Consider the following 72089-nt stretch of genomic DNA (forward strand, 5'->3'; position numbering starts at 1 on the left):
CCGGGGCGAGTGGGCGCGGGTGGCGGCCCGTGGAGGACGAGGGCGGCGCGCGGGAGGCTGGGCGCGGCCCGGTGGCGCGAGGGAGAGGGCCCGCCCTGGGCCGGGACGGGCCGGCGGCGGCGGTGGCGGCCGGGGACACGTGGCGCGCGCGGAGTGGGCGGCGGCGACGTGTCCGGCGCCGACGGACAAGGTCCGGCGCGCGGAGAGGAACGGGACTAGTGTTAGGGGTGGAATGGACCGTGAATTTCGGAGGGGGTGATATTTATAGGCGTAGAGGGAGCTAGGAGAGTCCAAATGAGGTGCGGTTTTCGGCCACGCGATCGTGATCGAACGCTCTAGATGATGGAGCAGGTTTAGGTGGGTTTTGGGCCAACTTGGAGGGGTGTTGGGCTGCAACACACACGAGGCCTTTTCGGTCCCTCTGTTAACCGTTGGAGTATCAAACGAAGTCCAAATGGTACGAAACTTGGCAGGCGGTCTACCGGTAGTAAACCAAGGCCGCTTGGCAAGTCTCGGTCCAATCTGGAGATGTTTAATCCCCACACACGAAAGAAAGCTAGAAATGACCACCGGAGGAGAACGAAGCGCCGGAATGCAAAACGGACAACGGGGAAAATGCTCGAATGCATGAGACGAACATGTATGCAACTGCAATGCACATGATGACATGATATGAGATGCATGACAACGACAATAACACACGGAGGCAAAAACCCAAACCCGAGAAAATAAAATAAGTTAACACCGGAAACGGCAAGAGTTGGAGTACAAATTGGAAAAGTTACATCCGGGGTGTTACACACTGGTACGGGCCGTCCGGCTCCCGACGAACCGACCGCCGTGGCCGCCTTCTTCTTGGGAGCCATGGCGACGAAGAACTGCTAGGCCAATTGCTAGACTAGATTCTCACAACTGCGGTTTCCCCTACCTGGCACGTCAAAGATGTCGGTGAGAACGACACCTATGGGATCACTGGGATCCCTTCTATGGTCTGCGGGCGCGGGGCCGTGAGAAGAGCAGGTTTAGGAGCAAGCACACGGGTTGCTTACCCAGGTTCGGGCCGCGAGGATGAGTAAAACCCTAGTCCTACTTTGGTGGATGTATTGAGTGTTCTTGAGCTTTTTGAACTAGCTATGGTGGTTGTGCCATTCCAAAAAGCCGAATCCCTCTCCTGGTCGCCTCGGGCCTCCTTTTATAGGAAAAAGAGGCTGCCATAGTGGCACACAGGAGGTGGAAAGGCCTACAGTGCACGAGCTTATCGCATGGCATTACGGGACAAAGCACATTAAATGTGCTATTTAGGTGTCCATTAGCTTTATCGGGGACGGGAACGAGGCCCATCCCGTTCGTCGCTGCTTCGCCTTGCTTCGACACGCGCCCAGACCAGCGATGCATGCAGCGCCATGTAGGAAGGTAGGCAGCTGAGGTGGCATAGTGGTAGGGCCTTCATGAAGATCTGCATGCTGCCACGCAGGTGCTTGCTGATTTGGCCTGGAAGTTGCATGTTGCCACGCAGGTGCCTACCCAGCTGGTTGGGCTGGCAGCTGCGTGCAAACGGCGGTGGAGTCTTGGCTGGTGCGGGCCTGGCAGTGGCCCTGCTGATGCCCTCGGCAAGGGCCTTGCCGTGGCATTGTCGTCATCCCCGGCAAGGGTCTTTCCGGGGGTCTTGTGGATTCCCCCGGCTAGGATCATGCCGAGGGTCACTGTCTTCTGGTCGTCGTCTGATCTTGCGTTTGTGATCTTGACGAAGATTCGCATGCCACCACAGAGGCGCCTCCCGAGCCTTGGTTCCAACGCAGTTGTTTGGGTCAGAGCCTGTGGGCTCAAGGGTGGCTCGCTCTGCTGGTGTTGGGAAAGTTGCTCTGGCAAGGCTCTTGCCGGGGCTGCGGGGGGGGGGGCGCTGTCGGTGTCAAAACCGGCGGATCTCGGGTAGGGGGTCCCGAACTGTGCATCTAAGGTTGATGGTAACAGGAGACAGGGGACATGATGTTTACCCAGGTTCGGGCCCTCTCTACAGAGGTAAAACCCTACTTCCTGCTTGATTGATCTTGATGAATATGAGTATTACAAGAGTTGATCTATCACGAGATCATAATGGCTAAACCCTAGAAGTCTAGCATGTATGACTACGGTATTGAGTATATCCTTTCCGGACTACACCCTCTGGTTTATATAGACACCGGGGGGATCTAGGGTTACATAGAGTCGGTTACATAAGATGGAATCTTCATAGTTGTTTGCCAAGCTTGCCTTCCACACCAAGGAGAGTTTATCCGGACACGGGTACAATCTTCGGTCTTCATATCTTCACAGCCCATCAGTCCGGCCCATAGATAACAGGTCGGACGCCCGAGGACCCCTTAGTCCAGGACTCCCTCAGTAGCCCCCGAACCAGTCTTCAATAGCGAGGTGTTCGGCACATAGATTGTCTTCGGTATTGCAAGGCGGGTTCCTTTAATGATTTCCAAGTAGTGAATTCGGTCGTAGATCCAATGTCTCCCCTCGGCTTCTGCGTGCTTAATGTCCCCATTTTCCATGTGTCGAGCGAATGCGGACAGTCAGGGTATTTTTTGCAAATAACACCCCAGCACTGCAAGGAAGAGCATCTATTTAAAGAGCCTGGGTCTCAAATCCTTTCGGCAACAAGCGGAGAAAATCCTCAGAGACCGCCAGGCAAGACCATTCCAATATGTCCAACATCCCCAGCTCCTCTCCCCATTCCAACCTAGAGAGAGGCGAGTGGGAGAGATGCTCTGTGTCCCATAGCCGATTGGCAAAGTTGGAAATGCAGGGATTTCTCCCTCCAGCAAATTTGGTCCCTGTTCGAGCAGAGTTAACCTCCTTCAACGACAAAACCCAGGCGGAGGATTCTCCCAATCCACCTGCGGGAGAACGAGTGTGCTTCGTCCCTATCTGCTGAGAGGGGTGGGGTTTTCAATTCAACCATTCCTCCGAGGGCTGCTGGAGTACTATGGCCTCCAGCTACACAATATCACCCCCGGCTCCATCCTCCACATTGCGGGTTATGTCGCTCTATGCGAACTATTCTTGGGTTGTGAGGCCCATTTCGATATATGGAGAAGACTATTCTGCCTCGTCCCTCGCAATCAAGGTGGATCAATTTTTTAAGTAGGGGGAGCCGAAGTGTGGTGCATCGCCGGGACTGGATACCTGTCCGGCATGCCGAAGAAAGCTCCCAAAGAGTGGCCTTCCGAATGGTTCTACATTGACGACATCGCTCTACCCGACCCTGTCCGCATTGGCCTCCCCGAGTTTTCAAATGCTCCGCTAAAGAAACGCCATAGCTGGCGTCCTCGGAGTCTCGAGGAAGAGGATAGTGCAAAGATCAGCTTGCTACTGGGCAAGATCAAGACGCTTGCCCAGTACGGATTGTCAATAGTCAAGGTGATGGTGATTTCTATAACGCGGGGGGTCCAGCCACTCCAATACTGAGGACTGTCGATGTGGCATTATAACAGAGAAGACGACGCCTCATGTTATGGCCGAAAGGGCCTGAAGACCCCCGCCGCTCTAGCCAAAATTCTAGCCGAGCTGTATAAAGGGGAAAAGGAGGAATTCAGCCATCTTCAATATCGGGACGGACTTTCCATGTACAATCCTCCCAGCTGGGTAAGGTTCAGCTCCACTATTTTACTCTTGTACCTGGATCATTTGTTGACAGGCAACATCTTATCTGCTCATAACAGGAGTGGCAAAAGGCTGTCGAGGAGATCCATGACCCTGCCCCCCAGCCGGAGAATCGCAGCCGGGATCTTGACCCCGGATATGAAGAAGATCCGGACATATTTGTGGAGCTTGAGGAGGGAATATTCTATCACATGAGCTATGATGGTACATATGTACCCATTATCGCTGATTACACCGGCCTCCTTCCAGCTTCACACGTAAGTAATCCGAAGACACCTTATCCAGAAGAGATCTCTTCTTCCTTGTTACCCACCGCACTGTTCTATGCTCAAAAGGGGAAGCGTTCAGCGTGCCGTACCGCTCCGGTGGTATCTCCGAATAGAGCGTCCCCCACACCAGGCGAGCCTTCCAAGAGGAAAACAAACGAAGACACGGTCGGGCCTTCATCGAAGAGGTATGAATTTGCCAATATGCACCTGGGCAGTCACATCCAACCATGACCTTCCCGTTTTCCATGTGTCAGGAAAAAGGTGCGCCGGACTATACCCAGAGGTTCGAGCGGCCGTACTTCCCGCAGCCAGGACTCAAAACCTGCCGTGAAGATGGTGGCTGATGCGGGGGCGATGCCGGACTGTCCTCCAGCCAAGGACTCGGATGATGTATCCGCCACCAACTCGGAAGTGGAGAGTGCCATGAATCATCGTCGCTACCGGTCAATTTAACAAGACCCTGGCTTTTCAGAAGAGTCGTTTAACGCCTTTAACTCGGCTGATGCATACATCCGAGCTGCTCGAGATGGGCTTAACAGGGCCACAAAGCAGCATTTGAAAGATGTGCAGGTAAATTTGTTTTGTCTGACTATGATAACCATATGCCAGTAGCCACCGAGACTTAAAGGAGTTGAAACAACTGACTTAAGGATCAATGTACAACCAGGTGCTTACGGAGAAGAACACCCTGTTAACTCAGGAAGTAGAAAAGTGTCAGTGTCGGCTGCTTCCTGCCAATGCCGAACTGGAGAAATACAAGGCATCTCCCGGTAATATTTCCCTCTATCGAGAATTCAGAATGATACACTAATAGTGTGAATCTGGGTGCTTATCTTTGTATTGGGTCGTTAGACCAATTACGAGAGCAGCAGGACGCCGTTCGAGGCGAAGAACACGGAGCCAAAAAACTACTAGCAGCGGGCGAGCGTGTATTAAAAAATCGTTCAAGAGAAAAAGAAACTCCAGGATTCGAACACCAAGCTGGGCTAAGAACTGAAAGATGTGCGAGCTCAGCTAGCTGACTCTATGAAGGAGAACAAGAAGCTGCGAGGCAGCATATTCAGTACATGGCCGCTTTTATCTTATAACAGTTTGGAGGTAACAGTAGCTGATATAGTTGTAATTGCAGGTGTATTGACGAACCGCCCCGAAGAGGAGGTGTCCGGATCATCAAGTGATCTTCTGCAAGGGCTATCACAGTTGCACCAGCAAGCTCGGCAGGCGATGCGGAGTGTGGCCAAGGCCTTATGGCCATCCGACTCCCCTCCAGGAAGCATGGAGAAGATGGTAGAGCTGTTCAAGGGAGCGCGGTGGCGTATCCGACTGTGGAAGATATCGGCTTGCCGAGAGGGTGCTCGAGAGGCCTTGGCCATGGTGAAAACGCGGTATACCAAGCTAGATCCGAATCACATGGCCCGGGTTGGACCGGTAGGGTCGAATGGGGAAGAAATTCCCGTTAGTTTAGTATATGACCAAGTGGAAGTGGCCGCTAGATATTCCCAACAGGATTGTAAGTTAGAGCACCTGTTGGACGGTATAGAAGAGGAAGTCTTTGAGTCTTGAGTGACTATGTACTTCCTTCTAGCTGGATAATAAAGACAATTGTCATCGCCGACCTTTTCACTTCAACCTCTGGACCCGAAGGTGCGGAGTGTTTCCGAATACCCTAACGATAGAATATATCGACGTATGCATGGGAACCAGGCATATGGGTCATAATTGCTCGAACAGACAATGTGTATCCGGCTAGTTATGTTATATTACATTATAAGAAACATCTTCCAGAGAGAATAGTTCCGTTAAGGGTTCCTTTCCCTGGGTGTGCATGCGTTTAATGTGCATGTCCAAACTGTGATTGAAAAAAATCATAGAGTAAGTAACATCTGGGGTTCACAATGGAGTGAATGCGGAAACATCTTTAATTCACCGACCGAATATTCCCTTAAGAACGCTAGCTTTCGGCTTCACCCAGTCTGAGGTACACATCCGGATGACCCGGTAGTAACAATCGCAGAGGTGCTCCCTTTATACCCTAGCCGAACTAAGGAGAATGTAGGGCATAAGCACAGGAGCCAGGCAACACAGCTTGGCCAAAACTTAAGTCATATCTATGCATATAGTGGTGAAGAAAAGGTACATATGGAAAAACACATATGTGGTGAGCTTGATGCTCGAAGAATAATAGCAAGCTTTTGTACGAGAAGCCCCCAGGTATAATGAACGTACATATGTAGAGATGCACGCATGAGGTAAGGATGGTCTAGCCGTACTGAAGCCGCAAGGCTAAAAAACAAAAAAAGGTAAAAAAACGAAAAGAGAGGGAAAAATAACTGTAATAACAGGAGGGAGGAAACGAACACAGAGTTCAGCGCTAGGCATAAAATCGTCGTAGTCTGGCCGCGTTCCAGGGGTTCGGCTCCAGGTGATTGTCTGACGTATCACGTAGACGGTACGCTCCTCCGGTGAGAACTTCCTCAATGATGAAGGGACCCTCCCACTTGGGCTTGACTTTGTCCTTTTTCTTCTCCGGCAAGCGTATAACGAGTTCAACATTATAAGTCTTGGCCCGCACTTCTCTGCTTTGGTACTTGCGAGCCTGCTGTTGATAATATGCGGAACGGGCTTTTGCTACATCACGCTCCTCCTCCAAGGTATCTAAGCTGTCATGCCGATCTAGCTCGGCTTCTCTCTCTTCGTACATACACACTCGAGGTGATTCATGAATAATATCACAGGGTAATACTGCTTCCGCACCATACACCATGAAGAAGGGTGTATATCCGGTAGTGCGGTTGGGCGTGGTCCGTAGCCCCCAGAGTATGGAGTCGAGTTCCTCCACCCAGTGCTTGTCTGATTCCTTCAAAGACCGCATTAGTATGGGTTTGATGCCGCTCATGATAAGACCATTAGCCCGTTCAACTTGACCGTTTGTCTGTGGGTGATAGTCAGAGGCGTAATCGAGCTTAATGCCTAGATTAGCATACCAGATTTTCACTTCACCGGATATGAAATCTAATACCGGCTCCGCTTGGGCCGTTTTGACTGGTTTAGCCTCTATCCACTTAGTGAATTTATCCACCATGACCAGCAGATACTTTCTCTTATGGCTTCCTCCTTTAAGGGGTTCGACCATATCGAGTCCCCAAATCGTAAAAGGCCAAGTGATGGGGATTGTTTGTAAGGCAGTGGGGGCATATGGCTCTGGTTGGCAAAGAGTTGGCATCCGACGCAACATTGGACAAGGTCCTGTGCATCTGCTCGGGTCGTCAGCCAATAAAACCCTGTATGGAAGGCCTTGCTAACAAGGGCCCGAGCTGCGGCGTGGTGACCGCCGAGTCCGGCATGAATTTTAGCCAAGAGTCGCCGCCCCTCTTCCTCGGATATACATCGTTGAAGGACTCCGGTAGTGCTTTTCTTATAGAGCTCTCCATCATGAACCTTGTAGGCCTTCGAACACCAGACAATGCAGCGGGCCTCATTCTGGTCCTCAGGAAGCTCCTTCCTGTTAAGGTAGGCCAGGAAGGGTTCGGTCCGTGGGGCAATGACTGCCATGATGAGATGTGTTGATGGTGCTATTTCGATGACTGAGCCTCCGACGACGTCGGTGTTTCCAGGATCTGGGGTTATGTTTGGATCCGGACTAATGTTGCCGTTTTCCCCCTACCACACCACGGATGGCATAAAAAGCCTTTCCAAGAAGATATTAGGTGGGACGGGGTCGCGCTTAGCACCGATACGAGCAAGAATAGCTGCCGCTTGATTACTTTCTCGAGCCACGTGATGGAACTCGAGCCCCTCGAACCGGGCCGACATTTTTATGAGTGCGTTACGATACGCTGCCATCTTCGGGTCTTTGGCGTCGAAGTCTCCATTTATTTGAGATATTGCAAGGTTTGAGTCCCCGCGCACTTCTAGGCGTTGTATGCCCATGGAGGCAGCCATCCGGAGACCATGCAATAAGGCCTCGTATTCGGCTACGTTATTGGAGTCTGTGTATAGTATTTGGAAGATGTACTGAACAACGTCTCCAGTAGGGGACATTAAAACGTCGCCCGCTCCTAACCCTGCCAGCATTTTGGAGCCATTGAAGTACATGACCCAATTGGAATATGTGTCATACTCTTTAGGGAGTTCGGCTTCTGTCCATTCGGCGACGAAGTCGGCCAGTACTTGGGATTTGATAGCTCGACGTTGTTTATATGTGATGTCGAATGGGAGAAGCTCAATGGCCCATTTGGCAATTCGGCCTGTAGCATCGCGGTTGCTTATAATGTCATTGAGTGGTACTTCGGAAGCCACCGTGATCGAACACTCCTGGAAGTAGTGATGGAGCTTTTGGGATGCCATGAAGACCGCGTATGCTATCTTTTGATAATGAGGGTACCAGGATTTGCATGCTGTAAGGACAGTACGTAGTATACTGGCTTTTAAAGTGGGAATTTATGTCCTTCCTGTTTTCGTTCAACGACGAGTACGGCACTCACCACCTGATGTGTTGTCGATATATATAATAACATTGGTTTGCCGGCATTTGGTGCGGCCAGGATTGGATTGCTCGCAAGAAGGGTTTTTATTTCCTCCAGTCCGGTTGTTGTCGCTTCCGTCCACTCGAAGTGGTCGGTTCTCCGTAGAAGGCGATAGAGTGGTAGTGCCTTTTCTCCCAATCGGCTTAGAGCTGCCATGCAACCCGCGAGCTTTTGAATTTGTTTAAGGTCTTTTGGTTTAGCCAATTGTGACAGAGCTCGGATTTTGGTTGGGTTTGCTTCAGTTCCTCTATTGGAGACGATGAAGCCCAGCAGTTTTCCGGCAGGGACACCGAAAACGCACTTTTCTGGATTGAGCTTAATGTCATACATGCGGAGGTTCTCGAATGTGAGACGTAAATCGTCTATTAGTGTTTCGACGTGCCTAGTTTTGATGATGACGCCGTCCACATAAGCTTCAACTGTCTTCCCGATCTGTTTCTCCAGGGATGTTTGAATCATGCGTTGGTATGTGGCGCCGGCGTTCTTGAGCCCGAAGGACATGGTGTTGAAGCAGAATGGCCCATATGGGGTGATGAATGTTGTTGCAGCTTGATCGGACTCCTTCATTTTGATTTGATGGTATCCGGAATATGCATCAAGGAAACACAATGAGTCGTGTCCTATGGTGGCGTTGATGATTTGATCGATGCAGGGAAGGGGGAAGGGATCCTTGGGGCATGCCTTGTTGAGGTCTTTGAAATCGACGCACAGGCGCCAGGATTTGTCCTTCTTTGGTACCATCATCAAATTTGCCAGCCAGTCCGGATGTTTTATTTCTCTAATGAATCTAGCCTCGATTAGCTTGGCTAGCTCTTCCCCCATAGCTTGTCGTTTGGGTTCGGAAAAGCGCCGCAGTGTTTGCTTGACCGGCTTGTGTCCCTTTAATATGTTGAGGTTGTGTTCGGCCAACTCGCGTGGGATTCCTGGCATATCGGAAGGGTGCTAGGCGAATATATCCCAATTCTCGCGCAGGAACTCTCGTAGAGCGGCGTCAACCGTTGGGTCTAGTTGTGCTCCAATGGATATTGTCTTCTTGGGGTCCGTTGGATGGACTTGGAATTTGACTATTTCTTCAGCCAGTTTGAATGAGGTGGATTTGGGTCGTTTGTCTAGGACCACATCATCCCTGTCCACCGTGGAGTGCAGCGCGGTTAACTCTTCGGCCGCAAGGGCTTCAGATACTGCCTCAAGGGACCAAGCTCGAGGCCACGCGCCCGCTCTGGTGGTCCAAGTACGCCATCACCTTCAGCTCGGCGGACCAGCTCAAATGCGCGGCGACCACTGGTGTCCTCCCGATGCTCTGCTCACCGATCATCAGCAATGTCCAAGTCACCAAGACCCTCATCGACGGTTGCTCGGGGCTCAGTGTCCTGTCCGTCGAGACGTTCGACAGCCTTCAAGTCCCCTATGATCAGTTGCAGCCTACTAAGCCCATCTTAGGAGTGACCGACGGCTCCACCACCCTGATAGGGCAAGTTCGTCTCCCTATCACCTTCGGTCAGCGCAACAACTACCACACCGAGCTCATCGACTTCGACGTCGCCCACATCCGTCTACCGTACAATGTCATCCTCGGGTACCCAGCAATAGCCAAATCCATGGCAGTGACCCACCATGGCTACAACGTCCTCAAGATGCCAGGAAGCGGCGGAATCATCACAGTCCCCTGCGAAGAAAGAGATGCAGTGTGCTCCCTCATGTGCGCCTTCCAAGCCGCAGCAATCGAAGACCCTGATAGCGAGGGCACACAGTACCCTCCTAAAGCCACCCCCAAGAAGAAGAAGCGGCTACTCCACACAGGGCCTTATGGGAGCGACGCCTCTAGCGGTGCCACATCAGGATCGGCGCCCGCACCTGGGGCGCCTCCCTCCCTCGCATAGGAAGGAGCGCCCGGCGCCCTCCTCGGGTAGGGCTCGGGGGCTCTCTTCTGGAGGGCCTCAGACCTAGCCGACATCACGAGGGAGGCACTCGGGCACCACATGGAGGAGTGCTTCGCGGCACGTTTCCCTCGGGAGGGCACCGGGCGAGGAGCGCCCGGCGCTCAGGAGTTCATCGTCAGGGCCACTCAGGAGATGCAGGAAGCAAGGGCAATACGCGGCGACCGCCGCCCACCTGGTGCAGCTCCCCATCCAGGCGAGGGTGGCGAGCTGCGCATCTGCATCGACATTCCAGGGCTCAACAGGGCCGCATCTCAGGAGCGCTTCTGGCCTTGGCGCGCTGGCCGATGCGAGGGTCCACCTCACAGCTACGTTCGCATGCCGTTTGGCCTGCTGAGCGTGGCAGCCGCCTTCCAGTGCACCTTCGAAGAATCTTGGCAACCCAGGAGGCTAGGCATCACACTGTCCTGGCGGAGATGGAGACTGTCCTCAGGGAGCCACCAGAGCCCCCGAGCCTCCCGAGGCTCAGGGTCTTGGCGGCTCATGAGGAGCAACTTCTTCAGCGCGCACCTTCAGCTACCCGAACGCTCCTTCGACAACAAAACCAGGTGACACTTTCCAAAGCTTATTCAGCTGGGAGCGCCCCTCGGGCTACATTATTCCCAGGTCGCATGGGCCTGTCCCTGCGGCGTGTATCCTTCCGCATTTTTAGCTTACCTTACTGGAGGCGCCCCTCGGGCTGCATCATCCCCAGGCCGCTCGGGTCCGTCCCAGTGCCATGTATCGTTCTCGCATCTATCTAAGCTAACTGGTTCCCATGCATGATTTATTTATAGTCATCACCTGCTTGAGTGCCACCCACCTCGGGAACCGCACGCAGATCGTTTTTCTTTAGGATCCTTCGCATGAGAAGACTAGGCACGGCGCCTGTGCTTGGGTCCTTCCCTATAGCGTCAACAAACCCAACGGCTGAGCTCTGTCTGGCGGGCTGGCCCCGTTCACGTCACCTCCTGGGGTCGTTGGTGCTTGGCCTCCTCATGCAATAGCCTTAGGAGATCCGCTTGGCGCAGGTTGCCTAACCATCTCGCAGGACCACCACAGCCATCAAGAGCCAAGACCAGGCGCAAACTGCCTTGAGGTAGGGCCTCGTGAGTCCCGCGCTGGCTCACGAGTGCCCAGACACACCTCGTCCAGCCCTGTCGTGCAAGCCATGTGTCAGGGCGGGGTTGTACACGCCCCGGGGGCTCCACTCAGATGGAGCCCTCACCCACGCACCAGTGGAAGCATCATGCTCCGTGCTGGCGGTCGACACTGCCGAGGAGCGGCTATAACCATGCAAGTGTGGAAGCGCTATGCTCCACGCTAGTGATAAACAACTAAGGGCAGCCTCATGGCCGTATCAACCTCGGGGAGCCTTCGAGCTCAGTGTCTGGCCTCGTCGCAACACCTCCCCTCGGGAGAGTCGCACGAGGGGGCTGGGCACGGGGGCTGCACTCGGGTCATGCCCGAGCGTAAGCCACACTGCCAGGTCCCTCAAACCTGGTCATCACGCGCCCACCCAAGCGGACCCAAGGTATGAAGGTCGTTTGGACGTCAAGGGGGACTCCTGAGCATCGCGACTCAGGAGCCTAACTGGCCACGTAGCCCCTCACTACTTGGTCTGTTCTGGTGATCCGAACGACCTACTAGCGGCTGAGGTATGCGCGGGGTCGGGCCCTGCCGACGTAGAGCACTAGGCCAACTCTCGCATCTCCTTTCTATAAGCTGTTTGCGCGTCAAGGGGGACACCTGAGCATCGCGACTCAGGAGCCTCACTGGCCACGTAGCCTCTCACTCCTTGGTCCGTCCTGGTGATCTGGACGTCCCAATGGCGGTTGAGGTATGCGCGGGGTCGGGCCCTGCCGACGCAGAACACAAAAGCAAACCGAAAGGAAATGACGGAATTTCAAACAAATATTACAAGACATACTATTTCTCGAATACCAAGCACAAGTTTAAACACCTCCACGAGGCATGGTTCATGTTGCAGAAGCAAAGCAGGAAAAGGAGCCGCCGGCAAGTCATCCCATCATCCCAGGATGCCGCCGTCGCTTGCAAGAGGCGTCCCTTCGACGGTGATGCCGCCCTCACCTGAGCTGCCAGCTGGAGTTGCAGGTTCAGCAGCGTCACCAGTTGGGGCACAGGGTCGAAGGCGTGGAACTTCAGCAGATCCTCCACCTGGCCCTTCACGGCTTCGGCAGCAGCTGCGTAGTGCTCGCCATCCACATGCTCTAGCAACTCGTTAAGGTTGGCGTCAGGATCACGAAGATGGAGATGGCTGGAGACGCGCGTCAGCGCGGCCGAGGAAAGCGTGTGGGCTTCCTCGTCCACCAAAGGGCCGACCCCTTCCACGGCATCCTCAAGTGCCGTGACCAGATGAGGAAGTAGCTGGATGGGGCCCTCGTCGGCTGTCGCGAGCGGCTCCTCCAAGCCCTTCTCGTAGAGTGCCTGCAGCGCCACGCGGGACCTCTCCTCAAGGGACATGAAGGCCACACGGTCCTCAGCCAGGACCTTCGCCTTGACTTCCATCTCGGCCTTCTCCGCCTTCACCTTCTGCTCCAACTTCTCCAGCTGGCTACACTCCGCAGCCTGCGCCTTCGCCAGCTGCTCCAGCTCGGCGTCGCGACCCCTGACGGTGTCCTCCCGGGCCTTCATCTTCTCCTCCTCCTCCTTGCGGTCTCGAGCTTCAGTCGCACGCTCGTTGTGCGTGGTCTCCAGCTCAGCCTCCAGCGACCTACAGCGATCCTGGGCGGCCTCGGCATCCTTCAACGCCACCTCACGAGCAGCCACGGCTTGGGCGGCGGCCTGCTTGTCCTTCTCGGAGGCCACCGCAGCTTGGCTCAATGCTGCCTAGACGGACGCATCGGAGTGAAGCCAATCAGAAATCAGCTCCAGGCGCCCGGCCGCCAGGTGACGGTCGGTGCCTTGAAGATCCTCTCGCAGCAGGGTCAGCGCGGAGAGAGCGCGCTCCAGGACGTTAGGGGAGGCAGAAGGATCGAAGGTCAGCAGTGCGGCGGAAGGAGGAGGAGACAAAGTCGTCACCATGGCCTGAGAGGCTAGGAGCTCCTGAACTTGGGGGACCCCAGCAACCGAGCCGGACGTCGGCACCTGCGGAGCTAGTGGAGCTACGAGGGCTGCCTCCTCCGGAGGACGCTCCCCCAAGTCTTGCGAGGACAATCGGGTTGGGGAAGCGCGAGCGCTCTCACTGCCCTTCCCCGCGGAGGAGGGCGCGGCCGCTGCAGGCGATTTGGTCCCGAGCAGTACTGCCGCTTCCTCCTTCCTCTTCTTTGCCGCGGGCGTCGTCCTAATTACGTAACGGAGAAGCGTCAAGAATCAGCAGCAGAAGCAAGAACAAGGCAGGACGAGAATACTAACGGGTCCACTGCGGTGTAGTCTCTCCGCTTCCTAAGCTTGAAGCCTGAGAGCCTCGCAGCCTAAGGCGCAGGCGTGCGGCCTCCAGGTGCTGAAGAGGGGGCAGCAGATAGGTCGGAAGCAGCTCCAGCCAGCGTCAGAACGGGGGCGTCGTTTTGGGAGATCAGCGCCGACCTTCCCCTCATCGGAACCTCAGCCGGTGACCTCCGAGGATTGACCTTGGACCCCGTGGAGCCCCCTGCCGCATGCAGCTCCCGACTTTCCAGGAGGACATCATCCTCATCATCGTCATCAGGCAAGGTGCAGAGGATGTCGGCCTTGTGCAAAGCGGAGGTCTCCCCCACCCCTTCGCGGGTCGCCTCCGAGTCGTGCTCCTCCTCCTCCTCTTCTTCCTCCTCTTCCTCCTCGCGAGACTCGTGGGAAGACACGTCCACCGGAGTCGTCATCACCGGGACGTTCGAGGGCGCGGGCAACATGAGCCCACGCCCGTCGAAGACGGGCAGAGCGACGACAACCTTCACCCCATCCGGACGGCAGTACAAGGGAACGAAGGAGTCCGGCGGGTACCCTTGGTCGTCCCCAACCAAGGAGCGGAGCGCCGAGCGCAGCTCCTCATTAGAAAGGACCTCCGGGCACAGGCGGAGGTCGTCCCCTTTGTCTCGAAGCTTCCACAAGGGGCGCGGGCACGACTGGAGGGGAGCCACGCGTTGCTTCATGAATTCTTTGACGATCATGGCCCCCAGCAACTTCGCCGCCCTTGAATCACAAGGCCTCAAGTCAGCGGTCATCCTCTCCAACACATGCGCCGCCCGAGAGTCGGTGAGCTTCGCGTGAAGCCACCCCTCGTGGGACACAGGCATCTCCGTCGGCAGCACCAGCCGAGGGTGGGCGTGCTTGGCGTCCATCAAGACCCACTTGCCCCTGAAGCCCTCGGCCTTGTTCCCGGCCTTAGAGATGGCGTTGGTCTTGTTGGCCGCGGCGAAGCCAACGCACCCAGAGTAGTGGCCCTCTTTCATCCGGAGGAAGAAGAATAGGCCCAGCAGCGCCACGGACGGCATCACCCCAACATACGCCTCGCTGTAGAAGGCGAAGATCGACAGGAGGAGGATGGAGTTGGGATGAAGATGGAGAGTGTGGATCTTGTAATGGCTAAGGACGGAGTAGAAGAAGTCAGAGAAGGGGAGAATCAGCCCGGCGATGATGCTGCTCATGAAGAAGGGGTAGAAGGTGCTGCCTGAGGCCTCCAGCTCGTCGGAGCCAGCCCGGAGCACAATCTTCCTCTTCTTATCACCCTCCACTGTCATCAGGAGCATGGCGGCAAGGTTCTTCTCCGAAGCGCTCGGCGCATCGAGCACCGGCTCGTACCAAGATGACAAGGGAGTGGCCCGAGCTTTCTTGGGCACCATAGGCGGCAGGCTTGAAGGAGGATCCGGGCGGATCTAGAGTCTCCGGAAGCAAGGAGCGAGAAAGGGGATCTGGAGCAAGACGAAGGAAGGCAATGAAGGGAAATATAGCCCGCGCCAGTCTTTTGTCAGTCAGGCAGTTGCCAAGGCAGCGTGGCGAAGCGGAGATGCCCACGTCCCATCAATCGCCAAGCGTCAACCGAGGCCGCATGCTATTGGGGCTCACGGCGCTCCGCACTTGCCCCTTGGCTTCGCCTCGAAGCCAAGTTCGAGCGCGCCTTGGGCCTGGGGGCTACTGTCGGCGTCCTGGGAACGGGGGTCCCCAAACTTGCCTGCATGCGGCCCACGGCGTGGCTCTGCCAGCAGCCCCGTACGGCCCATCTTCCCCAGCAAACACTCAAGACCCTCGCGAGGGGCGAAGCCTCTTGAGGCGGACGACACAAGACCTCCTCGGGGGCGACCTCAGCAGGCTGGCTCGCGAGGGGCGGAGAGATCAAGGCAAGGGGCACCTCGTGAGGTTCCTGTGACGCAAGCCATGACGATCAAGGCTAGGCAGGCACCAGGCGAGCACCAGCGCGCGCAGAGTCCTCGTTTCCTCTTTGGTGCTAGAGGGACAGGCGCAGGAAAGGAGTCTCGAGGCATCAGGCAAAGGTTTCCGTATCAGTGCAACGAGACCAAGACCAGCAGGATGGCAGGACGGAGGTCATCGTGGAGCCCAGGATGGCGTAATCACCAGAGCCTTTGGCAGGCGAAGATCACCTTTAGTCAGGATAACTTGTACTAGTTATCTCCCTTCAAATCTGGCCATTGTGATGTCCCTTCCCGCCAGAATTTGGGAAGAGGACTAGGGCCTCTATAAATAGGGCTAGCCACCATAGTAGGAAAGGACGGATCCAAGGCCAATCAGATCACCCTCAGCCACACAAAACTCACCAAGCACAAGAGCACCTCTCCTCAGGAGGTTGTTCTTCCCTTGTAACTGTTCATCCTCAGCCCAAGAGGCAATCCACCACACCACATTGGAGTAGGGTATTACACCACTTCAGTGGCCCGAACCAGTGTAAATCATGTGTCCCTTTGTTCTGCAAGTTCGACGTGCTTAGCTCTGAGATCGTGCTGAGAGCGTGAGCTAGGTGGTGGGAGAGATCTTCGTGCGCACCCTAGTGTTTGAACCTCAAGGGTTTTGTCGGAACCCAAAATCCGACAGCTACCAAATTTGAGGTTTGTATCCCTTCCCATTATGAGAATTCTTCTTGAAGTTGGTAGAATGTGACGGCTTGTTCTTTGCATCAAACTTGCCTTTCTCCTGAGATTTGTTCTTGTTGTTTTGGGGATGGAAGTTCTTCTCGTGTACCATGTGGGCACTAGAAGCTCCCTCAGCGACCCAAGCACGTGTGTCTTTTGCTCTCGCCTTCTCTTCAAAATAAAGAGTGCTAATGAGATCCGAAATGGAAAACTCATGTCTCTTGTTTTTCACAGAAGTAGCAAAATCGTTCCACGAAGGTGGAAGCTTGGCAATGATGGTCCTAGCAACAAATTTGTGCGGCAACACACACTTGAAGTACTCAAGTTCCTTAGCGAGTGACTGTATCTCATGAGTCTACTGAACAACAAAGCGCTCATCAGTCATCTTGTAGTCACGTAATTGCTCCATGACGTACAACTCGTTGCCAGCGCCCGAGGCCCCAAACGTGGCCTCGAGCACAACCCACATGTCTTTGTCGCCGTCAAACGACATATATGAATCCATAATGGAATCGTCAAGAACACTCGGCGGGGTGGCTTTGAAGACGGTATCCATGTTCTCAAAAGCTTCCTGCTGTGTAGGATTAAGATCGCCCTCAGGCTTACCCTTAGTGGCGTCATAGCAGCACATGATCTAAAACCAATATACTGCTCTTGTGCACTACCTTTTATATTGTACCCCCATAAAAGTAGGCGGTTTCAAAAGCGCAGCAAAACCACTCGGAGTAAATTGCCTATAATCAGGTTTTTGGTTTGGATTGTTGAATATATGAGCAATTTACTATGAGATGTAATCCGAATCAACGGTAAATAGATCATGATGACAATTGTAAAGATCAAAGTAATGATGCGGACTAAACCAGGAGGACAGAATCACATACTGTACAGCGGGAACAGAACCGATGTGGTTGATGTTGTCACTCATGTCGTTGATGAAGAGGTTACCGAGGTCGAGGAAGAAGGCTATCGTTTAGGAAGTCGTCGCTGGCAGCAGTCACAGGAGTGTGCTCCCCAAAAACCTGATCGCCCCTCTCCCGTACAGGATGGCGGGGTTCGGAGGACTAATGCCCCTTCTCGCGATGCACACCGGAAGGAGGGATGGAGAAGAATTGTGTGGCGGCGCTAAGATCTGGAATGGTGTGAAACCATATGATATAGCGGCTAGGGTAGAGCCTGTCAGGTCGGTCGTGCGAGTAAGACCAAGTATTACATAATAGTAGGCCTTTGGCCCAAACCCCACGTCCAAGTCAATAATATCCCCACTATCCAAAAAAAATCAGAAACGGCTGAGTAAGGCGTCCGTTAATTATTAATTAATGACTTAATAAATTTTCCGACTCACACCATACTTAGAGCATGGTTAATAGTGTAGCCAACATCCGGCTATATGAAGTTGACACATCATCTAGTATTATACGTAGCATGCTTACAATAGTTAGTCCCTTTAGTATAATACTATATCATTAATAATGGCCGCACCTTTTGTCTCACAAATATGTGTAGTCTGAAATGTCGAGCGTGCAGCGGGCAGTGCCCTCGGTCGGCACGCCACTTCAACGGGGAAGCAGTGAGAGGTCGCGTCGCCCTGACTTGCCATCAATGTGGAGCGGCGGGCTCAGCTTGCGCCGGGCAGGATGGTTTCGATTTTTGATTTAGTTGTTGTGATGGTACCGTCCAATATTCGCGTGTGGTTGTTTCTAAAATAAAAAAAGGAGGTACTCCTACTTATGTTACTCCCACTATGGCTAGCCTTGCGCTTGGCTCTTCGCCTCTTCCGGAAGTCAAACAATAATGGTGGTACTACAGTAGTACTTGTGGCAATCTAACAACAAATGAACAGTTGCACATACACCGCTTGTAAGCAAAAGTTTTTCCTCGTGCTGTGAGCCACCGCGCACGCGTTGGCGAGGGAGAAGACGTAGTAAGCAAGCTTCTCGTCGTTCTGTGAGTTGACAGGACACATCAAAGTTATTTAGCACGTAGTCTCTCAAAAAAGGGCTGGCCATGTCATGGCTACAATCTCATGCTCCGTCGTTGAATACGTGCACTATTCACGTGCCATCGAGGAGGAAAAAATATTGTGTAGTAGGAGTAGGTGCCATCGAAGTGCATGACTCACTTACGCGCTGCTTATCTGATTATCTCCATTTTCTTGCATGACACATGCACCTTGATGCTAGATGTCTCGCGTGTTGGCAAAAGGATGAACAAAGCTCACGTAAAAAAAGAGTGGAAGAACATAGATTCCCGATGACCGAGAAGGAGCAAGGAACCTCGTGGTGGAGCGTCTACAAGGAACGTTACACGTTTTCCCTTGTTTTTTGCCGCCTGCCCGCCTATAAATAAATAAAATAACATGAACTCTTCGCTAACCACTAGAGACGATATATCAGAATGCTAAGTTGAAGATATTTTATTAGTTTATACTCCCTCTGTTACGGTTTATAGGGCATGCGCGTAGTTCTAGGTCATCAATTTGACTAACTAAATATGAGTTATATGTCACCAAAAGTATATCATTAGATTCTTAAGTGGATGTAGTTTCTAAACATATATTTTTCATCCAATATGATACATATTTAGCTAGTTAAATTGTCAACCTAGAACAATGCGCATGTCTTATAAATCGAGACGGAGGAAGTATTGATAGCCACGCAAGAAGCCACACATGTACAGGACGCATGCAACCACGCGTATACACACGCCGACGCACTAACTCATGTTGATCCAACTCATGCACAAACGTGCCCAGCATGGAGCATACAACGCACATACATAACACATGCATGCACACACACACTCGGCCACAGAATGCATGTGAATAACACATGCATGCGCACACCCATGGCTGCATGGAGGCGTGTGCCATTTTGGGTAACGTCCGGTTCATCGTGCTATGGCGAAGCTAGCACACAACGGTGCCTACACATCTCTTGCAGCACCTCTTTATTGTCGTTGCTCAACGACTAGCCGGAGACGAAAACGACCGCAGCCTCGGCCTTAGAGTTAGCACCGATGGAAAAGCACGAACGCTACACGCACACGAGCACGTACGGAGTGCCCACGACGTGGTGCGTCCCCAGTCGCCTCTACTCCTTCTGCACACGTTGTCTATGAAGGTGGATGCATGCCTAATGATGATGTGGGTGAGATCTTCTATGACTCAGATGATGACGAGGAAAATTATGGGGGGTGTCTCCAACAGTGTTCCTCGGCTCACACCTCTTGCATCACGATGAACGATGAACGTACGGAGTTATGATTGATGTTCTTAGTCCTACTTAAAATTGGTACACTATATATAGACTAGTATATATACACGTGCAAATAGATTCAAAGAAAAAGAAATTATGTGCTAATAGATTCAAAGAAAAAGAAATTATAGTGATGTATAAATGTTGTTAGTTCAATATCGTAAAAGCAGGAAGTAGTATTCATGTCATAAAACTGTGCGTTCATTTAACAAGAACTGCACGTTTCTTCAACTTTTTCACGTGTTCTTTTTTTTTGAGAAATATCCACATTCTCCTACTAAACCATCTTGACTGGGCTCAATCAAACCATCTGGTGGTCATGTGGCAACAAAGCCCATTAACCTAGTTATGGGCTTCTTTTTTATAGAAAGGGTACATGATTGTTCTAGACCACAAGTGAGGTAGCAGCAGTGTACTATTTATGCGAATCCTACCGATATTGGCCGTTGGATCTAGAAGATCAACGGTAATGATTGATATTCTTAGTCCTACTTAAAATTGGTACACTATATATAGAAGATAGAAATAGAAGAATAGAAGAAGAAGAAGATAGTATAGATATGGAAACCCGCGTGGAATGCAAGAAACCAACTCCGGCCACAGACGTCCGTTCAGGAGCAGGACGCCGGCCAAGCTCCTCCTTCCACCATTTTGTCCACTCTTTCGGCGGCATCCGATGAGTAGGAAGAGCAGTTTTCCGGCATAAAAGCCATCTGGGTGGCCCACCGAGCCCGGCAGCTCGCATCTCCACCTACCTCGCCTAGCCCGTCGGAGGCAGTTGCCGCACTAAGCCAGCGCATGGTTCCACAGCTGGCCTCTCCAATACAGCTCGAGGAAGAGTGCCGACTTGCTCCACGTCGGTTTGTCGAGGAGCACGGAGGCACGGGCATCGTCGCTGCCCTCGACGCTGCCGCGTCGTACAGCGCCTCCAGTGTCTGCCACTGTGCCATCCGTCGTCGACGCACGCGTTACCGCGACATGCAGGCAGAGAAAGAAGTCGACGAGGTGATGCGGCTACGTGGATGTGGACGAGGTGACGGGCAGCACGTCCCCGCCTGCCGCCATCATCGAGGAAAAGTAGAACCTAGGAGGCCACCGCCGATTGTATCCCATGAAGGCCACCGTCGAGGCGACGCCGGCGAATACAGCTGGTGTCTTGCTCGATTCTTCTTCTGCCGGATGCTAAAGGAGGACAAAGAGATCGGGCGGCGACCATTTAGAATAGGTATTTTAATTCTACCAGGCTGGTTGTAATGGGAGTATTATAGGTAGTATCATGCATGCCAACTACTCCCTCCGTTCTTAAATATAGGAGTATTATAAGAGCATAGTTAATAGTATAACCAGCTGATGGCTACGTGACACTGCCACGTCATCTATAGCCAACCTTGTAGCCTTCAAGTATAATACTCCCTCCGTCTAGGTGTCATCTTACGAAAACCAAATAATCCCAAAATACTTAGGCGCAGTGCATTAACTTCTACCTCATTTCTTTTTTCTTGACATATCAACCAATAAGAGATATGGGTATGCATGCTTTTAATGACTTGAAACTAGCAAACACGACATGCAGTGGTTAGTTCGTTGCATGCAATGCTATTAATTAGAAAATAAGGCCTCCTTTGGTTTGAAAGAATTTTGTAGGATTTTCATAGGATAGGATTTCTATAGGAAAAATTCCTTCAGAGCTCTTTGGTTTGTAGGAATGAAATCCTATTTCTATGAAGGAATTCTTCCTATCCTCCACATTTCATAGGAAAATAAACATTAACCTAGACTTAATGGAAAAAATCCTATGGTATGAATCAAAGGGCATCTCTTTTCCTATTCCTATGCATAGGATTTGAGATACATGTCATCTCATTTCCTATAACTTTTCTATTCCTATGATTTTTCAATCCTATGAACCAAAAGAGGCCTAAACATTACTAGTAAATGTGCCCGTGCGTTGCTAAGACCATCGATGACGCCTTGAGCTACTGTACTGGGTTGGAAGAATTGTGGTCGGATAGGGAGGAGTGCTCGGAGGACCCAGTGTCTCGCAGGCTTGATAAGATATAGTACCTCTTTAAGGGGCGGAGTTCAAGTGAACCAAACAAAATTTGTTAGTATATTCCTTATCAAATCACAGTAGCTAAGACTAATGAAATAATTGAACCCATTGTTTAGCAGAGCTGAAACCATTGATACGAGCTACTACAAATGCACCAAAACTGTCCGGTATGCAAGCATGTCGAGAGGGAGCTTACCAGAAGCCGATGAGAAGGTTATCTCAGTGTCGAGCATGTAAATAGCAGGAATATGAGACATGCAGCCACCTATCTTACAATTTACAGCTAGCAGAGCAGACTATGATATCCTACAGCTTAGAAAAGGCTCACGTACTATCTTTTTGGAAGAAGTACCTCTTCAAAATTGAGTAGTCGCCTATATACTGAATTATTTTTTATGCTTTCAGAGCCGGTGACTTGCTAAATCTCCCCTATTGTCTAATTTGTAGGCACAATTGCCTATTGGCATGATAAAGACAGTGCGACTTTGCTTCATTTAATAAATGCCTCTACTTCTAGCAAAAGTGCCCGTGCATTGCAACGGGGAAAAATCAGCTCACCCTAGTTGAATGGCTATCTACCCTGTTCAAACATTTCGCGAAGCATCACCGTGTTATCGACATGAAATAAAAAGTGCATGCCAGTGCTTAGAAATGACATGTTCATTGTCATTATAAAAAATGGTTAATTTAAATATATAATTACCTTGCAAGTTGTGAATTAACATGCAGAGTGAATCGGACAAGATAAGAATCAGATGCTTCCGAGTTGAATCCTTGGTGGAAAACATGGCTGAACTCCGATAAAAAAAAAGATTAACAATTTTGTAAACATTGACATTGGAAATGATATCTTCAAAAGCAAGTGCATGAGTAACAACATATGTGAGAATTGCTAAATGCCCCAAAAATCGGTTTAAACAAAACTGTCATGCAAGCTATACATCTAAATAAACGGGGACTTAATATACTTATACTAATCTAGGGGATAAAATGAAGTTAAGGTATCCTTTCAGTATTGTTTCCAAGCAAATCCCTTCATAGCTTTACACCAGAAGTCTAAAAAATTGCCACGACCAGAAGACTAATAGTGATAATCTGAACCACCGAGGTAAGCTTACATTCTAGATCACTCAATCCTGTTGAAGGCAAATTAAGGAGTTAATTACATTTTAGATTCAGATACAATAGACAGATACGTAAGATGCATCACTATTATGTGGATAAATAAGTTCAATGAATACATGTTAGAATTGCAAGACGATGATGTTGTTCATACCAAATAGTATCCCATCGCTACTCATGTGTGTATGAGTTATGGATCATATAGGGAGATACAATATCTTGGTAGTTCGTGCAATGCATAAAGGTAAGTTCAGGTATGAATCTTTCTTGGTGATTGTATCCCCATCAAGTCAAGTTGGTCCTTCCTGCAGCTAGCTGCACCAAGCATTGCTCTATTACAGGTACACATATAGTAGAAGGATTTAGATTCTCTACTTTATTGTCTAAAACCAACAAGGAATAATAAAAATAATATTTGACCAAAGCTGTTGCAACTTCTCTAGCAAATTTCGATGAAGATTATCTATTGTTATTGTCTAAAACCAAGAAGGAATAATGAAAATAATATTTGATCAAGGCTGTTGCAACTCCTCTAGCAAATTTCTGCTAAGCTCTGCTAAGCATAACATGCAATCTTACTATATGTATTATCACAGCCAACCACTAATGCACATCTTCAGCCAAATAACTACAGAGGAGTAGAGTGGAATCATACAGTACCTATGACCAGGACAACAATCTTTTTTGCTGGAACTATTTTTTATGGGACCAGCCAAAACTTTTGCTGCGACCTGGCAGGAGCGAGCCATTGTTTTTGCTGGAAATGACGAGTTTTTTGGCCGTAAACATTTTGTTGGAACAAAATATAAATAGCATTAACTAACAGCAAGGCTATTGGATCTTGACACCGAAATAGTCAATTAAATAAGTAGAAGTTGTGAGGAACTACTGCTATTTAAAAACAGAGGCATATTCTGTTGATCAAATCAGTAGGGTTTTTTTAACTGAAAAGGCCTTTCCGTTAAGCAAAAAACCTTAGATAAATCATTATTCATGCACCTTGCCAATTAGCACAAATAGAGATGCAAATTATCCCAGAGAGTTAGAAGACCCAAAAAAATTAACCCGCACATGGTGCACTCACACATAAGAGAAGACCCAAGCAGAGCGATCAAGCCATGCAATTCAAGTTATTAAAATACTAATTAGTTATTGTATCTCGACGGATAGTCTTATCTAAAAACAATTAAACGATATGGAGTAGTTTGCAAGGAGTATATACATACTATTTTTTCAAATGGGATATATACAACTATTCTCAGAGTATATGCCTATGATACTGGCAATAACGATCAGTGTATACTCATTGTCACAAAGGAGTGTATGGTGTGTTTTCTTTTCAAATGATAGTATACTATTTTTCGCAAAGGGGTATAGAAGAGAGGGCCTTTCTGTATGGTGTGTTTCAGTATCGATCAACAGTATATGTTTCTTTCTGTCTTGTCGTACATATACTTCACTGCTGAGGAGAAAGTATACACCAAAAAAATTAAGTACTGAACCAAGGGAAACCTGTGAGGAGAAGCATGCATGCATCCGGTGAGAAAAAGTAAAAGTGATAAAAAGTAGTATATACTTGAACAAAAGTAGTATATACTATATTATCTGAAAAAGTAAGAAGAATGAATTTCAAATACTCGTGGCAATTTAAATGATAGACAAAAGTAGTCTTTGATGACAGATGCAAATTGATGACACTGCAGTATGTACCTCAGGTCAGACAAAGTTCCGGCGAACAGTCGAGTACGAGAAGTGTACAGCCACGCGAGGTCGGAAACGTGAGGCGCAACGATAAGCCAAAAAACTTCATATTATCCAACCTTGCATTAGAATCCAAAAGGGTTCAGTGATGTGTGCCTCTCTCTCTGCTCTCTCTGTTCCTCTCATATTTCTCCTTTTTTCTCACCAAAATACAACGCAAGAGAACATATGATATACGTCCATCCGTCGTGAAAATGACAATGCTCTATTTATAATTGACACATTGTTATGAGTCCAAACTAAATAAGGTCTCGTCAATTCTGGGATTAAGAAATTGGAAGCACCTTATATATTTGTTCTATATTGCAAAAACAACACTGCTTCATTTGACAGGACTACAACACTCAGCCGTAGAGAGAAAAGGTTGCCAAACCTGAGGATTAAACCGCAGCCTCCATGGATGAAAGTGGAATTGGACAGTCAGCTTAAGTGCTGGGGTAGCCGGGTGGTACTGTCCCTAGATCGTTCCCTTAGCTCAAACATACTGGCTTTTGCGTCGTCGATGTCGTGTTGTAACTCAGCACTTGCACCTGCCGGTCAGAAAAATATTCGCTAATATCAAGAACTCAATCCACAAAGACTGGTTGAACCAACAATTGAGTCAGTGGTGAAGTAGATTACCAAAAGAACAAATAAGAGAACATGTATAGCATTTCCGGAGCATGTGTTTAACGCTACAAACCTGGGTTTTTTAAAAGATTGTTCATGGCCTCCCCTGCTAGCCGATAAACATCTAATGAACGGTCAAAATGGGTGTGGATGGCCCTGGGTACATGAGGTGCGTAAGACCTAAAAAACAACAATACAAAGTATATTGTAAATTCTGTCAGAACTTGATTTCACCATAAAAAAACTCACAGCTATGTTCATTTCAGAAGAAAAAAATAAGAACATTCAAATGTCCAGTTAAATTTTGGGAAGATGACAGTTGCTGGCACCGGATCAACCAGCAGGAGGCACGTGAGGACATGGTCGTACTGGTCGCCGAGGCACAGGACGGCGGCCAGGATCTCCTCTTGCACGATACACTCATCTTCCTGTTGCTTCAATAGTTCAGTATGGTGCTGAAGACAACTTCTCCTCTTTCTCTCCATTCTCTAGGCTAATATAATCAATTAGAATGTACAGAACATGAGTAGCATCTGAACGAAAACCTTCACATTAGTGCTGGATGGAACACCAAAGGAACAAAAAAATGGAAAAATACCTCGTGTCTGTTGGGTCAATTGACCGAACAGTTGGCGTGCAGCCGTGCAGATGGCCGCTGGATCTAGAGAAGGCGATGGACGTCGAGGCTGGAAGTTGCAATGGCATGGAGGGCAGATGTTGTATATGTCCCGCAGCACCGGTCAGAGGTTGGGAGAGGCCGAAAGTCGGAGAAGAGGGTTTTCCATGCCGGAAATCAGAGAGGAGAGCGGGCAGTGCCCGGCATTGGGAAGGAAATAGGAGGTCGAGCTGGTGGAGCGGGGGTTGGGCCTGGTCAGGGAGGAGCGCCTCCAAAGGGCTGCCTTGCCATCACGGCCTCCGCTCCGCGCGGCCACGCATGGCGGCGGCGGCGCCGTGACCATAGGCGAGGAGAGCTTGTGCTCGTGCCTGAGTGTGTGTGTGTGTGTGTGTGTGTGTTTCTCTGCTTTGCACTTAAAGTAACGTGGACGCCTCGCTCTCCTCCGGCTCAGCTTGCCACCCTCCTCCCGTCGCTGGCCGGCGAGATCACCAGGTCGGACGGACTCGGCGAGCAGGGTCGGGGCATAGAGCACGGCGGTCGCAGCCAGAGCATCCACGTCCGTGTTGCCGTAAGCCGAGGCCGGATTCGACGCGTTGATTCTGACGCTGCCGTGCCTCCCGCGCGTCCTCCTCCTCCTCCCGGCCGTTGCCCGCGGCGGCGAGGAGAGTGTTGAGCAGCTCGTCGTGGTGGGCGGCGCAGCGGCCGGTGGCCATGGCTGCACCTGTAGAAGAAGGGGAGAGGCAATCCTTGTGTGAGGGAGAGAAACAGAGGGGAAGGAAACGGAGAAGAGGGCCAACCATAAGAAGGGGCGCGAGACGTGGAGGTCCGGCTATGGTCGACGGCGGCGCAGCGGCCGGTGGCGAGGCCGAGCGCGAAGGCAGCGGGGCGGCGAGGGGCTCTGGATCGGGAGCTCCCCTCCCGATCTGGAGCTCGGGGGCGCTGCGCGGGGGGAGGAGAGCCCGTGCGTCAGCCCACGAACGAAACGTTTTTTCACCGCAGACCACTTAAATTAGTACCGCGGGTTAATTACCAAAAACAGTAGGAACTTTTATGAAAAAAGCCACGACGGTGAACCCAACGAAATCAATCTGTGCTTTATTATTACCAGGACTAGGAAAATGACCCGTGCATTGCAACGGGAAGACAACCGTGTCTGGGTTGACACCCTTTTTGCCCTACCAATGATCCATCCTAGCCTCGCAATGAAGCCCGACTGTCCACACGACCGTAGAGCATGGCAGTCTCAAGAAGGTCCTCAAGGAATCGGTCAGACCCAATGCGACCCATGGCCTCCTACTACCCATCTGCCCAACAATTCGGCCTATGGGAGAACATGAATGCGCGGTGGTGTGAGGCAGGTGTCCTTGCCGAGGCCCAGCTACGTGAGCATCCAATCTATGGCATCCTCCCTCATCGCATTAGTCCAGTCAGGCGGGTCGGCCGATGGCATCGTCATTGTGTGTGCGTTGCTATGAAAAAGTGTTTAAGTTTATATCCCGAAGGGGACGTTCAAATGAGAACAATGCGGCTCACATACCCAGGTCATTGTATCTGAAATTTCTATTTATTCAGGATAGCATAGGAACACATTCAATAACGAAATATAATCTAATTATAGTAAGGCACTTTATATCAGTTGTTTGTGTTTTTTCTCCAAGTAGTACAGAAACACATCCCATGACCATAATTAATATAATATGTGGTAATAAATAGAAAGGGACTTATTTTGGTTACTGTCAACTCTCCATGTTGTTCTTACCCAAAGAAAAACATTTTTACAGCTTCAGGAGATGATGACCTTTCTTTAGATAATAAAACTTGGCAAATCTCATAAAGCTTCTACGTTGCAGCCATTGAAATGATCAGCTGAAGGGCTTATATAAGTTAATAAATAAGTCTCAGCCCTGAGAAAAATTCACTTTGAACACATTTCTCTGAGACGGGATAGAACAATCCTTGTGATTTAACTTGTCACTAATTTGTGAAAGGAAAGAATTCACTTTAAACACATTTCTCTCTGCCAATAAGGAGAAAATTAACATCAACAATCTTGGCAAATGCACATACGCTGCATTTAACTTGTGACTAATTTGTGAAAGGAAATGAGAAGATCACTCGTGCTCATTCCTTTCACATTAACTTCAGGTACCTAACAACCACCAATCTTTGAATAATCATTCTGATTAATAGAGAATTATAGATCGAACTAAAAAAAATGAAGAGCAATGGTGTTGTCGCTGCTGAACATGACATTTCCCGTTGTTTTGTGTTTTGCAGACTACTTGTGCCTACTTATTCCTCGAAATAGAATTTTCTCAGCGTGGCTCTATGTATGACTAATAGAATGCAGTAGCCAGTAATTGCACTTGTCGGTAATTAATCATGATTCCCCAAGAAAAGGTAATTAGCCATGGTCTCTCTCCATTAAATCTCCACCATTTGTGTCAAATTCCTGAACATGAAGCCTGCCGGCCTAGTACTTACAAAATAGCTAGAACACCGGTCAGTGAAAGTCAAGAGAGATGGTGATGAGATTCCTAGACTTGTGCTTTGCCTACGGCATGCTGGAGATCCCACGGCTGGAGCTCAACGACTCCAGCGAGTCGATGTTCTGGAATGTGATTGCGTTCGAGCAGACATACACATACCTGAATATTATCCTTTGTGAATCTGAATCTTCACAGGAAAGGGTTAATGACATGCAAACAATTTGCCTTCATTCTTGGAGAGAATGTTTAATCATATTCTCATACTGAGAAACCATCTTGAGGTTCATTTTCTTCATAATCTGCTTCATCCGCCTATATTGATAAAGTATGACCAGCAGCTGCATTAACCTCAACATAACCGAGAAGAGAAATATTTTTTACAGTGGAGAAGACAAATAATGATTGATAGAAACCTACCCAACTATGAATAGCTCAGATTAGCTATTTATAATTTATATAATGCTCTCAAAAATCATAATTTGATCAAAAAATAACTCATCCAAGGTTGTGTCGCAACGGATTGCTCTAAGTTCATCAAGGAATTTCGGATTTAGGACCACTCTTTCTGCGGCAAATCAGCCACAAGATTGGGCATCAATTTATGCCAACAATGTATATACAACATTAAAAGATTAATCTAAATAAATAATTTACGGCTATGTGTATGTAGTTTATAGCCAGAAAGCTATATGAAAGCTACAGGACATAACAAATGCTGGACAAAATAAAGGGCGACCAAATTCTAACAATTTGCAAGCATCCGGAATTGGTCCCTAGTCAACATGAACTTAATTAGTAATTATGTAATTACAAAAAGGCAGGATAGTCTACTACACGCAGAATAGTAAAAGGAACTTGGATTATTCGTGTAATGTTACCATACGTTCAAATCTTCTAGAAATTGTGTGCAAGAGACACAATCACCAAACAACAGTTAAAAAAGAATTATTTATATGCAAGCCTAAATATATATTTAATGGCTCTTGCACAATTAACTTGGTTGCACAGAGAGTACATAGTAGAGACTATATATGCTGAAGAAACCATGAGCATCGAGATGGTATATCCTATTGAAAATTCCCACTATGGGGTACAGTCTGGATATAAAATCTTCTGTTACGGCATCGTTGGTCATCGTTGGTCTGGATATAAACGATTCCACAGGGCTTGTTATCTACATGAAATCTGATTTTGGTGGCACAGCTGTGCATAGAGTGGTGGCCAATGTTGTGACAACCGGGGGACCAGGGAACTCACTCACCTCAGACTCACACATGGCAGCATGGGCAATTTTCCTTTTCTCTCAACTAATCTCATCTAAACAGTCCATGGTTGCATGAACCTCCTCAAGGCCTTCTCCTCTCAAATTCAGAGGAAACGCTGAGCGGAACAGATGGCCACCAGAGGAAACGCAGTATCGCACAAATAGATGGGTCCAGACGAAGCTCGATCTAGAGCTTGAGAGCGGTGGGAATTGGAGTCCGGTGAGCAGCCTGGGGGCAGCGACCTGTTCGACCAGGATGATCCCGTCCGGCCGCACGGCACCACCTCCGCCACGCCCCACTGTCACAGCCTCCCGCTCTCGACCGCACCACCCTCTCCATCGATTGTGAGTCTGGCCGGCCGGCTCCAACGCCACTCCGCCGCCTCCCACGCCTAAATCGACGCAACCGCCGCACAACTTAGCTGGCTCCACATCCGCATACCATGGCTGAACCCGTCGCCTTAGTTGTCAACGCCGCACATGCACCTGGCTGCCACTGCCGCATGAGCACCCAAGCTCCACGGTGACTTCGATGCCGTCGGCCTCGGCTTCACTCATACCCGGATGAATCGCCCCGTGGGATCGGCCTCGCTTGCGCACGATTGGCTACTCCTCCGCTCCACGGATCCACCCTTCCCCACCTCTCTCCTCCGCTCCTTGGATTTATGGGAGATGACTGGGAAAGCTGCCATGGATGTTGTGTTCGATTCCAAGTGATGGACCGTATTGTGATGGGTCACGAGAAAAATAACCGGACAGATATATTCTTTCCAAAAAGATCCAGGCAAGTCCTAAAAAAAGAAATCCAGGCGAGGCACGTGGAGGTTTGCGTGCGTGTGGGATGAGGGAGACGTACGAAGCAGACACGAACATATATGTAATCAAACCGAACTTAAACATCGACTCACATGAATAATACCACCTTGGATGTAGAAAATAATTTAGATAAAAAAACTGAAAGCGTAAATTCACGGGAAGAAAGCGTATTGTGACGGTGAACCCACGGAGTCAATCCGTGCTTTATTATTAGGGACAGGGATAGATTAGGGAAAATAGATTACTAGGAAAATTGTCTGTGCGTTGCAACAGGAGAAAATAGCATCCCTACATTATCCTTCCTTCAACTAAAGTAACATAGCTTGCGAGGCACGAGAATCGGGTTGTGCAGATGTGGTAGACATGAAACATTTTTTTTCTGAATTCTCGAGTGCGAAAGTTCGTCGGCTTGTTTTCGAGCACCCTCATATTGAGTTGGTGCCTAGGTGATGTAATCTTTAATGGGGTCTAGTTAACATGAAAACCGTTGAAGAGGAGGTAAACATGTGCCATAAAGAGATAATTATTTTTCAACCGAGAAATTGATAGTATTTTCATGGCTTGATTTTCTAAGGCGCAACTGTGAAATATTCTTTTACCGAGCAGCCTCATGTTGTTGATGGACCCTACCCAATTTAGGCAGATGAATCATCCACCTTGTCTTGACCTAGACCTATACATAGTTTGTTCCATGATCAGTAAAATAGTAAGTTACTAACCAGTCAAGCTGTGAAATTGGACAAGACAAAACCATGTGTGGAAGCAAAATAGGCCTTTAGTTTCCGCTATCTCCATGATGCTCTTTCATTATGCACACATCCATCCTATAACATCAACAATCAGAACCAAGTAGTTATTTGAGATCATCAACATTGACATGCACAACCAACAAACCAAGGTACATGAAACTATGTTGTGTTCAATTTTGCCCAAGTTTACACATGTACACAGTTATAGGACAAATCGACCCAGTCTTGCTTTCCTATAAGATTTGCATGCAGATTAAGCTGGTATATGCAGAACCTATCTCATGTACCTAGCTATAGAAAACTTAATGAGATTGAGCTTTACACAGCAACACACATGCACACATCGAGAAGGAAACTGAAAAAAGTACAAAAGAGTCGTTCTTCATTGTATTTGGTTAGGATCCAAGCAGGGCCGGATAGCGGCCGCCCTCCACGCCAATTACAGAAAGGCCCTCCACACAAATACACTCAGGTGCCTTAGAAAAACTCTCCTTTAATTAGAGGGTTTCTTGGCTTTTTCTTGAACAACCACCAATTAGCAATTTCACCTAATCTCCTTTAATACTTGTTTTCTTAAACGCCCTCTTTTAAATTTATGCGGCAAGCATTGCATTATGAATCTCATTAATTTCCCACAAGTTAATTAGCCCGAATTTCGTCTAATTAGTCCACATAGGATGCACTGCATCATTCTTTTTTCCTTCCTTCTAGTATAATTAGCGCCCACGTAGTATGGATATTCCTTCCTTCCTATTTTAATTGGCCCACCATATTTCTTTCCTTCCCAGAACTCATTGCCCACTAATTTTCTTCCTTCCTTCTTTCTTCGTTTCCTTTTAATTAGCCCACATAGTATGGATGTATATATCTTTTCTTCCCTGGACTCATTTTCCTTTCTTCCTTAGCCGACTTATTGAGCTGGTTGATAAAGTGTAACTCTAAGACGTATATATGTTGGTGCTTTCAGTTGTAAGGGGGCGAGGTGGTACTATTGAATAAGAAAAGTAAACATCTTGAGTACACATGGTATGGTTTGAGAGATCGTGAGTTCAATTCCTGACGCAAGTAAATGTCCCTTTTTGCCAAAATATCCGACCAGGCCCACCTTGGCCCATGCGGAGATGCACAAAATAAGCTATGTGCGGCCCATGCGGGGAATTTTGGTTGAGACGGACGGACGGAACGAAGACCGACAAAAATTAGGGAGTAACCAATTTGTACCGCCTCGCGTATATATTTTATATTTATAAACTGGAAGCGTAAATTCACGAAAAGAAGCGTATTGTGATGGTGAACCCATGAGTCAATCCGTGCTTTATTATTAGGGAAAGACTAGCACATATGTTTGTGCGTTGCAACGGGGATAATACTTATCTCTCTCCCTCCATCTCTCCCTCGGTGTTGATGCTTTCGATCTTCTTGAGCAAGTGTATAGTGTTAGAGCTTGATGCTCCTCTAGAAGGCAGCACTCATATTGTTGTAAATAAATCAATGTAAATAATTAAGGAGCGAAGTCATACAAATTCAACCAAAATGTTACAAAATAATTTAAACCAATATGATATTTATTTTTCTTTGTGTCTCGAGAATCCAGTGATTTGTTATACATGGAGCAGAGTACAAAATGTGCCCCCAAAATGATAAATAAAGTTACGATCAGAATTTCTAGAGATTAAATTTAACTTTCTACATCTCTTAATTATCGACCCAAGTCAAAATCAAGCTCTCCAAAGTTGCTCTCACCAGTAATCTGCACAAACATGTGCCCATTGTGCTCTCAAATAAATTCCACAATATCATTTGTACACGTATGTCCATCTTATAGTTCGTATAATCCTCTTATAGTCATGTTTTACAGCTTGAGGCTAACAATTCTTTCAACCTAACATCTTCTATATGCCCCTTATGTTGTATATTGTGCTACTGTAAATTTTCTCTGAAAATGTAATGCATTCCACTTTCACATGGTTCGTTTAGCTATCGCAGATGGCCCAATATGGTTGATTTATTTTATTAGCACCTAGAAGTACACTAAGTCATGAAAATCAACAATGTTCTTAATCGAAGAAGAATTGAAGAGCTAAGTACTAAATTACTAACCTTCAGATTCTCTGTGCCCATAGCATCACTGTATGACCTCCAAAGAAGTAAGGAGTTAGCTTACAGGAGGCACGCCACGGCCATCAGGTGCAGCACATACACCACCTCATACCAAGCATACGCCACCGGCATGGATGCTCATGCAATCAGACCATGAACATACTCTGAACATTTATCTCAGCCTTATCTCTAAACATAGGTGTAACCCATCCTACCTCAGCATTGTGTCGTCCTCGTTAGCACAAATAAATCAGACTTTATTTCTCAGATCACCGCATGCAACATCACGCATGATGAATCAATCAAAAAACACCATCTGAAAACCAAAGCAAAACATTGTAGGATTGTATAATAACTTTCTTTCACGAATTCTAGCTGGCATGTACTCTTCTAAAGCCTGGAGAAGATTAACAATGCTAACAGTCAAATAGAACAGGAGTAAGAGAGGAGATAGAGCAGACCGTGCAACTACACACGCAAAGAGAGGACGACAGTTCCTGCTTGAGAGTTGCGGCTTGGCATGTTCCCCTCAGATCAAGTCAATGATACATGCAAGCGATCGGCTACATCTCACTCGAGGATTCGTTTGACAGAGGCGGAAGCACCAGGCAAGTAGGACGCTGAGGCGTTCACTCCGGCGACACCGACACTGACAATGTGATCCAATCGGCGCAGGCAATTTGATCCGATTGGCGGAGTTAAAGGTATGAATTGGCCGCGAGTTTCCTTGGACCTCTGTGCCACTCTGCTGCTCTCTATACTGCCTTTCTCCCTACACATGTTTGTTTTTGTATGTCCTTTCTGTCTCTTGATAAGCCCTTCCATCAAATTTATATATGCATCAGACTGCAATTCTGTGGCCGGTGTATTCGTCGTTCCACCGCTGCGCTAGCAACTTGAACGCCGGCACATCCGGAAGCGGCACTGAACACGCCAGGATCTACACAATGGCCTTCGTTTTCCCCTGGTTTGGTTGGCTGCGCTAGGCCCAACAGCAGAAGCATCACCGCGTCTCTCCTCAAAATTCGCAGGAACCTTGGGTCGACCTCGAGTACGGATTCCCTGCCGGCGCCATGCTACGTGAGGCCCAGCTGCAGCAGTCGCTCCGCATGGCCCTCGTCGAGATCGTTGGCGGTGAGCAATACGGATTCCCGGCCGGCGCCATGGTACATGAGGCGGCGAGCCTCGGGTCGGCAGCTTTGCACCCGACAGATCTTTAGGTTTATCGATTTGTTCCGATTCGATTCTCGAGATGCTATCTGAGGAAATCGAGAGGATTAATTCATCTTTATGGCGATGGCGATTGGATTGGTTCTCAGGGTCCGTATGATTCTATTCATGAGTCGGCAGGAACACGCTATGAACGAACAGACAAGAGTGGTGGGTTGGATGTAATGGGCTAACTCCATTGGCCCAAATAGATCAATAAAATAGGACTGCGGGTTTATTTTAAGGAAAAAACATAAGAAGCTATTAATTATTACCACCTCGCCTATATGTCTAAATTCAAACTGAAAGCGTAAATTTACGAGAAGAAACGTATTGTGAAGGTGAACCCGGAGACTCAATCCGTGCTTTATTATTAGGGAAAGACTAGCAAAAATGCCCGTGCATTGCAACGGGAGAAAAAATGTCACGACCCTAACTCGATAATTATTCCCTCTCATCCCACACACGATCAAAAATCTATCCTCGGCCAAAAATCTATCTTACTGGCCTATTCATTTAATTAAATCAAGACTCGTGCAAACTCGAGACTCTGAATATTCAGGATGCGGAATGGAGTGCAGAGTGGAAATCCTAGAATAGAAGTACAACTGTACATGAGGAGGGACATGAACAACCTCGTTCGCAGAATGGCCTTCATGGCGAACTGACCCAAAGATGATGATGTAGATCTTGCAGATGGTCGTCCACCGTAGGTCCAGTACTTCATCATCCACAACCACCGCAAGCACTGGCCACACACCCTACTTTGAAATGTTGCGCGCTACTGTTTGCCACGCTGCTAGCCCCGTCGCCTCCAGCCACCATTGTTGTCGCCACCATCCGGAAGCTTGATTTTGGCACTGCCCAGTTAATCATGCCCATACTGCAGCTCCTAGATCTTTGGGTCTAAATGTGATGGCGATATGCATCAAGGTGATCCCCTGCTTGTTGCTTTAGTGAACTCGGTAGGCTTGGCATAGGGTATGCAATTTATTGCCCAACCACATCTCATACTGGGAACATGATGAGCCCCAAATTATTTCTATCTCGGAATAGATATATCGATGCAAAATAGAACTCTGCTGTAACGCCCACGATGCGACTATATCTCCCACATGCCGAAGCACGACTTAGAGGCATAATCGCATTGTAAGCAATGTCGCAAGTGGGGTAATCTTCACACAACCCATGTAATGGATAAGGTAAAGAGGTACATAGTTGGCTTACACTCGCCACATCACACAATAGCATGAATATCATTACATTCATCCAGATACAATCAAGGTCCGACTACGGAACCAAAATAAAGACAACCCCAAAATGCAACAATGTCCCCGATCGCCCCAACTGGGCACCACTACTGATCGTCCGGAAAGGAAACGTAGTATCGTCCTGAGTCCACATCAAACTCCCACTTGAGCTCAGTCGAATCTCCTGGAGCGGTATCATCGGTCCCTGCATCTGGTTTGAAGTAATCTGTGAGTCACGGGGACTCAACAATCTCACACCCTCGTGATCAAGACTATTTAAGCTTATAGGTAGGTTAAAGGTATGAGGTGGAGCTGCGGCAAGCACTAGCATATATGGTGGCTAATATACGCAAATGAGAGCGAGAAGAGAAGGCAAAGGCATGATCGATGTACTATGATCAAGAAGTGATCCTAGAACAACCTATGTTCAAACATAACATGATACCGTGTTCTCTTCCCTGACTCCGCCGAAACGAGACCATCACGGCCACACACTCTGTTGATTCATTTTAATTAAGTTAAGTTTAAGGTTTTCTACAATAGGACATTAACAAATTCCCACCAGCCCATAACCGCGGGCACGGCTTTCGAAAGTTCAAATCCCTGCAGGGGTGTCTCAACTTAGCCCATCACAAGCTCTCACGATCAACGAAGGATATTCCTTCTCCCAAGACAATCCGATCAGACTCGGAATCCTGGTTACAAGACAACTCGACAATGGTAAAACAAGTCCAGCAAGACCATCCGCTATGCCGACAAATCCCGATAGGAGCTGCACATATCTCGTTCTCAGGACACACCAGATAAGCTAAGCGTACTAACCCAAGTTGCCAAGGGACGGCCCCGCACGGTGCTCTAGGTTGGACCAACACTCAGAGGAGCACTGGCCCGGAGGTTTAAAATAAAGATAACCCTTGAGTCCGCGAAACCCAAGGGAAAAAGGCTAGGTGGCAAATGGTAAAACCAAGGTTGGGCCTTGCTGGAGGAGTTTTATTCAAGGCAAACTGTCAAGGGGTTCCCATTATAACCCAACCGTGTAAGGAACGCAAAATCAAGGAACATAACACCGGTATGACAGAAACTAAGGCGGCAAGAGTGGAACAAAACACCAGGCATAAGGCCGAGCCTTCCACCCTTTACCAAGTATATAGATGCATTAAAATAGACAAGATATAATAATGATATCCCAACAATAAACATGTTCCAACAAGGAACAAACTCCAATCTTCACCTGCAACTAGCAACGCTATAAGAGGGGCTGAGCAAAGTGGTAACATAGCCAAAAAACGGTTTGCTAGGACAAGGTGGGTTAGAGGCTCATGGAAATATGGGAGGCATGATATAACAAGTGGTAGGTATCGCAACATAGGCATAGCAAAAGAGAGAGCAACTAGCAAGCAAAGATAGAAGTGATTTCGAGGGTATGGTCATCTTGCCTGCAAAGTTCTCCGAGTTGACGTTAGCTTGATCCTTGTAAGCGTACTCAACGGGTTCCTCGATCACGTACTCGTCTACCGGCTCTACCCAAGGCAAGAACACAAGCAAATGGAGACACAATCAACCACATGCAATGCACAAGCAACATGATGCAAAACATGGCATGATATGCGGGGTGCGATATGCGATGCATATGCATGTTTCGGAAAGGAAAGATTGAACCTGGCCTCAACTTGGAAAACAAAGAGTGCCACTGGAAAGATGAGTTGATTTCGGTCGAAATCGATATAAAGACCATCGGAATCGAATGCACGGTTTGCAAATGACAAGCAAAACAAATATGGCACCGGACTGCGATTAACAGCACGAGGCCATCTAAATGCATCAAGAAAGATGAGCTACTGCACTCTAACATGACAACAAGGCACATGGCAGGGATCCACTCAAAATGCTTGACAAAAGATGAACATTGAGCTACGGCTAAATCACACAATAGCAGGTTCAAACAAGTATGGCAAAAGTGCAAAAGATAACAGGTTACAGACTTAGTGAAATTAAGAAGGCAAGATTTAACATCAGGAAGCAATGCTTAGAGCAAGATAACTACATGCTACAGGAACATATCATGGCAAAGCAAGGCATGGCATGAAGCTACTCAAAGCATACAACAAAAGTCCCTTACTGACCATAAGCCAAAAAGGATCAGAAGATATGATGGCACCCATGTGAACATAGCAACTTTCGTTAACAGATTCAGACTTAGTAGAAAACTGGAACATGGCAAAACAGATTCACGTAGGCATGTTTACGAGCTCGATGCACTCAACACAAGGCATTGCATGACAAACTAATCATACACCCAGCAAGTAGACATGGCATAGAAGCTAAACATGGCAAGAACAACCTCATAGCATGCATGGATCAACTACAACATCCTCGGCAAAATTGCTTAACATGTAAACAATCTGCCAGGAACATTTTATAGCAAAAGTAGAGCAAGATTGAGCCAAGCTAGGGTGCTCCATAATTGCAAACAAAGACATGGATGGAAAGAGCACAATAATATCTACAAAACATCCTTACTGATCATGCTCAAAAGAGGCATGGATCACTCTGTAACAACATGAATACATGGCATAAAAAATATTATCAGGGCAATGACTTAGAATATTTCTAAGTCCCTGAAATCAGCAACATTACGAGAGCTACTTTGCATGCTTGTGCTAGTCACCACAAAGATCACAAAAATACATGGCATACACTCCTGTAAAGATGGCATGGCATACTTCAAAACACATGTAGAGCTCATACTCATATGCAGCACACATTAATCATGGCAAAAATGACAAATGTTCAATTACTGATAAGAATCTGAAACTAACATTACATAGCACTCTTGCAACAACATTTAGGGCATCAAGATGAGCTCAAATGAACATGGTGCAATGGAATGAAATGAAGTGCTCATCGAGACGAACAATTTGATATGCTACATGCCCAAAACGGAGCCACGGATGCAAAGTTATGATGCGATGAAGTATGCTCAAACTTTCTGTGACTTAGGGAAAATCAACCTCTCTCAGAAAGTCAATGGGACGGAGCGGTGCAGGATGACGAGATCCGGGGCGGAGGGAGATGTTTGGTTGGAGGGATGGGTGGATCTGATCCCGATCCACCAGATCTGGCCGGACCGAACTCCGACGAGGTGGGTCTTCTCCGGCGAGGCGAGGTGACGGCTCCGGCGAGGCGAGGACGAAGCGAATGGGGCTGGAGGAAAGCGAGGTGACAGCAAGGAAGGACGGCGGTGGGACGGCGCTTGCACCGGCGACGAGGTGGCGGTGATATGGCGGCGGTCGCGAGCGAGGTCCGGCGAAGGGTGAGTGGCAATGGGGAAAGCACCTAGCGGCGGCGGGGGGCCTCGGGTGGCGCACGGGCGCGGCGTCGGCGGGACGGGCCACGCGGGCCGGCGGCGGCGCGCGGTGGAGAGAGGAGAGCGCGACAGGTGGCGGGCGCCGGTTGGCTGCGGCGGCGGGGGAGGGTGACATGTCGCCTCCCGGTTGGCCGGGGCGACGTGGCAGCGGGGTGGACGCATCCGCCGACGGGCGGACATGTCCGGCGGCGTGGAGGGAGGTGAGATCTAGGGTTTCGTCCGTGAATTTTCGGTGAGAGCCACATATATATATAGGTAGAGGGAGCTAGGAGACTCCAAATTGAGCACGGTTTTCGGCCACGCGATCATGATCGAATGACCGAGAAGATGGAGGGGGTTTAGGTGGGTTTTGGGCCATTTTGGAGGAGTGTTGGGCTGCAACACACACAAGGCCTTTACGGTCCCTCGGTTAACCGTTGGAGTATCAAACGAAGTCCAAATGGTACGAAACTTGACAGGCGGTCTACCGGTAATAAACCAAGGCCGCTTGGCAAGTCTCAGTCCAATCCGAGAACGTTTAACACCCGCACACGAAAATAGGTAGAAAGGGACACCGGATGACATAGGAGCGCTGGAATGCAAAACGGACAACAGGGAAAATGCTCGGATGTATGAGACGAACATGTATGCAAATGCGATGCACATGATGACATGATAAAAAATGCATGACACGCAAGCAAATGACAAGGCAACAACAGCGAATAACTGGAAGACACCTGGCGCATCGGTCTCGGGGCGTTACACAGGCGTCTTTGAGGAGCGGCTCTTCAAGCCATCAGATGCGCCACCTCTCTCAAGCATGACTCAGCCTCGGGAAGAGCTCCCCCAGCCTCCGGCCGTGGGAGCCCCGATCTGTGGACCAACCTCCGGAGCTCGGCTGCTCTTGGCGTTCGAGCCCCAGGAGGAATGCTGGACTAAGGAATTCAAGGATTACTTGACGCACGGGACATTGATGGAGAAGGAAGAGGAGGCGGAGCGCGTGGCCCGGCAAGCCACGGCATACTGTATCCAAGACGGCGAGTTATATAGGAAGCGACCTAATGATGTCACACTACGCTGCATATCTAGCGACCAAGGAAGGGAGTTGCTGATTAACATACACGGTAGGGACTACGAACACCACTCGTCGTCACAGACCCTCGTCGGCAAGGTGTTCCGCAGTGGATTCTACTGGCCTACAGCACTCAACGACGCAGCCGAGCTGGTGAAGTCTTGCGAAGCTTGCCAATTCCACGCCAAACAAATCCATCAACCAACTCAGGGCCTTTAAACTATCCCGCTCACATGGCCATTCGCGGTCTGGGGGCTGGATATCCTAGGCCCGTTCCCTCGGGCGCCAGGGGGCTACCGTTACCTCTACGTCGCCATCAACAAGTTCACCAAGTGGGTGGAAGTGGAAGCCGTCTGTACCATCCCAGCCGGCTCTGCTGTCAAGTTCATCAAGGGCCTCGTGAGCTGCTTCGGGGTCCCCAACCGCATCATCACAGATAACGATTCGCAGTTTACTAGCAACCTCTTCAAAACCTACTGTGCTAACCTTGGAACGCAGATCTGCTACGCTTCGGTGGCCCACCCCAGGAGCAATGGTCAGGCCGAACGTGCTAATGCAGAGGTCCTGAGGGGCCTCAAGACCAGGACCTTCAAAAAGAAGCTGGAGGCATGCGGTAGGGGCTGGCATGACGAGCTCCAGTCCATACTATGGTCCATTCGGACCACCGCCACCAAGCCAACGGGAGAGACTCCATTCTTCCTCGTCTACGGAGCCGAAGCGGTCCTCCCTCATGAGGTCAAGCATCGCCCCGCATGGGTCCTGGCGTTCGATGAAACACAGCAGGACGCCACGCGGCGGATGGATCTCGTGTTGGTGGAGGAACGTCGCCGCGAAGCTGCGCTACGGGCGGCGAGGTACCAGCAAGCACTGCGGCGATACCACTGCCGCAACATCCGCTCCAGGACACTCGAGACGGGAGACCTAGCCTTGAGGCGGGTCCTCTCCAGGGAAGGGCTGCATAAGCTTTCACCAATGTGGGAGGGCCCATTCAAGGTCGTCCACATCTCCAGGCCTGGCATCGTGCGCCTGAAGACACAAGACGGAGTATCAGTCCAAAATGCCTAGAACATCCAGCACCTTCGGAAGTTTTACCTATAAAGCAAGGCCCAGAGCCTGTGAAGCAAGGCCCAGAGCCTGTGAAGAAGGCCCGGTGCCTGTGAAGAATCACCGCCCCTGACACTCTCACGTAATAATGAGTTGGGGCTGTACACGCCCCGGAGTCTCAGGGGTGCCGGCCTCAGGCCCTGGGGCTCCCGCCCACGCCTAGTGGCAGCACTTAGCTCCGCGCTGATGAGAATAATTGAAGACTAGATTAGGTGCCGGACGCGGCTTTTCATTTGCTTTCCGTATTTGGCTTCCTTTTCCTTACTCGAAATTTGCTTTTGGCATTCTTTGCTGAGTTGACTCCCTCGCCTCTCGCTGCGTTTCTCCGGCTCGGGTTAGCTCATGTTCTCTCTCTTGCATGCCTCGCGAGGGGGCTGGGCAGGTGCCCTCGCGAGCATTTTCTCCCTTCTCTTCCTTCTCGCGAGCCGCCCTCGTTCGAGACCAAAAGCTAGCGTGCCCCTCCTAGTCCATGCCCCTCGGGTACCGCGATACAAGGCGCCAGGTCGGGGCCAGGGAGAACGCCAAATCTTTTAACGCACTTCCTAACGAGCTTTTGCAGTTCCCGAGCAAATGCAGGCCACCAAGGCAAGATGGACGCGAGGAAATGAGCGCCTCGTGAGGAAGAGGGTGTCTCGGATATACCAGGTTAAGTTATCTTTGCACGAAATGACGACACAACACGCATGGTGCCACAACCAAGGAACCATAGTTCGATACACACCCCCTGGCCCCAAACTGGTTACATTCTTGATGCAGGAAAAAGAGTAAAACAAAAGTAGCGTTGCGGCAATCTGCGGAGGCAGACCCCTAGCGGCACCCCGAGCCTAGCCGGATCCTTCGTCGCGCTTCACGGAGGCGCGGCGACGAGATGACCCACTGCCGCTTTCAAAGCGGGCGCGGCGGATGGTCGTGGCCACTGCTGCTAGAGCTGTCACCGGAGGAAGAGTCGCCGTATTTGGACAAGACGCAACCGCTCCCAAGGGCAGGCTCGCCCTCATCCTCGTCGCGACCGTCCCTGAGACCATGCACCTCCTCACCATCGTTCGCCTCGGGGCAGCACCCAGCGCGGCGACCATCTTCCCCAAACACCCTCACGTAGAGGGTTGATTCGCCGTCGTACTTGAAGTGGAGGGCGCACCGCCGGCCCAAGCCGTGTGCGCGGGCGATCGTCTGCCAACCGCGGGCCAGTGCTACATTGCCCACGGTGGAAGTCGCGACCGCAACCCAAGAGGCCTTGCTGCAGCAACCATCCTCCTGCAGCCAGAGTCCGCCTGGACCAGAGGCCGACAGCTCGTTGGCGAATAAGCACTGAAGGTGGAGCCAGTTGCCAGCCGGATTCTCCGACCAGACAACAAACTCCGGCGACACCTCCACCGCGTGGAAACGCGGACGGGGGGGGGGGCGCCACCAAAGCACGCCTCCCCTCGTCAGCTGGATCGCCATGGCTGCGGCGACCCCCTCCGCGTGCTGTGGCGCTGCTCCGACAATGGGTCGCGCCACGGGACGTGGCGTGCTTGCGTGGACGGCCATGTCCACGCTTGGGCGCCGGCGAGTCGGGCCCATCGCGAGGGGCCTTTCCCTTCTCAGCGGCGGAGAACTTCCTTCGTGGTGCCATCGGTGGCGCAGCGAGCAACGGAGCGAGGAAGAAGACGGGGGCAAGGCAGGAAGAGATGAGCAACGGGGGCTCCGCCACCCTCCCAATTTATAGCAAGAGAAGGCCAACTGGCACCTCGCACGATCGTAGGTAATGATGGTTTTCCTTTCATGTCGCAGGGACTCGTCAAGTCGTGCAGTTGCCAAGGCAGCATGGGGAAGTGGAGACGCCGCGTCCAATCAACCACCACGCGTCAACCGAGGCCGTAGGCTTTTGGGGCCCGCGGTGCTCCGTACTTGACCCTTGGCTTCGCGCGAAGCCAAGCCCGAGCGCACCTTGGGCCTGGGGGCTACTGTCGGCGTCCTGGGAATGGGGGTCCCCAGGCTTGCCTGCCTGCGGCCCACAGCATGGCCAAGCTAGCAGGCCATACGGCCCACCTTCATCAACAAGGCATCCAAGACCCTCACGAGGGGCCAAGCCTCGCGAGGGGGACGACACAAGACCTCCTCTGGAGTGGCCTAGTCAGGCAGGCTCACGAGGAGCAGAGATATCAAGGCAAGGCGAACCTCACGAGGCTCTCATGACGTGAGCCATGACGATCAACACCAGGCGGGCGCCAGCGTGCACAGCGTCCTCGTTTCCTCTTTGGTGCTAAGGGAACCAGCGCAGGCGACGAGTACCGAGGCATCAGGCAAAGGTTGCCATTTTGGTGCAACAAGACCGAGACCAGAAGGACGGCAAGACGGAGGTCATCGTGGAGCCCAAGACGGCGTCACCACCAGAGCCTTTGGCAGGTGAAGACCACTTTTGTCAGGATAGCTTGTACTAGTTGTCCTCCTTCCAATTTGCCCACCATTGTTGGCTCCCTTCCCTCTCAAGATTTGGGAAGAGGACTAGGGCCTCTATAAGTAGAACTAGCCACCACCATAGGTAGTGGACGACAAGATCTTAGATCACTCTCACCCACACAAGTTAGCCAAGCACAAGAACACCTCAACCTCAGGAGGCTGTTCTTCCCATTGTATTGTTCATCATCAACCCAAGAGGCAATCCACCACCACCACACTGGAGTAGGGTATTACACCACAACGGTGGCCCGAACCAGTATAAATCTTGCGTCTTTCCGTGTTGCGAGTCCATCGAGTTCGTCCGTGAGATCTTAGCGATCTAGGGCATAGATCGGTGGAAGGAAAAGGCTTCGCGCGCACCCCAGTGTTCGAACCTTAAGGGTTTGCCAGAACCCCACATCCGAGAGTGTTGGATTGCGAAATGGACAATGGTGAAAATGATCGGGTGCATGAGACGAACACGAATGCAAATGAGATGCACATGATGACATGAGATCGAATGCATGACATGAACAAAATGCAAAACAAAGACAAAAACCCAACCACGGAGGAAATATCATATCGCGTAGCCGGAAATGGTAAGAGTCGGAGTTACAATTATGGAAAGTTACATCTGGGGTGTTACAACACTCCACAACTACAAGAGGATCTCATCCTGAGATCTAGGGCTAGAAGAACTTCGAATATTCGGAATGGAGGTGATCCTCGCATTCCCAGGTGGCTTCTCGGTCAAAATGGTGCGACCACTTAACTTTCAGGAATTTGATTGACTTGTTGCGAGTTTTGCGCTCGGTTCTTCAAGAATGGCAATGAGATGCTCATGATAAGACAAATATTCTTGGAGATCAATCTCTTCGAAGTTGACAGTGCCCTTAGGCGTCTTGAAGCAGTTGCGAAGTTGTGACACTTGAAACACATCGTGCACAATTGCGAAGTTGGACGGAAGCTCGAGTTGATAGGCGAGGTTGCCTCTTTTGCCAATGATCTTGAAAGGACCCACTTATCTCGGGGCAAACTTCCCTTTGATATCGAAGCATCGAAAGCCAAGTCACGGTGCTTGCTATCATAGTAACTCTTCTAGCGCGATTGCGGGGCTTTGAGATTTTTGCGGATGACTTTACACATTTCTTCAGCTTCTGTGATCAAGTCATTGCCATGAAGTTGACGTTCACTAGTCTCGGGCCAATTGAGAGGAGTATGGCACTTTCTGCCATAAAGAATTTTGAATGGGGCCTTGCCCGAACTTGCTTGGAAGCTATTGTTGTAGGAGAACTCGGCATATGGGAGGCAATCTTCCCACTTCATACCGAAAGAGATGACACAAGCCCTAAGCATGTCTTGGAGGATATGATGACTCGCTCGACTTGGCCAGTTGTTTCAGGATGGAAAGCCGTGCTGAAGCGAATGTTGGTGCCCATGGCCTTATGGAAGGAATCCCAGAACTTAGAAGTGAAAATGCTTCCACGGTCTAAAGAGATCAATTGCAGAATACCATGCAGCGAGACAATTCTGGAGGTGTATAGCTCTGCCAACTGAGCTGCCGTGATAGATTCTTTGATTGGAAGGAAATGAACCACTTTTGTAAGCTTGTTAATGACAATGAAAATAGCATCATTCCCATGCTTGTACTTGGGGAATCCAGTGACAAAGTCCATTTCAATATGATCAAACTTCCATTCTGGAATAGCAAGAGGTTGGAGGAGACCAGCTAGTCGTTGGTGTTCTGCTTTCACCCTTCGACAGACATCACATTCATTCACGAATTGAGCAATATCTCGCTTCATTCGAGTCCACCAATACGACTGCTTGAGGTCATGGTACATCTTCAAACTGCCTGGATGAATGGAAAGGAGAGAGTTGTGCGCTTCGTTCATTATGACCTTCGTTAGATCACCTTTAGGAACCGCAATCCTGTCTTCGAATAATAAGGTGTCCTTGTCATCAATGTGATAGCACTTGTATTTGGGTAGACCCTTGGCAATACCACGTTTCACCTTCTTTACCATGGTGTCAAGGATTTGTGCCACATGAATTTGGTCTTCCAAAGTAGGAGTGACTTGAAGGTTGGCAAGAAAACCTTGAGGAATAACTTGGAAGTTGAGCTTTTGGAAAGCTTCACAAAGATTCGGTTGGAATGGCTTGAGAATTAAGCTGTTACAATAAGCCTTGCTGCTCAAAGCATCTGCAATCACATTGGCTTGCCGGGAGTATATTCAATACTTGTATTGTACTCTTGAATCATTTTGACCCAACGAGTTTGCCTGAGTTTGAGGTTGGGTTGAGTGAAGATATATTTGAGGCTCTTGTGATCGGTGGAAATGTCCACTTGCCTTCCCAACAAGAGATGTCTGCATGTTATTAATGCATGGACAACTGCCGCCAACTCAAGATCGTGGGTGGGGTAGCTCCTTTCGTTGGGCTTCAACTGACAGAGGTATAAGCCACAACTTTCTTCTCTTGCATTAACACGGCACCGAGATCTTGCAATGAGGCATCACAAAAAACTTCGAATGGCTTGGATTTATCAGGAGTTAAGATAGGAGCTGAGACTAGCTTCTCTTTGAGAGTGTTGAAAGCAATGTCACACTCAAGAGTCCAGACATACTTGACATGCTTCTGGAGGAGGTTGGAAAGAGGCTTTGCAATCTTTGAGAAATTCTCAATGAACCTTCGGCAACAGCTTGCAAGCCCAAGGAAACTGCGGAGCTGCTTGACATTCTGAGGAGGCTCCCAATTCACAATTGCAGATACCTTCTCCAGATTAACAACAATGCCCTTGGCGGAGATGATATGGCCAAGGTAAAGAACTTCATCAAGCCAAAACTCACATTTGGAAAACTTGGCGTTGAATTGATACTCTCTGAGCTTGTCGAGCACCAATCGCAAATGCTTGGCATGATCCTTCTTATTCTTGGAGAACACCAACATATCATCAAGATACACCAGGACGAATTCATTTGTGTAGGTGTTGAAGATGAAGTTCATCATTCGCGAGAATGTTGGAGGAGCATTGACAAGGCCAAAAGACATGACAGTATATTCATAAGAACCAAAGCTTGTTCTGAATGTTGTCTTGGGGATATCTTCTTCACGAATGCGAATCTGATGATAACCCATACAGAGGTCAGGCTTGGAAAACACTTTTGTACCTTTAAGTTGCTCGAATAGCTCATTGATGTTGGGAAGTGGGTACTTGTTCTTGATTGTCTTCTTGTTTAATGGATGGTAATCAACGCAAAGTCGGTCTGTGCCATCCTTCTTCCGGACAAAAAGAACACCACAACCCCACGGAGATGAACTCGACCTGATCAAATTCAGACGCTCTTGTTCATTGAGCTGTTTCTTCAATTCCTTCAGCTCCTTTGGTCCAATCTTGTATGGATGCTTGCAAACAAGTTCAGTACCAGGCTCAAGATTGATAATGAATTCAACTGGCCGGTGAGGAGGCATACCCGGAAGCTCTTCTGGAAGGACATCTTGGTACTCACAAACAAGTAGAATATGAGAGATTGCATCTAACTCGCCCTTCTCATTGAGAGAGAACAACCCAATGGTCTCATCCCGAGCGGCATAGATGATCACATCATCAGAAGAGTGTGGCAATTGAATCTCCCTGGCAACACAACCAAGTTGAGCCTTGTGCTTAGCAAGCCGGTCCATCCCGAGAATTAGATCAATATTAGAGTCGCCAAGAACCATTGGAGAAGACAAAAATTTATAGTTGCCCATCTTGATGGAAACATCTGGAGCCATCATTTTGGTATTCATGAACAAACCCAGAGAGGAAACCGCTATCGGCTTAGGCAGATCAACAATATGCAAATTGTGCATGGGTGCAAAAGGTCTTGATATGAATGAAATAGATGCACCAGTATCAAATAAGACATTTGCAGGAATATCATTAACTGGAAGATTACCCATGATCACTTTTGAAGAATCCTCTACTTGAGTTGCGTTCATCATGTTCACCCTTGCAGACTTGGGATTATGCTTGACCACTGCACTGCTTGAGGACCTCATAGGAGGAGGAGGCGGAAGGCGCCTTTGGTTGAAGCACTTGTTCGATAGTGGCCTTTTTGCTGACACTTGTTGCAAGTAACTTCTGAGAGCGAACGGTGATAGGGAGGAGCACTCGCCCTTGGAGCTTGAGTCTAAGACTTGTTCTGATAGTCCGGGTTGGGTGGGTGGGAAGATCCATGGACACCTTTGTTCTTCTATTGGTAGGGCTGACGAAACAGAGGGGGCGGAGGAAGCCAGAACTTCTAGTGCTTAGCTGCCACTTGTGAGGAAGAAGAAGACTGAACTGCATCCCTGATTCTCTTCTTTGAAGCCTCACACTTGAGCTAAGCACCTTCTTGCTTGAGGTCCATGTTATAGAGTTGATCGAACTTAGTAGGCTCAAGAAGCACGAGAGCTAACTGCAGATCCTCTGTGAGGCCACATCTGAAGTGACAGATCATGCTCTTTTCATCAGGAACGTCCTGCCTTGCAAAGTGAGCAAGTTTCTGAAACTAGGTGTTGTCTTGGTAAACGGACATGCTTCCTTGCTTGAGACTGCGGAATCCCTCACGCTTGCTCTCAACAACACTTGTAGGAATGTGGTGAGCTTTGAAATCCCGGCATAAATCATCCTAGGTAATCACTCGACCTCCTCTAGAATCTTTGTATTATTGATACCAATCAGCAGCTTGGTCCTTGAGCTGAAAGGAAGCGAACTTGATGTAGTCCTCAGGCCTGACATTGCTACATTCAAAATGCTTGCTGATGTCCATGAGCCAATCATCGACGTCTGTGGCCTCGACACAGTTGCTGAAAGATTTTGGCTGATTTGCAAGGAACCGATTGAGGGTAGCAAACTAAGGTTGATTGTTGAATTGCCCTTGACCTTGATTTACTTGGTTGCCTTGGCCTTGTTTGCGTTCTTGCAAGAGTTGCAAAAGCATCTGGGTGTTGGCGTTGGTGGCTGCTATGACAGCTTGCCATGCCTTCAGAGGCAGAGGAGGAGGTGGAGGGTTCGCATGTTCCCCATCATTGTGTTGTGGATTCAGACGCGTTGGAGGAGCCATCCTGAAGAGGTGACATCCGTTAGAACCATGATAGATAGATAGACAAGCTGAATCAACAGATAGAAATTGCAACATATAGTCTTCACAATAAACATCCGAACAAAGATTGAATGAATGAGTTCCAAAGTTAACAATACATGACCATTAAGGTGAGAAGCCATTTAGATAAAGGTTGATGAATGAAACAACAAGGTATGACTGGAACAAATAAGTGGTAAGGATTACCCAATCACAAACCACATATCTATCGGAAGAATAAACTAGAGCTACTTGAATTCCCACCTATAAACTCCCAAAACTTTCTGGTTATGCAATCTAGTGTTGGGGATACAGGGAGGCAAAATATATATCACACAACTAACAAGCCCTACGCTCCAACTGTATCCATCCGTCAACACATAACCAAGAAAACTCCAGAAATCATGTACCTCAACCTTCGAAAAGCATCTGTTATACGAGCTATGGGAATACTCCCAAACTGCCTCCCGAGTACTGGGTGGCGTCGAGGTTATCTCACCACTAGCTGCATAAAAGAGATTTTTTATGTCGGCGAAATCAGGTATTCCAGAACTGCAACGATAAAATTGTGACGACAACACCTTGGATCTCAACTCCCTGGGACACTGCCACAACCCCTAAATGTCAGGAGGCACCAAGAATTATGTTCTCGTCACAAGAATATCGGAACGATCCCCAGATACCCGTGTGATCCTAATTTTTTTGTGAAATTTGAGGAGAGGAAAGTCAAAACATCTATGTCAGAAGGCCTCACGAGAGCGACGAAGGGGACTGAGGAGTAAAAAGAATCCTACTCTCTGATATATATAATCCTAATACTGAAAACATTTTTGTTCTAGACTCAACAACGTCAGCGATTCGATCAAGCAAGGGTTCCTAAGTCGGGGATGGCTCTGATTACCAACTTGAAACGCCCATGATGCGGCTATATCTCCCACGTGTCAAGGCACGACTTAGAGGCATCACCGCATTGTGGTTTTGTCACAAGAAGGGTCATCTTCACACAATTCCAAGTAAGGAACAAGAAAAGGGATAAATAGAGTTGACTTACAATCGCCACGTCACACAAATAGCAAATAATTCATACATCATTCAGAGTACACTCATAGTCCGACTACGGACAACCAAATGAAAAGAAGATAAACCCAACTACTAGATACCCAATCATCCCAACTGGGCTCCACTACTGATCATCACGAAAAGACAGGTAGTAACGGCCCAGTTCCTCGTTGAACTCCTACTTGAGTTCGGTAGCATCATGTAACACCCACGATGTGGCTATATCTCCCACGTGTCGAGGCACGACTTAGAGGCATAACCGCATGGTGGTTTTGTCGCAAGAGGGGTAATCTTCACACAATCCCATGTACTGAATAAGAAACGGATAAAGAGTTGGCTTACAATCGCCACTTCACACGAATAACAAGTTAAACATACATCATCCAAGGTAAAATCAAGGTCCGACTACGGAACCAAAATAAAAGAAGACAACCCCAAATTCTAGATCCCCGATCGTCCCAACTGGGCTCCACTACTGATCATCAGGAAACGAAACATAGTAACGACCAAGGTCCTTGTCGAACTCCCACTTGAGTTCGGCAGCGTCACCTGCACTGGTATCATCGGCACCTGCAACTGTTTGGAAGTATCCATGAGTCACGAGGAGTCAGCAATATCGACTATTTAAGCTTATGGGTAGGATAAGGTAATGAGGTGGAGCTGCAGCAAGCGCCTAAGCAAAATATGGTGGCTAACATACACAAAGAAGAGTCAGATGAGAAGCTACGCAAAGTTGGGCCAATTATTTGGTTGAGTTTTAAAGAGAAATCACCATGTGAATTCCCTTGATTTAAATGGATCGAAGATCCATGCAATTTATTTGGTTGAGTTTTAAAAATTAAATGACATGCTGGAATGATTAAATGATGCAATGCAAAAAACAAATAAAACAACCGGGGACAACGGAAAACATGGAAGGCATCTGTAGCGTCGGTCTTGGGGCGTCACACATCACCTGCACTGGTATCATCGGCACCTGCAACTGTTTTGGAAGTATCCATGAGTCACGAGGACTCAGCAATCTCAAAACCCGCGAGATCAGGACCATTTAAGCTTATGGGTAGGATGTGGTAATGAGGTGGAGTTGCAGCAAGCGCTAAGCAAATATGGTGGCTAGCATACGAAAATAAGAGTAAGATGAGAAGCTACGCAACGGTCATGAAGCTAGAAGTGTTCAAGAAGTGATCCTGAACTACTTATGTTCAAACATAACCCAAACCGTGTTCACTTCTCGGACTCCGCCGAAAAGAGACCATCGCGGCTACACACGCGGTTGATTCATTTTAATTAAGTCAAGTGTCAAGTTCTCTACAACCGGATATTAACAAATTTCCATCTGCCACATATCTGCGGGCACGGTTCTCGAAAGTTTATACCCCGCAGGGGTGTCCCATCTTAGCCCATCACAAGCTCTGATGATCAACGAAGGATATTCCTTCTCCCGGAAAGACCCGATCAGTCTCGGAATCCCGATTAAATAATGACGACCCTCTGGTTTGCAACTCCCTAGGGAAAAGTTTAGGTTGTTGTTAGGCAAATGTTAAAACCAAGGTTGGGCCTTGCTGGAGGAGTTTTTGTCGGCATTCTGGGAACGGGGGTCCCCAGACTTGCCTGCCTGCGGCTTGCGGCGTGGCTCGAGGAGGGGCCCAACACGGCCCATCTTCATCAACACAGACCCAAGACCCTCGCGAGGGGCCAAGCCTCGCGGGGCGGATGACATAGAGCTTCCCCAGGCACGGCCTCATCAGGCTGGCTCGCGAGGAGGCGGAGAGATCAAGGCGGGGTACCTCACGAGGTGCCCATGACGCAAGCCATGATGACCAAGGGCGCTAGGCGGGCGCCAGCCCGCGCAGTGTCCTCCTTTCCTCTTTGGTGCAAAGGGAGCAAGCGCAGGCGAGAGCATCAAGTAAAGGCACCCGTTTCGGTGCAACGAGACCAAGACCAGTCCAACGGCAGGGAGGAAGTCATTGTGGAGCCCAAGCCAGCGTCACCACCAGAGCCTTTGGCAGGCGAGGACCAACTTTAGTCAGGATAAGTGTACCAGATGTTCCCCTTCAAAATGGCCAATTGTTGGCGCCCTTCCCGCTCAATATTTGGGAAGAGGCCCAGGGCCTTTGCCTATAAATAGGACTAGCCACCCCCAGGGTAGGGGGGCAATCAAGAAGGGAGAATCTAGAAGCCAAGAGAGAAACTAGCTAGGATCGGATCGAGTAGCATCACACACAGAGAGAGAGAGAAGGGCGACTGAACTCCTCCTAGTAGTTCATCCCCCCAGCCAAGAACAGACCCTCGCGAGGCTGTTCTTCCTTGTATTGCTCATCATCATTAGCCCAAGAGGCAATCCTCCACACCACACACTGGAGTAGGGTATTACACCACAACGGTGGCCCGAACCAGTATAAACCCTGTGTCTCTTGTGCTGTTCTTTCCATAGCTTAGATCTTAGCGAGGCGGAGGGGTGCAGGTAGGTAGAAGGCGAAATCTCCCCGCCCACCCCAGTGTTCGAACCTCAAGGGTCTGCCGGAACCCGAAATCCGACATTTGGCGCGCCAGGTAGGGGTGCGCCGGAATTCGTCTTCCACCATCCCGTTCTCCTCCGACCATCGCGTCCATGTCTGACGCTCGTCGGGCCCGCGCCGAGCGCCGGGCCACTCTCGCTTCCCGCGTCGCCCAGACGGCTCCTGTCGGCGGGCGTCCTCGCCGTTCCCCGTCACCTGCCGTCAATGCTGCCACCGGCCTGGCGGGGAACAAGCAGCAAGCGTCGTCTCAGCATCCGTCCATGCGGCAAGACGGCCGCACCGCTACTCCCTCGCTCACCCCAGTTGGTTCTTCGTCCCGCGCACTCCGCGCACCCATGGAGGCTCGAGCTGCGCTCATCGCGGCAAATGAGCTCCTGCGCTACCGTCCCATCGACGACGTCTACGAAGAATGGCTCGACCATGTCACCGAGCTCGTCCGCGCCGCAGGGGGCTCTCCTGCACCATTTGTTCCGCTGCACCGCACCCCGCCCCGCACGGGCAACGAAGCTCCGGGGGCGCCCCAGCCCCCTCCTCCTCAAGAAGGTGCCATGGCTCCAAGGCGCGTGGCCCCTGGGCGGAACCCGCTCCGTCAGGTGCCAGCGCGGCAAGAGCAGAGCTGCCAAGAAGTCCCTCGCCCGCAAGAAGCTGCCCGGGCGCTCCCTGCTCCAGCACGTCGCGACCATGCTCCTGCTCCCGCACGTCAAGACCCCGCGCTGCTCCCAGCTGCAGCGCGTGGGGACATGCAAGACCAAGCTCTCCGTCACCCAAGGCCTCCCGTGGCCACAGCAGGCTGCCGTGCCTTCACCACCGAGCTACGCAGCGTCGCGTGGCCCGACAAGTTCAAGCCAGACCTGCCTCCTCGTTACGACGGCACGGCCGACCCTGCGGAGTTCCTCCAGCTCTATGAGCTGGGCATCGAAGCTGCCAACGGAGACGAGAAGGTCATGGCGAACTGGTTTCCCATGGCGCTCAAGGACGGGGCCCGCACCTGGCTCCTGAACCTGGCTCCAGGCACGATCTCCTCCTGGGACGAGATGCGCACCCGCTTCATCGCCAACTTCCAAGGTACTCGCGACCGGCCACCCGCCGTGAGCGACATGCGCCGCATCAAGCAACAACCCGGAGAGACCCTGCAGAAGTACATCCAGCGCTTCAACAACGCACGCCTCAAGATTCCCAAGGTGACCGAGGAGGCCATCATCTCAGCCTTCTCCGACGGCGTGCGCGATGTCAAGATGAAGGAGGAGCTGGCGATGCATGAAGACCTGTGCACTTCCTTGGAGTTGTTCAACTTGGCAACCAAGTGCGCCAGGGCTGAGGAAGGGCGTCTCTCCCTCCTCGAGCTGCCTGCCGCAGACCCAGAAGAGAAGAAGCCCAAGGCCAAGGATGTGAAGCGCAAGGGGGCTGCCGTGCTCGCGGCAGAACCAGACACCAAGCGGGGCAGAGATCAGCCCGAATCTTCCAAGGGCAGTCGGTACTGTGTGTACCACGACCTCCACACCCACAACACCAACGAATGTCAAGAGCTCCGAGCCGTGCGAGAAGGAAGGATCGGCCGTCGCCCCGACCACGGTGACCGGGGCTACGGTCGAGGAGGAGGAAGGAACGCAGGACGCTGGGAAGACCGCTGCCCGCGCCAAGGGTGGCGCGATCGACCTCGCGAGGATCGCTGGCAAGACCCGCCTCGCGAGGGAGACTGGAGGGATCAGCCTCGCGAGGATCGCCCGCAAGGCAACGCAGGCCTCCCTCCGCTGCCGCCGCAGCCAAGGAGAAACGAGGACCGCCATCAGGACGAGGGGGCTGGGGGCTTCCAGGAGCCGCGCGCGATCGCCTGCATCCTGGGCGGGGCTCAAGCCCCAGCCTCTCAACGCATCTTCAAGCAGTTCGCCCGCGAAGTGAATGCAGTCCTCCCCAAGCTCGAAGCCACGCGCCCTCTCAGGTGGTCGGCGTGCGCCATCACGTTCAGCTCAGCAGATCAGCTCAAGTGTGCGGCCACAGCCGGAGTCCTCCCGATGCTTTGTTCCCCAATCATCAGCAACGTGGTGGTCACCAGGACCCTCATCGATGGCGGGGCAGGGCTCAACGTCCTGTCCGTGGAAACATTCAACAATCTCCAAGTGCCCTACAACCAGCTTCAGCCAACCAAGCCTTTCTCCGGAGTCACCGACGGCTCCACGGTCCCGATTGGGCAGGTCCGCCTCCCTGTCACCTTCGGGGCACGCGACAACTACCGCACCGAGCTCATCGACTTCGACGTCGCTCACATTCGCCTGCCGTACAACGCCATCCTTGGGTACCCAGCGCTGGCCAAGTTCATGGCCGTAACTCACCACGGCTACAACGTCCTCAAGATGCCAGGAAGTGGCGGAGTCATCACGGTGCCCTGTGAAGAGAAGGACGCGGTGTGTTCCCTGGAACGAGCCTTTCAGGCCGCATCACTGGAAGACCCGGATCGCGGAAAGCAGGAGGCTTCCCGAGACCGCCCCCAAGAAGAAGAAGACATCGTCCGGCCCGGCCCCTCAGGAGGCAGGCCCCTCAGGGCCCGCGCCTGCCCAGGGGGAACCTCCTTCCATCGCATAGGAAAGCGCGCCCGGCGCCCTCCTCAGGCAGGGCTCGGGGGCTCTCCCCTGGAGGGCCACCGACCTGGCTAAGGTCACGAGGGAGGCGCTTGGGCACCACATGGAGGCGTGTTTCGAAGCACGTTTCCCTCAAGAAGGAGTAAGGCAAGGAGGGCCAGACCCTCAGGAGTTCGTCAGCAAGGCCATTCAGGAGCTACAGGAGTCAAGAGTCATGAAAGGCGGCCGCCGCCTACCAGCTGTGGCTCCCCATCCAGGCGAGGATGGTGGGCTGCGCGTCTGCATCGACATACCAGGGCTCAATCGAGTCGCCTCTCTGGAGCGCCTCTGGCCCTCGCGAGTGGGGCGCTGCGAAGGTCCACCCCACAGCTACGTTCGCATGCCTTACGGCTTGCCGAACGCGGCTGCCACGTACCAGCGCCTCATGAGGGGCATCATGGAGGCTCAAGAGGCCAGGCGTTCCGCAGCCCTGGCGGAGATGGAGATGGTCCGCGAGGAGCCACCAGCGCCTCCGGAGCCTCCCGAGGCCCCTGGGCCTGGGGGCTCGTGAGGATCGGCTTCCGCAGCCCACCGAGTCTGCTACACCAACACTCCTTCGTCCTCAACATCATCAGGTGACATCTTTCAAGTTTCATTTCCAGCTGGGAGCGCCCCCCAGGGCTGCATTATTCCCAGGCCGCGTGGGTCCGTCCCTGCGGCATGTATCCCTTTTATTTCATGTTGTTAGCTTACCTTGTTGGGGGCGCCCCTCGGGCTGCATCATCCCCCAAGTCGCTCGGGCCAGACCCAGCGGCATGTATCCCTTTTGCGTTTATTTCCGGCTATGCGTTCGACCCACCATGCTTGATTATTTGATGCCTGTCCACGGCACCTCTTCTTCTCCATGCCGACCACTTGCACGTTAAAGGGGGGTACCTGAGCATCGCGACTCAGGGCTCTTACTGGCTCTCCAGCCCTCACCCTCTGGCCTTGTCCACGGCATCGCGACCTGGCATACCAGCGACGGCTGAGACCAGCTCGAGGGCCGGGACCCGAGGACGTAGAGTGCCGGCATCTAACCAAATTTGCAGGGACACATCACAAGATAAGGCCCAGTGCCAGGCGCAACCCTCCTAGAGGTAGGGCCCCGTGAGTCCCGCGCTGGCTCACGGGTGCCCAGATACACCTCGCCAGGCCCTACCGTGCCAGCCACGTGTCAGGGCGGGGCTGTACACGCCCCGGGGGCTCCTCCCGGAGGGGAGCCCCCTCCCACGTACCAGTGGAAGCACCATGCTCTCTCCGGCCTCTGCACCCCTGAGGGTCTGCCGTAGAGAAAGGGGATCGATGTGAAGATTATCCTTTTTGGAGAAGGCCTAGAGCCTGTGAAGAAGGTGAATGCCTGTGAAGATTATCCTTTTTGGAAAAGGCCCAGAGCCTGTGAAGAAGGCGAATGCCTGTGAAGATTATCCTTTTTGGAAAAGGCCCAGAGCCTGTGAAGAAGGCGAATGCCTGTGAAGATTATCCTTTTTGGAAAAGGCCCAGAGCCTGTGAAGAAGGCGAATGCCTGTGAAGATTATCCTTTTTGGAAAAGGCCCAGAGCCTGTGAAGAAGGCGAATGCCTGTGAAGATTATCCTTTTTGGAAAAGGCCCAGAGCCTGTGAAGAAGGCGAATGCCTATGAAGCTGTCGCGTTTGGGAAAAGGCCCGGAGCCTGTGAAGAGGGCAAATGCCCGTGAAGCCTGCTCCCCCCAAGAAAGGCCCGGAGCCTGTGAAGAAGGCCAACACCTGCGAAGCTCGCCGCCCGTGACACTCTCACGTAATAATGAGTTGGGGCTGTACACGCCCCGGAGTCTCAGGAGCGCCGGCCTCAGGCCCTGGGGCTCCCTCCCACGCCCAGTGGCAGCACTTAGCTCCGCGCTGGTGAGAAGACATCGAAGACTAGATTAGGTGCCGGATGCGGATTTTTCATTTGCTTTCCGCAGTTGGCTTGTTCATTCTCATTCGAAGTTTTATTGAAGCTGTTGCCATCTTTGACTTGTGGTTCTTCGACTTTTCACTCTCCTGCCTCGATTTCTCTTATGCAAGGCCTCACGAGGGGGGCAGCCGAGCGCCCTTGTGAGTGTTTCCGTCCTAGTCGTTCAAAGGTTTCGCGACCTGGGTCCATTACAAGAGCACCCCTCCAGTCCGTGCCCCACGGGCACCGCGACACGAACATAGGGCCTGGGTCGGTCGCCCCCCACGACTGGGGTCGGGAACTATCCACGCGCGGGCACGTAGCTGGAAGGCACGATAACGGAAGCAAAGCGATGATTAACAACAATAACCCAAACACGCCCCTATGGGGCTCCACGCTACTGTCTTTTTATGCAGGAAAAAGGAAAAGAAAGAACAAATCAGGCGCAGCTCGCCTCACACCGGCCTGCAGGGAAGACTCGAGCTGCCTTCGGGGCTTAGGCAGACTCCCTCTCACGCTTCACCGAGGCGCGACGGCGGGCGGACGCACTACCACCTCCCAAGCAGGTACGGCGGCGTGGAGGCTGACCGCCGCCACCACTAGAAGAGTCGCCGCCTGAAGAAGAACCGGTGAAGCTTGGGGAACCCTGAGCGCCGCCAATCACGCGAGCGATGTCCTCTCCATCATCGCCGGGGCTGGGTCCCCGGCCGCGGTCGTCGTCCTCAGGGCAGCACCCTGCGCGGCAACCATCTTCCCCAAACACCCTCACGTAGAGGGTGGCATCGCCGTCAAACTTGAAGTGCAGGGTGCACCGACGGCTCAGGCCACGCGCGCGGGCAAACGTCTGCCAACCGCAGGTCAAGGCCAGGCTCTCGGCTGCGGAGACCTCCAGTGAAGCCCATGAGGCCCGGCTGCAGCAGCCGTCTGCCTGAAGCCAGTGGCCTCCCGGGGTGCCGGCCGGGAGCTCACCGAGGAGGAAGCGAGGAAGTTGAAGCCGGGTGCTAGTCGGCTCAGCTGACCACACAACGAACTCCGGCAACACCTCTGCAGTGCGAAAGCGCGGCCTAGGGGAACGCGCGACCGAAGCGCACCCCCCGGCCGCAGCAGTCTGCCCGTCACCGTGCTGGAAATCATCTCCGCGGCCGCGGGGAGCTGCCGTGGAGGCCACAGGATGTTTGCGAGGGCGCCCTCGGCCGCGCTTGGGCGGGGGAGAGGCAGGCTCAACCTGGCGAGCCTTCCCCTTCTCTGCGTCCGAGAACCTCCTCGACGGAGCCATGAAGAAGAAGGAGAAGCAAGGGGGGATGAACTGGAAGGGCGCACGCCGCTCCGTACTTATAGCCAGCGAGGGCCAACCGTCGGCCCCCATGATCGCAGGTAATCATGACCTGCTTTGCATGCAGGGACTTGTCCAATCCGTGCCATTGCCGAGGCGCCGTGGGGAAGTGGAGACGCCCACGTCCAATCAACCGCCACGCGACGCCCAAGGCCACAGGCTGTTAGGGCCCGCGGCGCTTCACTCTTGCCCTTTCGCCTCCCTGCACGGCCAAGTCCGGGCGCGCCTTGGGCCCGGGGGCTACTGTCGGCGTTCTGGGAACGGGGGTCCCCAGACTTGCCTGCCTGCGGCCTGTGGCGTGGCTCGAGGAGGGGCCCAGCACGTCCCATCTTCATCAACACATACCCAAGACCCTCGCGAGGGGCCAAGCCTCGCGGGGCGGACGACATGGAGCTTCCTCAGGCATGGCCTCATCAGGCTGGCTCGCGAGGAGGCGGAGAGATCAAGGCAGGGTACCTCACGAGGTGCCCGTGACGCAAGCCATGACAACCAAGGGCGCCAGGCGGGCGCCAGCCCACGCAGTGTCCTCCTTTCCTCTTTGGTGCAAGGGGAGCAAGCGCAGGCGAGAGCATCAAGTAAAGGCACCTGTTTCGGTGTAACGAGACCAAGACCAGTCCAACGGCAGGGAGGAAGTCATTGTGGAGCCCAAGCCAGCGTCACCACCATAGCCTTTGGCAGGCGAGGGCCAACTTTAGTCAGGATAAGTGTACCAGATGTTCCCCTTCAAAATGGCCAATTGTTGGCGCCCTTCCCGCTCAATATTTGGGAAGAGGCCCAGGGCCTTTGCCTATAAATAGGACTAGCCACCCCCAGGGTAGGGGGGCAATCAAGAAGGGAGAATCTAGAAGCCAAGAGAGAAACTAGCTAGGATCGGATCGAGTAGCATCACACAGAGAGGGAGAGAGAAGGGCGACTGAACTCCTCCTAGCAGTTCATCCCCCCAGCCAAGAACAGACCCTCGCGAGGCTGTTCTTCCTTGTATTGCTCATCATCATCAGCCCAAGAGGCAATCCTCCACACCACACACTGGAGTAGGGTATTACACCACAACGGTGGCCAGAACCAGTATAAACCCTGTGTCTCTTGTGTTGTTCTTTCCATAGCTTAGATCTTAGCGAGGCGGAGGGGTGCAGGTAGGTAGAAGGCGAAATCTCCGCGTGCACCTCAGTGTTCAAACCTCAAGGGTCTGCTGGAACCCGAAATCCGACAGTTTTATTCAAAGCGAACTGTCAAGGGGGTCCCATAACCCCAACCGCGTAAGGAACGCAAAATCAAGGAACTTAACACCGGTATGACGGAAACTAAGGCGGCAAGAGTGGAACAAAACACCGAGCAAAAGGACAGGGCTTCCACCCTTTTCCAAGTATATAGATGCATTAAATTAAATAAGAGATATTGTGATATCCCAACATATCCATGTTCCAACATGGGACAACCTACAAGGCACCTGCAACTGGCAATGCTATAAGAGGGGCTGAGCAAAAGCGGTAACTTAGCCAAACAATGGTTTGCTAGGAAGGTGAGTTAGAGGCTTGACATGGCAAAATGGGAGGCATGATAAACAAGTGGTAGGTAGCGCGACACAGCGATAGAACGAACAACTAGCAAGCAAAGATAGAAGTGATATCGAGGGTAATGGTCATCTTGCCTGCAAAGTTCTCAAAGTTGTCAAAAGCTTGCTCCTCGTTAGCGTACTCAATAGGTTCCTCGTTCACGTACTCGTCTCTCAGCTCTACCCAAAGCAATATCATAAGAAACGGAACAACAATCAATCATGGTGCAATGCACAAGCAACATGATGCAATACATGGCATGGGATGCAAGGTATGATGTGCAATGCATATGAGAACTCAGGAAGGGAAAGGATGATCAAGGCATCAACTTGGCAAACCAAGTATGCCATTGGAAAGAGTGAGTGATTTTTGTCGAAATCGATATAAGGATCATCGGAAACGGATGCACGGTTTGCAAATCATAAGAAAAACAAGAATGACGCAAATTTGCGATTAACAGCATCATAACACTTAGAATGCAACAAGTAATTATGCTACAGCAGTCCAACATAGCAACAAAGCACATGACCATAAAGTACAGGTGAAGCTCTACAAATCATGAACACTAAGCTCCTGCTAGAACTCAATAGAACAATCCTAAAATAGCATGGCAAAAATGCAAATGATAACAGATTCGCAGACTTAGAGAAAATACTAAACATGTCAAAACAGCATCATATAGAAGTGTTTAGAGCTAGCAAACAACATGCTACAGGAACATATCATGGCAAATAAAGGCATGTCATGCTAGTACTAAAGGCATAGAACAAAACTCCCTTACTGAACTTTAACCAAAGATGCATGGAAAATATGGTAGCACCCATGCAAACGTGGCAAAAGATATGATCAGTTTCAGACTTACAAGAAAAACAGAGCTTGGCAGAAACAGATTCATGATAGCACTTTGCAACGAAGGTTAGGGTGCCAATATGGACAGTAACGGTGATATGTCTGCACTGCGGTTCATCGAGGGGACGCACGGCGATCCTCTCGCTCCCAAAGTATGCTCCCGTAGACTGTCGTCCTCTTGCCGCGCCGCCACCTCTAGCGACATTCTTGTGGAGACGCACGGCAGTCAGCTTCTTCCATGGTATGGGCATTCTAGAGTGAAGCCCTGTGCATGTCGGAGAAGCACTGATTTAGCTGATAGATGCTGTTAATCTCATTGTTTGCCAAAATAGTTTACAGTCAATATGCTCTATGTAAGAAGCTTCCTTGCCCTGTTCTGCACTCAATCTATTTTGCTAAGATGGCATGCCACGCCTGATTAGTTGCTAAAATATCCTGCCATATATTTATTGTGAAGTAGATTGCCATGGTCTAGCAGCCAATCTGTTAGGTGAAATAGCTCGAGACCGTTCTATACTCGATCTTTTTTGCTGAGATGGCCTTCGATGGCTATGTGCTCAGCCTCATTGATTGCTGAAATATCCTGCCGTAATTTAGCACTCAAATCTGTTTGCTGAATTAGCTTTACATATATTTCGTTACTTAGATCTGCTTGTCCAAATATCTTGCCATACTGATAACCCACAAGTATAGGGGATCAATTGTAGCCTATTTCGATAAGTAAGAGTGTCGAACCCAATGAGGAGCTAAAAGTAGAACAAATATTCCCTCAAGTTTAATCGACCACCGTTACAACTCTACGCACGCTTAACGTTCACTTTACCTAGAACAAGTATGAAACTAGAAGTACTTTGTAGGTGTAATGGGATAGGTTTGCAAGAATATAAAGAACACGTAAATAAAAACTAGGGGCTGTTTTAGGTAAAGAAGGAATAAAGTTAGTATAGCGAGTGTGGAAAAGTGGTGGTAGGAGTTGCGAAATTGTCCCTAAGCAATTGACTACATTACTAGACCGATAGCAAGTTTTATGTGGGAGAGGCCACTGCTAGCATGTCATCCCTGACTTGGAATTCTATGCACTTATGATTGGAACTATTAGCAAGCATCCGCAACTACTAACGTTCATTAAGGTAAAACCCAACCATAGCATTAAGATATATTGGTCCCCCTTCAATCCCGTATGCATTAATTTCTATGCTAGGTTGAAGCTTCTGTCACTCTTGCCTTCCAATACATAGTCCTATCAACATGCAACTAACCCTATGGTGTGATCCATGTGCACGCTCATATGATGGGCACCAAAGGACAGCAACATAACCACAAGCAAATTAAACCAATCATAGCAATTCACCAATTACTGATAGGACAACGAAAATCTACTCAGACATCATAGGATGGCAACACATCATTGGATAATAATATGAAGCATAAAGCACCATGTTCAAGTAGAGGGTACAGTGGGTTGCGGGAGAGTGGACCGCTTTAGATATATGGGGGGGAGGTGATGAAGATGTTGGTGAAGATGACAGAGGTGTTGGTGTAGATTGCGGTGATGATGATGGCCCGGCGGCGTTTCAGCGCCACCGGAAGAGAGGGGGAGAGGGGCCCCCTTCTTCTTCTTCCCGGACCTTCTCCCTAGATGGGAGAAGGGTTTCCCCTCTGGTCCATGGCCTCCATGGCAGCGGAGGGGCGAGATCCCCTCCGAGATTGGATCCGTCTCTCTGTCTCTCTCTGTTTCTGCGTTCCAGATTCTGCCCTTTCACCGTTTCTTATATTCCCGAAGATCCGTAACTCCGATTGGGCTGAAATTTAGACACGATTTTTATCCGGATATTAGCTTTCTTGCGGCGAAAGAAGGGCACCAACTGCCTTACAGGCTGTCCACGGGGGTCAGGGGCGCGCCCCCGTGCCTCGTTGGCCCCTTGAGCATCGTCTCGCGTTGATTTCACTTCCCAAAATTCACATATATTCCAAAAAAATCTCCATCAGTTTTATCCCGTTTGGACTCCGTTTGATATGGATTTTCTACGAAACAAAAAACATGCAACAAACTGGAACTGGCACTGGGCACTGGATCAATATGTTAGTCCCCAAAAATAGTATAAAAAGTTGCCAAAAGTATATGAAAGTTGTATAATATTGGCATGGAACAATCAAAAATTATAGATACGACGGAGACGTATCAGCATCCCCAAGCTTAATTCCTGCTCATCCTCGAGTAGGTAAATGATGAAAAAGATATTTTTTGATGTGGAATGCTACCTAGCATAATCTTGATCATGTAATCTAATCATGGCATGAATATTAAGACACGAGTGATTCAAAACAATAGTCTATCATTTGACTTAAGACAATAATACTTCAAGCATACTAATAAAGCAATCATGTCTTTTCAAAATAACATGGCCAAAGAAAGTTATCCCTACAAAATCATATGGTCTGGCTATGCTCTATCTTCACCACACAAAATATTCAAATCATGCACAACCCCGATGACAAGCCAAGCAATTGTTTCATACTTTTGATGTTCTCAAACCTTTTCAACTTTCACGCAATACATGAGCGTGAGCCATGGATATAGCACTATAGGTGGAATAGAATATGATGATGGAGGTTGTGTGGAGAAGACAAAAAGTAAGAAAGTCTCACATCAACGCGGCTAATCAACGGGCTATGGAGATGCCCATAAATTGATGTCAATGTGAGGAGTAGGGATTGCCATGAAACGTATGCACTAAGAGCTATAAGTGTATGAAAGTTCAAACTGGAAACTAGGTGGGTGTGCATCCAACTTGCTTGCTCATGAAGACCTAGGGCATTTGAGGAAGACCATCGTTGGAATATACAAGCCAGGTTCTATAATTAAAATTCCCACTAGTATATGAAAGTGACAACATAGGAGACTCTCTCTATGAAGAACATGGTGCTACTCTGAAGCACAAGTGTGGTAAAAGGATAGTAACATTGTCCCTTCTCTCTTTTCTCTCATTTTTTCTTTCTTTTTCTTTTTTTTCTTTTTTTGTAGGTTTCTTTGGCATCTCTCTTTTTTGGGGGCTTCTTTGGCCACTTTTATTTTGATAACCTCACATGGGACAATGTTCTAATAATGATGATCATCACACTTTTATTTACTTACAACTCAATATTACAACTCGATACTAGAACAAATTATGACTCTATATGAATGCCTCCGGCGGTGTACCGGGATGTGAAATGATCTAGCGTAGCAATGACATCAAAAAATGGACAAGCCATGAAAACATCATGCTAGCTATCTTATGATCATGCAAAGCAATATGACAATAAATTCTCAAGTCATGTATACGATGACGATGGAAGTTGCATGGCAATATATCTCGGAACGGCTATGGAAATGCCATGATAGGTAGGTACGGTGGCTGTTTTGAGGAAGATATAAGGAGGCTTATGTGTGATAGAGCGTATCATATCATGGGGTTTGGGTGCACCGGCGAAGTTTGCACCGACTCTCAAGGTGAGAAAGGGCAATGCACGGTACCGGAGAGGCTAGCAATGATGGAAGGGTGAGAGTGCGTATAATCCATGGACTCAACATTAGTCATAAAGAACTCACATACTTATTGCAAAAATCTATTAGTCATTGAAACAAAGTACTATGCGCATGCTCCTAGGGGGATAGATTGGTAGGAAAAGACCATCGCTCGTCCCCGACCGCCACTCATAAGGAAGACAATCAATAAATATCTCATGCTCCAACTTCGTTACATAACGGTTCACCATACGTGCATGCTACGGGAATCACAAACTTCAAAACAATTATTTCTACAATCCACAACTACCCACTAGCATGACTCCAATATCACCATCTTTATATCGCAGACTATTGCAAGGAATCAAACATATCATATTCAGTAATCTACAAGTTTTATGTAGGATTTTATGACTAACCATGTGAATGACCAATTCCTGTCATCTCTCCAAATAGATATAAGTGAAGCAAGCGAGTTTAATTCTTTCTACAAAAGATATGCCCATGCTCTAACAAATATAAGTGAAGCAAAAGAGCATTCTACAAATGGTGGTTTTTTATGTGAAGAGAAACAGGCAATCCAAACTTCAATTGATATAAGTGAATCACATGAAGCATTCTATAAAGCCATACTCAAAAGATATAAGTGAAGTGCAAAGAGCATTCTATAAATCAACCATGGAACATATCATACCGGCATGGTGCATAAAACAAAAGTGAAAACTAAATGCAAAATACACTCCAAGATTTGCACATATCACATGAATGAAACGAATCCGAAAACATACCAATACTTGTTGAAGAAAGATGGGATGCCTTCCGGGGCATCCCCAAGCTTAGATGCTTGAGTGTCCTTGAATATTCCCCAAGCTTGAGCTCTTGCCTCTCCTCATTCTCCTCTCATCGAGACCTCCTCGATCTTCGAACACTTCATCCACGCAAAACTCAACAGAAAGCTCGGTAAGATCCGTTAGTATAATAAAGCAAATCACTACTCTAAGTACTGTTGCAAACCAATTCATTTTTTGTTTTTGCATTGTAGCTACTGTAATATAACTTTTCCATGGCTTAATCCACTGATAGAAATTGATAGTTTCATCAAAACAAGCAAACTATGCATCAAAAACAGAATCTGTCTTAAACAGGACAGTCTGTAGTAATCTGAACATTCACCATACTTCTGGCACTCCAAAAATTCTGAACAAATTATGAAAAATAAAAAATTTGTAGAGAAAGACAGTGCAAAAAGTTTCAGAACCGATTGACATTCCAGTAAAAAAATATAAAATCGTGCACTATAGCCAAAGTTTCTGTTTTGCACCACGCAAACCAACAACCAATGTAAACATCCTAAAGGAAAATCTTGGCACATTATTTTTATTTTTAAACTTTATAAAAGAACACAACAGAAATAAATGACTCTCTAAAACTTCCGGGTTGTCTCCCTGGCAGCGCTTTCTTTAAAGCCATTAAGCTTGGCATATAGTGCTCAAGTAATGGATCCACCCGGATCCCAAGGTATATCAAAGCCAATTTGAATTAGCAATGATTTGTAATTTAGTAGTGAGCACAAAGTAACATATATCAAGCAATGAAGAAGTATAACTCTCTTCCTATGCATCAGCATGTCATAAAAGAACAATTCATGCACACATAGTAAAGGCCATTGCATAGTATAAACAGTTTCTTGCAATTTTATCATATTAGAAACATGGAGAGGCGGAGATGTAGTTCCTCTCTCATAATAATTGCAAGTAGGAGCAGAAAGAACATGCATATTATATTCATAAAAATTATCATGTGCAATGGTAAAATGCAACCCATCAATGTAATCCTTAATAAGGGCAAACTTCTCTGATATAGTGTAGTCGGGAGAATTCAAAAACATAATAGGACTATCATGCATGAGTGCAATAGCAACAATTTCATGTTTAACATAAGGAACTATAGCAAGTTCATCTCCATAAGCATAATTCATATTGGCATCTTGGCCACAAGCATAGCAAGCATCATCAAAAAGGGATATTTCAAAAGAATCAACGGGATCATAACAATCATCATAGCATTCATCCTTCGGTAAATTCGAAGGGAAATTAAACAATGTATGAGTTGAAGAGTTACTCTCATTAGAAGGTGGGCACGGGTAGCTAATCCGCTCTTCCTCCTTTTGTTCTTCGCTCTCCTCATCATCTTTTTCATCCAATGAGCCCCTAGTTTCACCAATTCCTTCTTCCATAGACTCCTGCAAAATATTGGTCTCTTCTTGGACAGCGGAGGAGTCCTCAATATATGGTTTAACATAGGCATTAGAAGCATAATTATCATAACAATATTTAAGTATGGAAAAAATTTCAGATTTGTAAAGAGTAGCATCATACTTTCCAATCAAAGAAGCAATTTCATAAGAAACCTTAAAAGCAACAAATTCTTCAATTTGTTGAACATCATAGTAATTATAAACACCCTTAGCATACGAAGATACGATTTCATTATCACTAAAATCACATTGGTAGGGAAAGTGTTTCTTAGGGTCTTTAGAACAACAAGTAAAATCATATATTTCACATAAATTCCAAGCATAGCATTGCAAATGATGAATTTGATCCAGTAAAAGTTTCCCTTTTTGAGATAAGCGGTGTCGCACATAACAAGCATGCTCATCTAAAGATTTGCCCTCAACTAAGCTAGTTGGGGTTTCAGCACCAGCACATAAGGATCGAAGATGATCCAAGTAAAAAGCTCCAGGGGTGTGATAGATTTTGAGTCGCTCTTCAACCATTGGTGTAGTAGGTACAACTTTTTTTGGTATTTTGCGTTTCCTACCCATAACTAAAGATCGAGAGCAACTTAGAACAGAAAATAAAAATTACTTAGTGATAAAGCAAACAAGCACACACGAGAATATTCACCCCACGCTATAACTCCCCGGCAACGGTGCCAGAAAAAGGTCTTGATAACCCACAAGTATAGGGGATCAATTGTAGCCTCTTTTGATAAGTAAGAGTGTCGAACCCAATGAGGAGCTAAAGGTAGAACAAATATTCCCTCAAGTTCTATCGACCACTGATACAACTCTACGCACTCTTAACGTTCACTTTACCTAGAACAAGTATGAAACTAGAAGTACTGTGTAGGTGTAACGGGATAGGTTTGCAAGAATATAAAGAGCACGTTTAGGTAAAGAAGCAATAAAGTTAGTATAGCGAGTGTGGAAAAGTGGTGGTAGGAGTTGTGAAATTGTCCCTAAGCAATTGACTATGTTACTAGACCGATAGCAAGTTTTATGTGGGAGAGGCCACTGCTAGCATGTCATCCCTGACTTGGAATTATATGCACTTATGATTGGAACTATTAGCAAGCATCACTACTACCGTTCATTAAGGTAAAACCCAACCATAGAATTAAGATATATTGGTCCCCCTTCAATCCCGTATGCATCAATTTCTATGATAGGTTGAAGCTTCTGTCACTCTTGCCCTCCAATACATAGTCCTATCAACATACAACTAACCTATGGTGTGATCCACGCATGCGCTCATATGATGGGCACCAAACGACAGCAACATAACCACAAGCAAATTAAACCAATCATAGCAATTCGCCAATTACCGATAGGAAACGAAAATCTACTCAGACATCATAGGATGGCAACACATCATTGGATAATAATATGAAGCATAGAGCACCATGTTCAAGTAGAGGGTACAACTGGTTGCGGGAGAGTGGACCGCTGTAGATAGATGGGGGAAGGTGATGAAGATCTTGGTGAAGATGACGGAGGTGTTGGTGTAGATTGCGGTGATGACGATGGCCCTGGCGGCGTTCCGGCACCACCGAAAGAGAGGGGAGAGGGCCCCCCTTATGCTTCTTCTTATTCCTTGACCTTCTCCCTAGATGGGAGAAGGGTTTCCCCTCTGGTCCATGGCCTCCATGGCGGCGGAGGGGCGAGAGCCCCTCCGAGACTGGATCTGTCTCTATGTCTCTCTCTATTTCTGCGTTCCAGATTCTGTCCTTTCACCGTTTCTTATATTCTCGGAGATCCGTAACTCCGATTGGGCTGAAATTTGGACACGATTTTTATCCGGATATTAGCTTTCTTGCGGCGAAACAAGGGCACCAACCACCTTACAGGGTGTCCACGAGGGTCGGGGGCGTGCCTACCCCCCTGGGGCGCAGCCCCTGCCTCATGGCCCCCTCAAGCATCGTCTCGCGTTGATTTCACTTCCCAAAATTCACATATATTCCAACAAAATCTCCTTCAGTTTTTATCCCATTTGATCTCTGTTTGATATGGATTTTCTGTGAAGCAAAAACATGCGACAAACAGGATCTGGCACTGGGCACTGGATCAATATGTTAATCCCCAAAAATAGTATAAAAATTTGCCAAAAGTATATGAAAGTTGTATAATATTGGCATGGAACAATCAAAAATTATAGATACGATGGAGGCGTATCACATACCTTTAGACATCGACACATGTATTTTTTCTGGACTTTATAAAGGAACATATATGTTTTTATGTAATATCTAGTAGAAGAACTAATTTGTATGTATAACAGATGGACATGACTTGGATAAATTCTGCTCGATGATTCTCCGTTGCATATGTCGAGGGGGTTGAAAACTTCTTGAACTTTATTAGAGCTGAGTATAGTGGTCTGAAATCATATGTGCTCTGCTTGTGTAGCAGCTGTATGAATTCAGTTACAAGACCCCAATGAATTTTGCAAAATCATCTACACTTGTATGGGATGTCGGTCACATATACTAGGTGGGTTCATCATGATGAAGCTATGAACGTCAATCTTACTGACTATGTGGAAGCAGCAGATCACCATCTTGATCTTCCTGAAGTTGAGGAGGAAGAGGAGGAGGAGGAAGTGGTGGTGGCGGAGCCAATGAGTTTGACCAACATTGAAACAACGCGACGAAATGCTCGCGCATTTCATGAAATTTCACGTGCAAAAGAAAAATAGTGGTCCCACAAGTTGGAACAATGCAATGTGGCAATCACCCCAGGAAATAAGATGTCCATATTCTCAGCTATGGTCACCTTTGTTCAGGTGAAGACATCTGAGCGGATGACCAACAAATCATTCGATGCGATGTTGGCTGCTTTCCGCAAATATTTCCCAGCTGCGTCTGAGTTGCCACACACCTACAACAAAATGAAGAATTTCCTTTGTGCAGTTCGAATTGGATATGATATGATCCATGTTTGTAAGAATAATTGTGTTCTGTTCTGGATGGATTATGCCAACTTAAGTGAATGCCCAAAATGCAAATCATCAAGATGGGAAGATGGTGATGCTGTGAAGAGGATTCCTCATAATGTTCGGAGACATATTCCAATACCAAGATTGCCAAGGTTGTTTCATGATGCTGAAACAAGAGAGGATGTACCATGGCATTCTAGGAACCATGAGTACAGAGATCAAAATGTAATGAGCCATCCATCTCATGATAATGACTGGAAAAGCTTCAATCAGAAACACAAAATATGTTGCTGACCTGAGAAACATTAGACTTGGCTTAGCTTCAAATGGATTTAACCCATTTGGCCACCAGAGCACCACATATAGCATGCGGCCAGTGCTTGTTATCCCTTACAACATGCCACCAAATGTATGCACCAAAGAATCAAACTACATGATGGCCTTGCTCATCCTAGGTCCAAAAAGTCCTGTAAAGGATTTTGATTTATTCATGGAGCCTCTTGTGGAGGAACTTCAACAGCTATGGAGGGGTGTTCTCACTCAAGACCTATATAGCAGCCCGCCAGCTGATTTCTTTCCGCATGTTGTTATAATTTGGTGCATCCATGATTATCCGGCTTTGGGCACTACGTCAGGGCGAACGACACATGGTTACAATTCATGTGTTCGCTATGATAAGAATCTGTTGTCAGGCGCAATACTTAGCAAGATCTATTACATTGGACACCATTGTTTCCTTGCCAAGGACAAGCCGTGTCCTACAAAATACCGAAGACATGTGTTCAATGAAAAGCATGAAAACCATGATGCACCAAAGAGGCTTACCGGCGATGAGTTGCAAGTGTAATTAGAGAAAGCCATGCATATTACACCAAGAAAGCATCCTGATAATGGTAGCGGGAAAAGGAAGCATGGTAGGGCAAAAGAGAGATTATTGTTTACCCGCAGGTCCACTTTGTGGGACTTGGAGTATTGGAAAGATTTGGATCTACGGCATAATCTTGATGTGATGCACATCGAGAATAATGTATGTGATAACATTATCAGGACACTTCTTAATATTGAAGGCAAGATGAAAGATACCTTAAAATCTAGGATTGATTTGACACACCTGGGTATTAGAAAGGATTTGTAGGTGGAAGATAATGGTGCATCATGGGATAAGGCACCAGTTGTGTAGGTCTTGGACAGGGTAAAAAGATAAGAATTCTGCAAGGTCCTGTCACGTGTGAGATTCCCACATGGATTTGCTTCCAACCCTGAAAGGAGAGTCAGTGCATATGGAAACAAGGTACAATGGTTGAAAACTCATGACTACCACGTCCAACTTCAAAGGGTTTTACCTATTATCCTTAAAGGATTGGGCTACCCTGACATATACAGAGCAGTTGCAAAGTTGGGACAATTCTTTTGGGAACTCTATAGTAGCAATATCTGGATAGATGCTTTGGAGCATCTTAGAGACAAGATACCAACTATCCTATGCGACCTTCAGAAGATCTATCCTCCAGCCTTCTTTGATGTGATGGTGCATTTGGCTGTTCATCTACCTGATGAGGCACTACTTAGAGGTCTAGTACAATATGGCTGGATGTACCCTGTTGAAAGGTGGATAGGCACTTTCAAGGGCTATGTTAGGAACAGAGCTAGACCTGAGGGTTCCATTGCAGAGGCGTACATTGCTACAGGAGCATTGACATTCTGCTCAAAATACATTGAAACAGCTGATTTGCTTAGCAAACAGGTGGGTGAAGACAAACCCGAGCTCAGTGTTTGCGATTGTTCTGTTCGAGTTACAGGGAAGAGTTAACAAGACGACAAACCTAGAGACTTGGACAAAATGGTTTGGTATGTGTTGAATAACTGTCCTAAGATTCTACCTTATATTGAGTAAGTACTAAGTACTGCATCTTATACATCGTAATCTACTAAACTTGCAGCACATTCTTATATATTTATACGTTCGATGTGATCACTATGTTGTGCCGCTCTTCAGACGAGTTTTGGATTTACTAGAATTTAAAAACCAAGTATCTCAATGTTTGCGGCCGAGTGATGGTGGTAGGGTGTTTGAAATTCACTCCCATTTCTTGCATGGGACCTAAGCATGCAACCATGGACACATATTTGATTTTTCAACCAGTTTATATGCACTAGAGCATGTGCATGTAGTTCAAATTTGAATTGTGCACATAAAATGCCTGGAAAACCCAGCTAATGTATAAAAATGTACAAATGAACCCTGAAAAATTCCAAAATTGAACACAACACTCCTGTTGTTCTATGTTGACACTCTAAAATTTTTGAAAGCAATAAGAGCCAACGAATATCGTTTTGTCCCCAAAGGTGGCACTTTCCCTACCGAAACCATCAGGCTTGTTGTGAGAAGCTCTAGTTTGTGAGAAGCTTATACCCAAACCTGCCCCAAATGGGACAAATTTTTTACCACGGCATGTTGATGCCTCTCCATGATAGCATGGCAAGTTTCATGACTTTCAAACGAGTTTTGGATTTACTAAAATTTAAAAACCAGGTATCTCAATGTTTGAGGCCGAGTGACGGTGGCAGGGTGTGTGACATTCATTCCCATTTCTTGCATGGGACCTAAGCATGCAACCAAGGACACATATTTGTTTTTTCAACTAGTTTATATGCACTGGAGCATGTGCATGTAGTTCAAATTTGAATTATGCGCATAAAATGCCTGGAAACCCCAGTTAATGTATAAAAATGTCCAAACGAACCCCAAAAAATTCCAAAATTGAACACAACACTCCTGTTGTTCTATGTTGACACTCTAAAATTTTTGAAAGCAATAAGAG

The 72089-nt window shown here is 49.0% G+C and overlaps 2 long non-coding RNA genes across 19 annotated transcripts; one reads left to right on the plus strand and one right to left on the minus strand.

Moving 5' to 3' along the window:
• Positions 1-21486: 21486 nt before the first annotated feature.
• LOC123086015 (uncharacterized) lies at positions 21487-30254 on the minus strand. 18 transcript variants are annotated; one of them, XR_006440276.1, is made up of 8 exons: positions 26592-30251; positions 25777-26515; positions 25252-25671; positions 24943-25099; positions 24519-24628; positions 23469-24320; positions 22963-23123; positions 21925-22822 (listed from the first exon to the last, which is right to left on the minus strand). It is a non-coding gene; the product is annotated as an uncharacterized lncRNA (long non-coding RNA). The 18 variants fall into 18 exon arrangements; XR_006440279.1 differs by having other exon boundaries at positions 23469-23565; positions 26592-26876; XR_006440266.1 differs by adding an exon at positions 21487-21699 and having other exon boundaries at positions 22390-22822; positions 23469-25099; positions 26592-30252.
• Positions 30255-34961: 4707 nt separating this feature from the next.
• LOC123081991 (uncharacterized) lies at positions 34962-41139 on the plus strand. Its single transcript, XR_006438893.1, has 3 exons — positions 34962-35120; positions 37370-37373; positions 41129-41139. It is a non-coding gene; the product is annotated as an uncharacterized lncRNA (long non-coding RNA).
• Positions 41140-72089: the final 30950 nt, after the last annotated feature.

This window comes from Triticum aestivum, chromosome 4A, assembly GCF_018294505.1.
Source record: "Triticum aestivum cultivar Chinese Spring chromosome 4A, IWGSC CS RefSeq v2.1, whole genome shotgun sequence".
Classification (NCBI taxonomy): Eukaryota; Viridiplantae; Streptophyta; class Magnoliopsida; order Poales; family Poaceae; genus Triticum; species Triticum aestivum.